This window comes from Prionailurus viverrinus, chromosome C2, assembly GCF_022837055.1.
Source record: "Prionailurus viverrinus isolate Anna chromosome C2, UM_Priviv_1.0, whole genome shotgun sequence".
Classification (NCBI taxonomy): domain Eukaryota; kingdom Metazoa; phylum Chordata; class Mammalia; order Carnivora; family Felidae; genus Prionailurus; species Prionailurus viverrinus.
Window position 1 is genome coordinate 70,351,155 of NC_062569.1, and position 72,089 is coordinate 70,423,243.

At 38.0% G+C, this 72,089-nt stretch overlaps 1 long non-coding RNA gene and 1 pseudogene across 1 annotated transcript; both read left to right on the forward strand.

The window, feature by feature from the left end:
* The first annotated feature begins 11,848 nt into the window (after window positions 1–11,848).
* LOC125175278 (uncharacterized) lies at window positions 11,849–51,557 on the forward strand. The gene is made up of 4 exons (XR_007155736.1): window positions 11,849–13,344; window positions 13,955–14,098; window positions 49,132–49,278; window positions 51,436–51,557. It is a non-coding gene; the product is annotated as an uncharacterized LOC125175278 (long non-coding RNA).
* Window positions 51,558–51,879: 322 nt separating this feature from the next.
* On the forward strand, window positions 51,880–53,072 carry LOC125174465 (ras-GEF domain-containing family member 1A-like; annotated as a pseudogene).
* The last annotated feature ends 19,017 nt before the right edge of the window (window positions 53,073–72,089 follow it).

The window sequence follows — 72,089 nt, forward strand, 5'->3', positions numbered from 1 at the left end:
ATTAGAAACCTGGAGTGACTATATTGATATTAGACAAAATACATTTCAGGACAAAGAATATGACCAGAAATAAAGAGAGACACTTAAAAGATCAAATCACCAAGAAGGTATAATTAGACATAACAATCTTAAACCTTTATGCATCCAGTAACAGAACTTCAAAATATATGAGGCAAAAATGGACAGAATTAAATGGAAAAAGGGGTGCCTGCGTGGCTCAGTTGGTTAGGCGTCCGACTTCAGGTCATGATGTCACTGCTCATGAGTTTGAGCCCCGCACTGGGCTCTGTGCTGACAGCTCAGAGCCTAGAGCCTTCTTTAGATTCTGTGTCTCCCTCTCTCTCTGCCCCTCTCCCACTCACGCTCTGTCTCTTTCTCTCAAAAATAAATAAACGCTAAAAAAAATTAAAAGGAAAATAGATAAATCCACAATTTGACTTCAAAATTTTAATAGTCTTTTTTTGGTAACTGTTAGAACAACTAAACAAAAATAATCAGTGATGATATAGAAGATTTAAATAATATTAATTGAATTAACACAACTGATATTTATAAGAAATTGCAACCAACTCCTGTAGAATACATATTATTTTCCAGAGAGCATAGAACATTCACCAAGATAAAACATGTACTGAGTCATAAAGCAAGCCATAAATTTAAAAGCATCTTTTCTCACTACAGTGAAATTGAATTAGAAATCGATAGAAAAAACATTTCCAAACATTTAGAAAGGAAGAAACATCTAAATGCCTCATGAAAGAAATCAAAATTAATATTTGAAATATTTTAAATTAAATTAGGATATAAGCACAATATATTAAAATTTGTGGGTACCACAAAAATAGTGCTTATTGGAAAATTTATAGCTCTAAATGCTTAGATTAGAAAATAGCAATGATTTATAATCAATGCTCTAAGCTTCTCCTTTGAGAAGCTAGAAAAAGAAGAGCAAATTAAATATAAAATAAGTAGAAGGAAGGAAATAATAAAGATAAGAGTAGAAATCAATGAAGCGGTAAGCAACAAACAATAGGGAAAATCAATGAAACAAAACACTGATTCCTGGAAAAGATCAATAAAATTGATACACCACTAGCTAGACTGTTTAAAAGAAAAAAGAAAACACAAATTGCAAATGTCCATAATTAAATAGGGGACATGTCTCCCATCCTATTGACATTAAGAGAATAACAAATATTACAAATAATTTTTTATAATACTACAATTTAGATGACATGGAAAATTACTATAAGATGTAAACTACCAACACCGGTATGAAAATAATTAGAAAATATGAATAGATCAGGGTGTCTGGGTGACTCAGTCAGTTAAGCCTCTGACTCTTGATTTTGGCTTAGGTCATGATCTCAGGGTTGTGAGATCAAGCCCAGGACCAGCTCTGTGCTGAACATGGAGCCTGCTTAAGATCCTCTCTCTCCCTCTCTCTCTGCCATTTCCCCACTTGCTCTCACTCTCTCTAAATAAATCTTAAAGAAAAAAAGAAAATCTGAATAGATCTATATATACCAAAGAGAATGAATCTGTATTTAATAACACCCCATGGCATGGAATCCACAGTGTAAGTTTTGGTCTGAGTCCAAAGATCTGAGAATCAGGGGCCCTGATATCCAATAGCAGGAAAAGATGGATGTCCTAGCTCAAGAAGAGAGAACAAATTCACTCTTTTTCCTTTTTGTTCTATTAAGGCCCTTAATGAATTGGATAATGCTTACCCACATTATTGAGTGTGATCTTTACATGGGCTATCAACTAAAATGCAAATTTGTCCCAGAAACTACCTCACAGACACCCCCAGAGTGTTTTACCAGCTATCTGGGTACCCTGTAGCCCAGTCATGTTGATACATAAAATTAACCATCACACCCTATGAAAATATAAAAGCTACAATATATAAAGCCTCTAAAAGAAATCATAGGAGAAAACACTCATGACCTTAGAGTAGATACACATTTCTTAGATGGTTACGGAAAGCGTTACCTATAGAAGAAAAAGCTGGTAAATTACACTTCATCAAAACTGAAAACTCTTCTCAAAAGGCATGTTTTTGAAAATTAATAGATAAACTACAGATGAGAAAATATTTGCAATCCTATAGCTATCAAAAGACATATATGAAGAATTTCAACAACTCAATTAATGGACAAAAACAAAAACAAAGCCCAAAATAGGCAAAAAGCATGAACCAACACTCCAAAAAAGAAATATGTACAAATGGCCTGTAAGCATGTGAACAAGTGTTCAACATCATTTTTTTTTCAGGGAAGACTAAAATGAAAATATTGACAAATCAAATTTTGCCAAGGATAGGGAGTAAACAGAATTCTTAAACATTGCCCATAGAAGTTCACCACTCCTTGGCAGTTGCTTATAAAGTAAACATATACCTACATGGTAACTCAAGGATTTTCCTCTTAGGATTTTATTCAAGAGAAGTAAAATATATACACAAAAAGATTTTCATAGGATACTTATGACTTCTTCATTCATAATAGCTCATAATAAGAAATGACCCATATACCACCAACAGAATAATAGACAAATAAATTGTCATATATGCATACAGTGGAATATTATTCAACAGTGAAAAAGAACTGCTGATACAGGCAGAAACATGGATAAATTTCAAAGCCACAATATTGAGCAAAGAAACTGACACAAAAGAGTACATAGTATATGATTCTATTTATATGATCTAGAACAGATTAATCTAATACAGAGTAAGAGAAATTAGAACAGTCTTTGCCTCTGAAGAGAGTGAGGATAGGAATTGATTGAGATATGGCAGGAAGGAACTTTCTGGGGTGATAGGTCCTTGTTAGGAATGTGACATTTATGCAGGTCTATGCATTTGTCAAATTTATCAAACTTTATGCTCCATGTAAATTATATCTCAAAAAGTCCATTTTAATTTAAATAAATAGATATCACATTGTATTTTAGTATGTTTAAAAGTAAATATTGCCTTGCTTTTCGGTACATAATTTAAAAATCATATAGGTTAGCACCTACATGTTTTGTAGAAATACCAGGCACATATAAACTGTGCCTCTATGTTTTAACACAGCCAGGCTCATAGAATTGTAGTTGCAAAATGAATACTCATTGATTGATAAAGAATTTTTAAAAAATCATATTTTGCATTATGGATAATTCTATTATATATGTGGATTAGTGAGAGAGGAGAGGTCAATAGCAGTTTTAAATAGCCTAACAATTGAGTCCTTTACACATTTGGAGAAATAAAAGTAGAGAAGGTAAGTGTAGGGTCATTTTATTAGGTGGAAAGCATAGTATTTTTGGAATAGGCGCATGTCTTACTCATGGTGGGTTTTTCCTGTGTCTAATATTGCCTGGCACATTGAAGTTTAGTGTATATTTGGGGAATTGAAATAACCAGCTTTCTATTGCAAACACTGTTTAACAAGACCAAATTTTATACTGCAATTATTTTTGCCAAATTTCTGGTGTTGTGTTCCAGAGTAAGTTATTTAAAACATAAACTGACTCCCCAAAAGCAGACCCAGTTTTGAAGCAGGGAGATCTAAACTACACAGTGATAAGAAATAATCTTTTGGTAATTTTTTGGTTTCTCAACTCAAGGAGTGTGCTTCTACCTAATTCTTGTACATCATAAAGGAGTTAAGGGCAATTGGCCTGATGCTTTCCTCTTTCTTAGTTATTGAGTATGGTATGTGAAAAGGAAGAGGAAAAGACCTAATGCACAGATACATGGGTTCATGTTGAGTATGATTAGAAATGACATCGGTTAGCATAGTTTGAAGTTATTTCCAATTCTTTCTCTCCTTTATTGCGAAGTGAGCTATAAATAAGACAATATGCTCAGTGCTAGGGTCATAAAAAATGAGCAAAAGAAATTTCCGCGCTCTAAGAGATCACAGAGCAGTGGGGCGGGAGAGGGAAACAAGATGAATAACTGAACAGATGATTATTCATAGTCAAGTCTATTATTTTTTATAAGTTAATTTCTGTGTTAATAACTATTACCATATGTAAGGCATCTCTCTGAAACTTCACAGGTATTATATCCTTAAGGCAAATATTACTCTTAGAACAGTGGAAATGAAGACTTGGAGAGCATGTGTCATAGACATGGGGGGATGGAATCAAGACTCGGACCGATTCTGCATGACTTCCTAGCTTATGATCCTTCAACCAGAATCCATTACCCAAGATGGACTTCAGCCAAGCTTCTCAGCCTACAGCACTAATGTGTAACTTCATAAACCCTGCCCAAGGTAAAAACAACAACAACAATAACAACAACAACCACCAAAAAAAAACACAAAAAAACAAAAAAACAAAAAAAAACAAAAAAAAACCCAAAACAGAAAACCTTCAAAGGAGCTTGTAGCTCATTTCCCCTTCCTTGGTAATTTTTTATTTTACACTTTCTTAAACTCCAATACATAAATAATCACCAGACACAAGAGGGAAAAAGTCAGGTTCATTTTGTGCTAGTCATATGTTTCCATTTAGAAGTTCCGTGTGAGGAGACGATGGTGGTTTAGAACAGCACACATGTGGTAATTTTGCGCATAATGTCACATGCCGAGTTCGTGTTCCGCTGGCGAGCCTCAGCTGCTCATGAAGCAGTGCTTGCTGCTCAGTGGAGGCATGCAAAGCCTTTCTTTATCCCACCTCCAACTCCATGACAATTAGAGTAGGGGGTTGGCTTCGGCACTAAGAGTCTTGGGCGCTATTCAGTGTTACAAACATGCTGGCTCTCTACTCTGTTCAGAGGCTGGGCTGGGTGGTTCTGGGCCCTTGGCTGTCCTGTAGCTTGCTTTCTGGTCCAGGGAGACCCTCTGATGACTCTGGGCATAGCTACGGCTGAGAAGTCAGAGTGCAGTGCTATTAAGAAAGTGACCTACAACAACTCCGAGGAACAGAGTTTGCAAGGAGGTGGGGAGTTGACTTCCTGGTAGAAAAATGAAGAGGCTGAACTTACTGATTCTGCTATCCAGGTTTCATTTACCTAGGCAATATTGTTTATTCCTCAACACAACAATGTGATGGATATGTATTATATATATATAATATAATATTAATATGTATTATAATATTAATACATATTCTATAATATATAGAATATTCATAATATTATATAATGTTTATATATATATATATATATATATATATATATATATATATATATAGTTTATGTATTTATTTTGTGAGAGAGAATGAGAACACAAGCAGGGGAGGGGCAGAAACAGGGAGAGAGAGAATCCCAAGCAGGCTCTCCACTGTCAGCACAGCGTCCTATGCAGGGCTCGAACCCGTGAACCATGAGATCATGACCTGAGCTGAAATCAAGAGTCAGACACTTAACTGACTGAGCCACCCAGACGCCCCATATATATTTTTAATTTAAAAAATAGGGGCGCCTGGGTGGCGCAGTCGGTTAAGTGTCCGACTTCAGCCAGGTCACGATCTCACGGTCCGTGAGTTCGAGCCCCGCGTCAGGCTCTGGGCTGATGGCTCAGAGCCTGGAGGTTGTTTCCGATTCTGTGTCTCCCTCTCTCTCTGCCCCTCCCCCGTTCATGCTCTGTCTCTCTCTGTCCCAAAAATAAATAAACGTTGAAAAAAAATCCTTTAAAAAATAATGCAAGGGTAATTAACAGTTAAAATCCTGTTGGAACATATACATCTCACCTCACACTGTCAGCTTCCATCCCCAAGAGAAACCAGAGTAAGTGGTTTATTCTATAGTGTTTTCTGTTAATTTTCCAGTTAAATGTGTGTACACTTCTTTGTGAATGCATCGTTTATTTTTATACAAATGGGAACACACTAAATACCCTGTACTGGACCTGATAGTTTTTACTTAACATATCCCAAGATAATTTCCATGACAGTAGGTACATAGGGCTTTACCTCTTTTTGTTTTTTTTTTATTTTTTTATTTTAAAGAGAGAGCCTGTGAGCAGTGGAGAGAGGCAGAAGGAGAGAGAGAGAATCTCAAGCACGCTCCACACTCAGCATGGAGGCTTACACGGGGCTTGATCCAGCGATCCTGGGATCATGACCTGAGCCAAAATCCAGAGTTGGTCACTCACGGAGTTACCCAGGCACCCCCTTTTAAAATACAATATAGCTTTCAGTATATACGTTGGAGTTTTGAGAGGATCCAATAAATAGCACTCCCCTTCCCCTGTTCCTGAGGTTCTGAACAATTTGAGAAGGAAATAAATAGAGGCCACAGATAAAATTTTACTGCAGATAGAACCTGGGATTTATGTGACTAGTCAAGCAGGCTCGTTCATACCGACCGAGCTTATGTATGTGGAACCCATTTATGTAGCTGAGCTCAGTTCCCAAAATGAAAAGGATAAAGCCAAGCCATGATCTACCATGCAGATAAGTTATGCTTCCTTCCCCAGGGGTAGAATGACTCAAAGGCAGGAGGGAGGCCACAGGGATGCTTAAAAATTCCTTTTCCACAGAAACCAGAAGTGGAACCAGTGCTGTTCTCTGACAGTCTGGACAAAGCATCCTTAATTTAGCTAGTCCCCTGCTGATGGATGTTTACGTTACTTGTGTCCCTGCTACTGGGCATGCATGTTTGTATTCTCTTTTTTTTGTTAAATTTTTTTTTCAACGTTTATTTATTTTTGGGACAGAGAGAGACAGAGCATGAACGTGGGAGGGGCAGAGAGAGAGGGAGACACAGAATGGGAAACAGGCTCCAGGCTCTGAGCCATCAGCCCAGAGCCCGATGCGGGGCTCGAACTCATGGACCGCGAGATCGTGACCTGGCTGAAGTCGGACGCTTAACCGACTGCGCCACCCAGGAGCCCCATGTATTCTCTTTTAACACAAATGGAAAGAGGCTCCAGGAGGTTACATGTTCAAAGTGAGACCTAGTGAGAGGCAGAGTCAGAGATGTGACTCACATCTGACTTAAAGTCCAGAACTCTTCATTTTCCACAGCCTGTAATTGTTCACCCGATTCCTAACATCTGTATGGAAAATTAGTAATAGTCTATGAGTCAATTTTAGGTAAATCCTCTTACTACTTCCTTACAATTCTCATGTGGGGAGGTTGAGGCAGGAAATATTCTCTCCATTTTATAGCAAAGTAAATGAAGTTTCAAAAAGGTTATTACATCTTTACCTAGCATCACTAGTTAATGGCAAGGTTTAAGACTCAACCTCTGTTTTTCTCCTTCTCCTCTATCTCAGAGAGCCCCAGGCAGTGACCCATGGAGTGCAGACCAAGAGGAGGGGGCAGAGTTAACAGATATATTGATGGGCAAATACAGGATTTGCTCCAGGAATGCCAAAGTATCCTCTTTCAATGATATGCAGATTATGTCCTTCCTAGGCATGCCTGTGTGTAATCTGTGCATAGCAGTGGCTGGGAAATGCTTAAAATAGATTCTTATGTTCCACTTAGACCTACTAAGAGAATGGAATCAGGAACCCGCATTTTAACATGATACCTGGGGTATTCTGATGAAACATAGACTATGAATTATGGATCAGAGAAACCCTGCTTTGGGGAATTTTTTAAAATTTAAAACTTTTGGGGATGCAGTGAATGACTCATAATCAGAAGAATTGCTTCTTGAGCCTATGTGTTATTGTGGAAAGAACATGGGCTTTGGAACTAGCTAAGGCTAAATTGATTTTTCATTCCACCATTCATTGGGTGGGTCTACTGGAGAAAGTTATGAGCCCACTGAATCTGAGCCAGTTTATGTACAGTACAATCTGTTATGAAGATTAAATGAGATGATATATGCAAAACCCCGCCCTTTAGATCTTCCATAAATGTTACTTGCTCTCCATTTCTTCTAACATTTTTTTCAACAATCCTTCTCCTCTCCTTCACCTGTGACTTCTCTGAAGCGCATCTTCTTGGTCTCATTTATCTTCCCATTGCTATAGCTTAAAATCCCTGCTACAGAAAACAGCACAGATGCCCAATAGTGCAAGGTTTGCATTAATCAGGCTGCTACACTGATGGGCCTTATTGCTTGTTCTAGAAGATCCATGGAATGAAATGAGTAAAGCACAATTACCATGTCCCTTCTCAGAGGACATGTGCGCTGACTCATTAACAAAATGTTAAATTGAAAAGCTTGTGTTGAAATGGGATTTTGCTTATATTCCCTAAATGTCTTGAAATGACCTGGGACTATTATAGGCAAACTTTGGAAGTAGGCCTTTTCAGTTTTCTTCTGATGCCTCTGTTTTCTTTGTTTTCAGTCTACTCTGTAGCTATCGACCCCAACTGAGCAGCTCTCCAGGGGGAGACCTTTCCTCCTTCTTGCCTTGGCTTCAACATGGTACCTCCTGTGTCTCCTAACCTCAGAATGCTTCTCTAAGAATAGGATGAGATTAAAAATAGCCCCCAAAGGGTTTTCATACTAGTAACAGCTGGGTATGCTAATTACACTCGTCTTTTGAAATGAAGCTTTTCAAGTCCTAGAATAAAATGAAAAGGAAAAGTAGAAATTTTTCATATCTTAGTAGTCTTAGGATGATATCAGGGGAGAGACTGAGGTTCAACTACTACCTGAGGGATTACATAACCTGGTGATGGCGATGTCTTACAACTGTAGTCACCACTTTAACAGGCAGAAAAGCAAGCAACATGAATATAAACAGACAAACATTCTTTGGGAAACAAAGAAACAGTGGAAAGAAATACTTAAAATCACAAGTACTAGATATATGGTCCTAGAACTTACTGATGTCAAATTATATTTTCAATTTTGCCAACCTCAATGTGTAATTGACCCAAACTTTTATCTTACCCAAAAAATTCATTCACCATGATCATTTTAAAAGAACAACAGAGAAAGTACATGTATAAAAATTACTTTTTTCTAATAACAAAAGTAATATATATTTGTAATTGAATATTTAGAAAATATTTTATTATTTTTTTAATTGAAAAATTTTTTAAATGTTTATTTCTGAGATAAAGAGAGGTAGAGCACCAGTGGGGGAGGGGCAGAGAAAGAGACACAGAATCCAAAGCAGGCTCCAGGCTCTGAGCCTGGAGCACAGACCTGGACGTGGGGCTCAAAACCACAGTGAGATCATGACCTGAGCTGTAGTCAGAGGCTTAACTGACTGAGCCACCCAGGTGGCCCTGGAAACCGTTTTTAAAAGAGAAAGTAAAAAGCAGAGTCCCCAGAGATAATCACTGTGTACATTTTGAGGCATATATATTCACTCTTTTTTCCAATCATCAAGTCAAAGTTTGGGGAGTGAAAAGGGGAATTTTAATGTATATATTTTTATTTTGCTTAAAAATATGGAATATACAGGTGCTTTTCAAGATTTTATGCATATAGGAATCACCTGAGGACTTTGTTTAAATGTAGATTCTGCTTCAGCAAGTCTGGGCTGGGGCCTGAGAATCTGCATGTCCTCATGCAGTGTACGTGGCACAGTGTGAAAAGTAGCAGGTGTGTACAGCATTCTGTGTCATTACTGATTTCCTACCAACATATTTTTAGTCACTACAAATATTCCATTTACAATGTGTGTAACTCAACAATGTCATACCAGTGGCTGTTCCGTTTATTCGTTTATTTTTATCATATTATAGAAGGTACTATGATGAGTTAAAAAAATTTTTTTTTACATTTATTTATTTTTGAGAAACAGGGAGACAAAGCGTGAGTGGGGGAGGGGCAGAGAGCGAAGGAGACACAGAATCCGAAGCAGGCTCCAGGCTCTGAGCAAGCGGTCAGCACAGAGCCTGATGCGGGCCGAACCCACCAACAGAGCCTGATGCGGGGCCTGAACCCACCAACTGTGAGATCATGACCTGAGCCCAAGTCCCACGCTCAACCGACTGAGCCACACAGGCGCCCCTATGATGAACTTTTACACGGAGAAAACTTAACACACACTCACTAAGATTTCTTTGAAATAATTTCCTTGAAACAAGAATCATCAAAATTACTCCAAATTTTAAGGCATTTAATACATATTGCCACTACCTGATGGGGGGAAACGCAGTTTTGAAAAGTAATGTTAACTAACTAGATGTATTATGCTGACCTGATTTTTTTTTGTTTGTCTCTCTCTCTCTCTCTCTCTCTCTCTCTCTCTCTGTCTCTCTCTCTCTCTCTCTCTCTCTCTCTCTCTGTATCTTTTCCCTAGGGAGAAGGCGTTCCTGTCTCCATGGTAACCTCACTGCCTTCTCTTGTATCTTTCTCCGTATTCTGCTACTGGTGTTTGCTGCCAAGGGTGTCTGCTCCTCACTGGCCAGTGTGTTAGCCTCAGTGCTGAGCACTCAAGAAATGATACCGCGAGTGGTGAAATGAAAGGATAAGTCTTTCAATATATAAATACTTGCTACAGCATTAGAATAGGGGCAGTATCAACTTCTTTTCTAATACATGAGATACTGTGTCCGCTAATTAAAACCTGAACGTGAAAAATTATTTGCTGCTTCTTAGAGAAAATCACTCACAACAGGCTTTGGTGTTAAAATATTTCGTTTTATAAAGCAGGCCATGTTTGTGCCTAGCTGGTTATGGTTTCAAAACGATGTGCACCAAAACCTGCGGGCTGGGGGCGCCTGGGTGGCTCAGTCGGTTGAGCGTCAGACGCTTGATCTCAGCTCACGTCATGATCCCAGGGCCATGATACTGAGCCCTGTGTTGGGCTCCACACTAAGAGTAGAGCCTGCTTAAGATTCTCTCTCTCTCTCCTTCTGTCCCTCTCCCCCAATGGAGCTCTCTCTCACTCTTTAAAATTAAAAAAAAAAAAAAAACCCAAAAAGCAAAAGCAAAATTCGTTCTAAAAAAACCCCCAAAGCCTACCGGCTGTCATTATCATACTGGGCCCTTTATTAACAGCATAATGTAGTAACACTCATATAATAGTTTGTTATGATACTGCTAATGATATAATAATGCTAATATGTTTTACAAATCCCATGTGGATTGTGTTCTTATAATTATTCATAATGGATTTTTGCACTGTTTTTTATATTTGAAAATATTATATTAAATATTATTATCTTGATCATCAAGGATTTTTGACTCCCTTAAATTTCTCACCTGAAGTGGGAGCCTCACTTGCCTCATCATGGTTCTGGACCTAGAAGTTAACTGTAAATTCTTAAGATTTTTGAGCAGGCAAGTGAAATTTATAACTTGAATTTTGCACATTTTCAAGTGATATCACTTAACCAGGTAATATTTGCTTGACTTATCATTTGTGTATTCAATTACTTTTCTCCTTGGTGTTCATATCTAATCAGGTACCTATTTAAATTGCTGTACCTGTGGGTCTCTCAGGAATTGGTGCTTGCTTTCTGCAGGCAACAAACCGGAATATTTTTGAGACAGAACTATTCACACGAATACCTACTTTCTCAATTCAAAGTTATTCCTTTTGTTCAATTGCTGGCTCGAAATAGTTTTTTGACTCCTGTTGTGTGACAGGAACTGTGATAGGCAAGTGCTATGTAGGAAAAAATGAGTAAAACATGATATGTGCTTTCAAGTTGGTCCCCTTTGATAGTGGAGGCAGTCAATACACTAAGATATAATTAAATCCAGGTTTTAAATGGGAGCAGAGAGGAAAGACAGGGACACTTGGAACGCAGGGACGATGTGTTGGTCATGCGTAAATTGTCTCTTCCAGGAGTGGGTTTTATGCATCTGTTATATTCACAACACCCTCCCTCTCTCCCTCACTACCTCCTCTACCCCCTCCTATCTTTCCCTCAGTCTGTAGCCATTATCCTGGGAGGACTTAGATGCTTTGGCCAATGCTCATTTAATCTAAGTTAAGATTTACAAAACAAAACCTGGAGTGTATTTGTATGAGCAGGAAGTAATTCTATATTGAAGCCCATATGGTGTCACGTGTAGATTGAGAATCACCATGTCTGCTGAATTATGTTATCACTGACTTCGAAGTTATCATTGTGAAGCAGCAGCTATTGCCAGGAATAGTAAATCATATCTCATGCTTTATAAGAAATGGTATTATGGATTTTCCAAAGAACGTGTTTTTAATAGAAGGCACAAGTCGTCGCCCATACCATATACAGGCAAAGTATGGATTTATTTGTATTATTTACTTTTGGCCGTTTTAATTTGATTTCAAAATATTTATTGAACGCTCACGACATGAAAATGAATAAGCCCAATCCCTATCTTAAATAGCTTGAAATTTATTGGGGAGAAAGCCGTGTCCACAAGTATCTGAAGTCTGAAGCCAAGTGTCCCGTGTGTTAGGATGGATACGAGTCATTTGGGGGCAGTGAGGGGAAGGAACAATTAAGTTCAGACTGGTAATGGGGAAGAAAAGAGGACTTACCAGAGGAAGGGGCATTTGACCTAGTTTTTGACAACTATGCAGGTTTGGTTTTGTTTTGTTTCGGGAAGTAAATAAGCAAAGACATTTGATACCAGGAAAGTCATAAAAATAAATGCCAGTTTCGGGAACTGGGAGGTAATTAGGTGTTGTTGTTGATCAGTGCTTCTTAATCCTGGCCGCACATTGGAATCACATGGGGAGCTTTAAAAATACTGGTGCCTGAGTTTCACCCCCAAAGATCCTTCGGTATGGCTTATACATTGGGAGTTTTACAAGGTCCCCAAATTATTCTAATGTGCGGCCAAGGTTGAGAACCTCTGCTGTAGAGAGTACTATACTTCATATGGTACTATGAAGCAGGGAAAAAAAAGGAAATGAAACCTATTTTTCTTGGGCTGAATTATCCTTGTATAATTATCCCTGAATTATCCCTGAAAAAAAATGAGATCCTCATTTGCGATTACAGGAGACTTGCGATTACAGAAACATGACCAGTGTCCAGGACTCACTGTGAGAAAGGACAGGGTTGGAGGTGAAGGGGAGAGACTTAGAGTCAAGAAGCAAGGGAATATTTAAGAAAAGAGAAGTCGGTACTTCATTTTTCCTAATGGCTGTATTCAACCTGGATTCTGAAAGTATGGAAACTTGACCTAAAACTACTCCTTTTCCCCCTTTCTTCCCACCAACTATCAAATGTGTACGTGGGATAGGGTACACACATGGGAAAGCGAGTCCACTGAAGGGGGGCAGGGTTCTTTCAGGGTAGATGGAGGGAGAGGACAGGCACTGACATCATCCCTCACCCCTTCGATCGCCCAAGCTCAAGGCTTCCTGTCATCTTCCTCCCCAGGCACGTCCTATCAAGTCTGCCTGACAATAGCTCCCACGTTCTGTCAGATGATGGCCTTCTTCAGGAAACCTCTCCATCCAAATGAAACCTCTCCATCCAAAAGTTGGGTGAATAAAAGTGCCTGTGAAAGAATCTTCTTCTCTTAACAGGTAAATACTTGCAAGCCAGTGTTTCCTACCTTTTTGATGATTCTAGCACAACATGCTTCCAATCCATGCTTTCACACCCTGTTCTCCCTATTTCCCTCCATCTTTACCAAGTATCATGCTCAAAGATGATCTATGTAAGGGTCTGGATGGCCATCCTTGTTTTATTCTCACCAGCATCTAGCACAGTGATGGATATAGATTTGTTAAATGTTGATTGAATAATTATCCTACATGCTTCTAGCACATAGTTCCTATTTTCTTTGCCTGTCCGTATGCCTTTTTAACATGTGACCCCTGGATAACTCTTTGACATCAAAACCCTGGCATTTTGTCTCAATATATCTGTAGAATCTAATGAAAGGTCAATCCTTTTGAATTCTTAGTTTTCATTAATGTTCTATCTCTCCACATTCCATAATATCCTCCCACCTCATTCTGTTTCCTAAAAAAGAAAGACTTACTGTGTGTGTGTGTGTGTGTGTGTGTACATTTATATATAGTGTATATATATATATATATGTGTGTGTGTGTGTGTGTGTGTGTGTGTAAATGTGTGTACATATATATGTAGTAAATACATGAGCACTAATGAGTAAGCGGGCCCTTGCAGGAAATGTATCAACATCAACGAATTGATCTACCTCTGAAATATTCCACGATGAACCATCACTCATGGGAACCATCTTATTTCTACACATAGAGAAGTACTTTGCCAACCACAAGAAAATGATGCACTCACCATGATAAAGAATGAGTATGCATTTAACTTCTTTTTTCTAATCTCACTATTTCTCTTCAGGCCCTATGCAATGTCTCCTTTCTTAATGAGATAATGTTCTAATTTCCCTGCTTCCTAATTTATCATGTCTTCCCTCCCCATCTCTTTAAAATATATGAGTGCCAGATAAATTTTTCTTAAATATGGTTGTGGTAGTCATTTTCCTACTCAAAACTTCGTATTGGCTCTCTCTTTCTAACTCAAATATGTCCATCTGCCTTGGGTGTTCACAGGGACCTCACTCCCTGGCCCAACTTTTCCTACCCAACTCTTCTCCTGCTCATTTCTATTACATCATGCTCAGCCAAATGTGCCTATGTGGTTGCACTCTCCCTCTAGCACACCCTTTGCTCTCACCTTGGCTTTGTCTTTGCTACTTCCTCCTTATGAACTGTCTGTATTTCCACTAAGAACACTTACCCATCCTCCAGGTTCGAAATCTCTTTTGTGAAACATTCCCCAATTCCTACAAATGAACATAATTCCTGCATTTTTTCCAATCTCTTCATTCAACTGTCTTTGTATTTCCCCAGATCCCTCAGTCTGGTTTGCTTTATAAATATCTATAATCATCCAACACTGTCTTCCTGGCTGATTCCTCTAGTACCATGAACTGAACTCAGTAGATGTATCACAGGTATTTGAGAAACATTTTGTGAAAATGCAGTGAAGGATTAGGGATGAAAATAATGGTGTACATTTTCTTGCGTCCGCAGTATCAAAAAGGAGGCCTGATGGGGAGGCATAACAATTAGCTACCTAATATTTAGAGAGCTTTAATCCCTATAATTTTTATCTCTAAACTTTTTATATCTTTCCCTTGTACTAGCCATCGCCTTCCCACACCCATATACGTATTCACATAACCACATGAGTATAGGTAGGACTTCTGTTCAACATGAAAGATAAGCAGGACTAAATTCACTTTGATCATTCTGAGGTGGGCAAAAAAATCTAACATCACTTAGATGCAAATAGTCTTTAGTAAGGGAGAAAAAAATCATTAACATTTCTGCGTAGCAAACAAGTTATAATCTACTTAATATGCTACACAATTCTGTGCAGAGGAAATAAAAAATATATATGATTATATATTTAAGAACAAAAAAAAATGTGTTCCAGCTATACCTGGTGGAATATGAAACAAAAAGTAATCTGGGAATACTGAGAGAGAGAGAGAGAGAGAGAGAGAGAGAGAGAGAGAACACTCCTGAACAGCTTCTGTTCTATACACAGCAACACTATGAACATTTGAACATTTAGTGACATCTGGAGAAAAAAAGAGTAAGCCGGAAAAACAATCTGTCTTTTGTGACACATTTTTGAGTTGGATCCAAGGAGCAACTTTTAGGCACAAAATAGCAAATAAGTGTTTTATGTTGGAGAGATTATTTTGTTCTTCCGTTTCCAGGCTGCTCCTCTGTAACTACACCCCCTGTAACTGCCTGTGTTTGATTCAGAAACACTCCATGGGTTGAGTGGCATGGCTCATCTGGAAGCTTCCCCCTGACAACCAACATTGCCATGGCCAGTTTTGCTACTTTTAATGATAGTCCTAGTAAACATTAGGTATTTTTGATGTGTAAATGTTAACTACTATCTTCTGTATTAATAATGAAAGAGCCAAGGGGGCTCCTTTATGTTATCCTGAGTAAGTCAAAGACTCTCCTTTCCAGCTTTTGGTTATCGATTTCATTGTGATAAAAACAGAGTACTGAATCACCATAAAAACTAAAAGTTCCTCATGCGCACACCACCTTTTAGGCTGCCAAATGAGACCAGGAGAGAATGAAGCATTCTCCCTATACCATGACTGAATTTATAAAGTGATTTCACTTTTTAAATCACCAGTACATTAGCTGAATAGACTTTTATACTATATTCCCTCCTCCTCACCGGTGTTCCTCTGACTGCCTTGATTCAAGCACTTGAACGGTGACAGTGACTACCACAGCCTCTGATGCATCCCTGCCTTCCCCCCTCGCCCTCCTTGATCCACCCTCCACCCTGCTGCCGCGGATGCCTCTGAAAGTAAATTGAATCATATAATCTGTTGAAATCATTCTGAACTTTCTCCGTAGCTGGCCATATGAAGCCGGTGAAGATCTGACCCTACCTTAGCTCTTACCATTTTCCCTTTCTCTGCCCTGGCATCGGTGCATTGTTGTGCTCTGCCCTTAATCTGTGGTGCTCCCTTCAGAGTTTATGTCCTCTCCCAAATGTTCCCTTCTCCCCTTGCTCCGGGCTTTTCCCACTCAACCATCCAGTCTATCCATCACCTCTTCAGAGATGGCTCCTTGCCTCCCCCACAACATGTATCCATAGCCTCTGTGGTTCCTCCCTCAGCTCTCACCCCACCACACTGTCATGGCACACTTCATGTCTCCCCAGCTAGACAGTGATCACTGAGAGGGCTATTTGCCATACCTTTTTTATCTTTCTATCAACATTCCCTCATACAGGACCATTTACTACGGAGGTGTTGATTATGTGTTTGTTGAAATAAGATCCATTCTAATTGCCTAAAAGTAACTCACATATTTTACACAACACCCCCCTCCCTGCCATTTCTCTTTTGAACTACCCCTTTTCTGCCAAATTAAAAGAAATCAGTGTGTGTGTGTGTGTGTGTGTGTGTGTGTGTATGTGTGCGCGTGCATGCGTGTGTGTGTGTGTAAACAAAACCATCCAGGGAGAATATATTCAACATGTTTATACAGGGTACAAGATCACAAACAACTCACTGTTTAGGTGATTTTTCTCATTTTCTCTTATATGACATATATTGCTGAGCTCCTTAGAAGAACCATTTTGATCAGTTAATTTCAGTTGTTCCTTTCAATTAAGTTGATCAGCACAGACCATGCTTCATGGAGGGGTGATCAGGAAAATTGGTGCTTGTGGGTCTCTGACACAAAACAGACTAACCTCTTCAGTATGTGATCTGGAGGTACCTTGAAAATGTTTTAGAAAGTTGTTCTGTAGCTGAGTTTGCAGTCACAGTCCACAGACTGGTGAGGAAATCACATACTTGGAGACTGTGCTCCAAGAAGTATTATTGATGGTGATGAAAATGTACTCAGAGAGAGCAATAAATCAGGGGCTATTTGACCCATTTCATGAGCTGCACTCCATGTTAGGTTTCTACAGTAAATTCCTCAATGCATTCACCATCTTTCCCATTCTCCAGGATACATATGCACATGATATACACACACACACACACACACACTTCAGCAAGATTTTGGTCAGAAATAATCCATCCAGGTGATATGGATACAGTCAGAACAGAGATTTTATTTTTTAACAAAAGTCCTACAATTTGCAGTCAGAACTGATGCAAATTGGGGAAAGAATTGTTGCTCTTTGATTGGGCAAGTCTACCACCAAATTAATAAGAAAAGCACTGTTGGTATTTTGAACACGGGGTATTATTATAATTAGAACAGTTGCCTCATTTGCAAAGGAAATAAAACTGTAATTCTTAGCAGTGAGTTATGGTTGACGGGTGAAGGAAGATACGTTTTCACATTCCATTATGAAAAAGATAACTAAGGACTCACATTTGTTATTATATATGTCCTCTCTCTTGGTAAGCCCTTCCCTTTAGGCAATAGGCTCCTTGAAGGCAGACATGAAAGTGTCTATAGCTACTGTACTGACACTGGTCAAAATTCTGTGCCCCATGCAAGTGGCTTTGTCTAGACTGGTACATTTGTTATCTTAAAAAAAAGTGTGAACCTGGCTCAAATATTGTTTTATTTGAAGCACAATCTCCTTTGGAGTGGATCTATTTCAGAAAGGTTTTACTGAAGTATTGAAAAGGATCCTTTAAGGCTGTCTGATCTTTCCTTGACATGGCAGAATTATGGGGAGCCTTTGATGAACTGAACACCTGGCTAAGTCAGGCAACTGGGGGAATAGAAAAGAATGAAGGGTCGGGTGGGGCACAGAGACTGGAGTATGTGAAGCAGCCAGAAGCTAAAGGTGCAGGTACCTCCTGTGTTCCAAGCACCAAGAGAGAGGAGCTGTCTCATGCTTTATTTCATTCCATTTAATCCTCCACCAGAAGCTTGCAATGGAAATTATTCTGTCCCTTTTATATTTGAAGAAACATTCCCCTGGAGATTGAGAGATTTGTTTGTGTAGGCCATGCATGGCAGAAGCAGGATTCAAATCCACCTACTTTGAAGTCAGTGCTTTTCCTAACATCCCACATGTGGCATTACCCACAGTGACTTGAGAGTCACTGTGCTTGGGTTTCTCTCACTTAGTGTGTGGCAATGGACAAGTCACTTCACTTCTCAGGGTTTGGTTTCTCAGCCCTCAGCACAAGTAACAATGCTTATCTGTGTTCATCGTAGGGGTGTTGTAATGACCCCACAAAATAGCACATGTTAAAAATCATTTTGTAAACTACAAAGCACCAAATGTTATAAAGGGTTACAGCCCTTGACCCACACCTCTTTATTAAGAAAAAGTAAGGCAATTTGGGAGACACTGGTTTTGTGGTCTATGAACTTGCATTCACAATTACGTAAAGATCTCTGCTGCTAGGGTCGATTAATTATAGCTGCCATTTTGTAGTGCACGGCTTATCTTGCATACAATTAATTATTCCATAAATCAAATAAGCAAGATGTTGGCAAATGACATCTGCAGTCTTTGATCTGACAGAAAAATATATTATGCACCATAAATATCACAAGCCAACTTCTATTTTTCAGACATTTTGATGCTGGTACGCAGGAGCAGGTTGTTACTGTGAATGCTGCTGGTGATGGTTGAATGTGCCTAGACCTCTCAACAGCTCAGGGGACAGCTCTTTAAGTTCTGACCTCAGGTTAGCAGGCTCATTTAACAATTCAAGATGAAAGTGGGATAATTGAGACTTCATTGAAATAATTGCATCAGGACAGCTAACACCCTTTGTTCTGAGAACTCTGGTCTCTGAATACTACTTTACTTATCTTATGTGACCTTGATTCCTTCTTCATTTTTCTTTTATTTAAAACTTTTTAAAACAATTTCATTGAGGAGTAGTTGACATATAACATTAGTTTAAGACACACAACACAATGATTTGATATTTGTATATATTGCAAAATGATTACCACAGTAAGTTACTGACCATCACTACACATAGTTACAAATGTTTTCTTATGATGAGAATTTTTCAGATTTACTCTTTTAGCAACTTTCAAATATGTGACACAGTATAATTAACTATAGTCACCGTGCTTTACATTACATCCCTAGGACTTTCTTATAACTGGAAGTTGGTACCTTTTGATCCCCTTTCTCCTTCTGTTAAGAGTACCTGGAATAGTCCCTGGCACATAGTGGGTACTCAACAAATATCTATCTCAGGCTCCAATCTTAGGCCATTTACCTTCTGTTTCCTTAGCACTACTGACTGGTTGCCTCTCCCATTGCAATTTCACTTGACCCTCAGGGTCTTACACCACGTACAGGCCCTGCTGTATCCATCTGGATTCAACCTTAGCCTAGGATCCTGGTTATCTCATAGGCTTCCAGTAGGCTCACACTGTAAGAAGTTACAGTTCTGTACATATTCCTGTATCTTCACTGTTCTCTACCCTCACCTGGGAGCACTCTAGCCAGGAAGAAGAATGACCCTTTCTGTAGCAGTTGGACTTGGTTGAGGTTGACAGAATACAATCTGGATGGTTTGGTTTAGTGTATTTTAATGACACTCACAAAATACCTTTTTCCATTTCCCAATAAGGTCAGAACTTCTTAATAGGTAAATTTATAATTTTATCTGTTGTTGACCTAGAGATGCATAAATAGTTTTCATTTCTTTAATTTGGTAAATTATCCATGGATTGGTGAGTTATAAATGATCTCTTCCAGTCTTTTACCATTCTATTATCCTTTGGTTGTTTTCTTTTATGGTTTATTTATTTTGAGAGAAGAGTGGGGAGGGGCAGAGAGAGAGAGGGAGAGATAGAGAGAGAGAATGAGAATCCAAAGCAGGTTCCAGGCTGTCAGCACAGAGCCCAACCCGGGGCTTCATCTCACGAACTGCAAGATCATGACCTAAGCCGAAATCAACAGTCAGACGCTCAATTCATTGGGTCACTCAGGTGTTTCAGTTTTTTTCTCTTTACACATTAGCTTGTCACTTAAAATGGAAATTTAATTTATTTGAATCTTTCACTATTTCTCCAGAAACAGTAAACTTCTCTGTACAGCCAAGCATACCACCATGAAAAGGTCATACCATTACAATCTATCATGACATGTATACTGTATTTCATTGATTTCATTGATTCTAACCTGCACATCTTTTTACCAGATAATATCTCTAAAATTGGCCGCATTTTACAACTGCAAGCCTCTTGTACCATTTCATGATCTAATGGACAGTATTTTTTTAGTTTTTTTTTTAACGTTTATTTATTTTTGAGAGAGAGAGAGAGAGGTGGGGGAGGGGCAAGAGAGAAGGAGACAGAATCTGAAGCAGGCGCCAGCCTCTGAGCTGTCAGCACAGAGCCTGACGTGGGGTCTGAACCCACAAACTGTGAGATCGTGGCCTGAGCTGAAGTTGGGCACAACCAACTGAGCCACCCAGGCGCCCCTATTTTTTCTTTTTTATAGCTATATGAAATAATGGTATATCATGCAACCAGTGGTGCCTTAGAGTTGATGGAAAGTAACTTAAAGCTAATCATAGCTACAACTTTTAATTCACATTTGTTAGACATTGTATAGTATCTGATTCAATCTAATTCCATCCACCTTTTGCTGTGCTTCTCTGCACTGCATAAGCTGAAATGTTTAAAAGTTTCCCAGGCTTCAATACAGCCAGAGTTTGGCCTGAGAATGGGGTTTGCTAAATAAATGAGCACACAAAACTTGGAAGATGAAAATAAGACAAAGGGTGTCTTCTTGATCCCTTTGAACGTGTATTTCTGGCAAACAGGGTCTTGAGGACAACATATTACCCTGCAAGAACATTCCAGTGGACTTCTCAGATGCATCCTGGTTTCCAGAGGCAGCTGTGAAGCAGCAGCAGAAGCTTCAGTGGGTTTCTGATTATAGTTTGTTGGTCTCTAAATTACTCTTCTGCAGTGTGCTCTCTGACTCAATAGCTATAGTGGTGGGATCAGAGATCCCCTGGTAGGTAAGTGTTGTGTTGTTCTGAAGGTAATTTCTGGAGGCCCAGCCTGTAATTTATTCTTCTATCCCCTCCAGTAATTTTATAAATACCCAATTCCCTGTATTGGATAACTTCCTGTTTAAAATACCTGGAGTAGTTTTTGTTTCCTTTATGAGGGTGACTAACAGTTATACCAGATTATTAAATACACTCTAAAACAAAGAAAGTTGTCAAAGACATTTTCTTTTGATCAATTATAGCTATTTTTTAGACCTGAGAAACAGGCGTCAGGGTTTGTCATCATGGTTGAAGTAAACAGTGCAATGCAAATGATTTCCTTTAGAGAAATAACAGCACTTAGTATTTTTATAACCTCATTAAATGACTGTAGAAGAAGAACTATTGTTGCAATAACATCCTCAATTTCTTTATTGAAGGCAGAGGAGCGTAAGCAAACAAGTAGGTGGACACATAAATAAATCATTGTTAAATTATGGCAAAGAACTACACAAAATACTTTCACATTTATCTCTTCATTTGTCACTTGAAGAAATAGAGTTTAAAGGAAAAAACTCTGCTATATAGGATATCAACATAAACATCAGTCTGACCTTAAATAAGTCATTTCATTTTGTTCTGACTCAGATCTTCTTCCTATAAAATATGGAGAATAAGACCAGTCACTTGCCTGGATTTCAAGGATATTGTCAAGAAGAAGAATATTATATAATGTTTTTGCATCTATTTGGAAAAGCCCTTGTAAGTTTGGGGTGTTATTAAACATGGATTAGGTACCCTAAGTGTTATTCTCATTGCTAAGACTTCATAAAGACTCACCAAAATTTGAAATTAAAAATATATAGGAGATTGGTCTAATTAAATAGAGCACATCTCTTTTAAAATTGTAGTTTCAGTCTGCACTGTGAAAGAGCTCTGTCCATAGACACAATAATGAAATATATCCCAAGGTTAAACCAGGACTGTTCTGAAAGCCATTAGGGATCAGTTCAAAGCTAAATATAATTCACTAATAAATGTTCCTCATTTCAAGTTCCCTCCTCAGAAATGATTAAAAGATAGATCTTAGAAGCCAATAATTTTCAGGTTAACTGTCACTTTTTATCTGAGATTTGTTTTCCATTTTTAGTTTGTAGATCTGTGATTTTTTTTTAAATTTTTTTTTCAACGTTTATTTATTTTTGGAACAGAGAGAGACAGAGCATGAATGGGGGAGGGGCAGAGAGAGAGGGAGACACAGAATCGGAAACAGGCTCCAGACTCTGAGCCATCAGCCCAGAGCCTGACGCGGGGCTCGAACTCACAGACCACGAGATCGTGACCTGGCTGAAGTCGGACGCTTAACCGACTGCGCCACCCAGGCGCCCCTGTAGATCTGTGATTTTTAAGCCACATATTAATGTGCTCAGTGAAAACTTTCCTCTAGGATGTATCTATAAGGCTGAACAAAGAGAGGAAAACTAGCAACATGTCTTTTGCTTAAAATGTTTTCATTTCTATGAAATCTATTATAGAATCAAACCAGTGCCTCCTGCTAGTACCTCCTGTGCGATTTTTTCATTAGTTGAACCAGGGCTGAATGTCAAAGGAGTTGATTTAAATATAAGGAGAAAAATAATGTAAACTTGAGTGTTTTTTGTTTTTTTCTTTTTCCAAGGTGAAAACAAATGTATTCCTTTCAATCTGCAGTTATGCAAAAGACTTACATACTTGAGTTATTATATCCATTTTTAAGTAGCAAGAATAGAAATTCCCAAAAGACTGCATTTCTATTGCTAATGCTTGCAAGGTAGTTTAATGTGATGGTTAGATGCACAAACTCTGGAGAGCTCAAATTCTGCCACATCAATTTATTAGTTGGGTGACTTTGGACAAATTACTTAACTTTTCTGTATTACTTAGTGTGGAAAAGGAGAAAATAATAGTATCTACTTTTTAGGGTCTTTGTTGGTGTTAAATGAATTAATACCTTTAAGAAGGATCTTAAAATATAACCTGCTTCATGCAGGTGCTCAAGAAGCTATGATCACTTCTGTAATGGTATCACTTCCTACAATTTACAATACTGTCATACTTCCTTGTTCATAGAGCCAATCCTATGATCCTTGATCATGTGAGAAATGATCAAGGCCAAACAGAAATTCTTTTTTCTTCTTCAAACTCAACAGGTTATATTAAATAACAGAAATCAAAACAATATGAAAGAATTACGAATCACTAAGCTTAAGGATTGAGCTTGTCCTTAATGTTTTTACAAATATACTCCTATGATTTGATATGTAATTAACATATATGAAAAGGCAGTCATAGAAATCTAGACATCTCTAACACTGCAATGAGACGGATGTGTAAACATTCAACCACCTGACTATATTCCTCAGCTTTTATGCAGTGGGTTGCTAAATTGAACAGACGTGGATACAGCATTTTCCCCAAAAATTGTGTCCAAGAAAAAACGTATGTCCACCCCTTTTTAAAAAATATTTTTGAAGTTTTATTTTTTGAGAGACAGAGAGAGACAGAGCATAAGCAGGGGAGGGAGAGAGAGAGGGAGACACAGAATCCAAAGCAGCCTCCAGGCTCTGAGCTGTCAGCACAGAGCCAGATGCAGAGCTCAAACCCACGAAGGTGAGATCATGACCTGAGGTGAAGTTATGTTCAACCAAGTGAGCCACCTAGGTGCCCCAGGTATGTCCATCTCTTAAGATGGCCCATAGGGAAAAAAGAATGGTAGAAGGGGTTCCACAGTCAAATAATTTAATTGAGGAAAGTTGCATATTAATGTTCTTTCTTACAAATTCACATTAGTGATGGTATATTAAGGTCTTAAAATAAAAAGACATATTTAATTATGTTTAACCATTTCTCCCAAATATTTGATCATAAGATTTTCACCCTTATTACTTTATTGAGAGTTATCAAAATATTGTTTTATTGGGTTTTCAAAATTCATGGACTATTTGCTTGCTAGATTAAGGCCCTTGTCTTGTTCCCTCCAAGGCTGATAATTCCTACTTCTGGCAATGAGATGTTTTATTTTTTGTTTCTTTTATTTTGTTTTTTATTGAGTGATTGACTAATATTTTAAACTAGATACCAGGAAGAAAGAAACTAATCATAAGGTATTACAGGAGGAAAGATGACAGGGAATGTCCATACTTGGGAATCAAACCCTTTCAAATACTTTCTCTTTAGGACAATCTTGCCTATGATTTGGGACTTGAAGCCTAAGTCCTTTGGGCTTTGTTTCTTCGTGTTTTTTCTTCAATTCTCTCTTCCTCACAGATGCTTTAGGATGAAATGAGGTGATAAATGTTAAATTCCTTTATTAGTAAAAAATTGATAAAAATATTTAGGCTAGAGTTGCCATTCTTTTTGTTGGGATTTCAAGGACAGTGGTCAACAAGGCTGTGTCATTTGGGAAGTGACAGTAATTGCTTTATAGGGAAGTATTTCCCAGCATGGCTACAGTAGAATCAACCATTAAAGGGATGTTCAAATCATCCCAGGTGTGAATATAAAACCTTTCGCTTTGCCTTTTTAAAATGAAAAATATTAATATGTTGCATTTCTCTAGATGGCTTTAGGTATGTGTAATGATTTTCTAAAATTAAATGTATCATCTCCTTTTCTCTTAGTTCTCATGGTTGAGTGGTTTGCTGCTCAGTGGTTCAATTTCATTTATATGGGAGTGGTGTTTCTCATATTCCTTTAGAGTATTTTTTTCTCCCTCCCATTCAGAGGCTGTCCATCTCATTATGGGGACTTCAACACCTGAGATGTCCAGAAAACCCTGGATATCGTGTCAGAAATATTAAATACAGGGCTTCTGTCTGTGGCTTGCCCAGGTTCATGTATTTTGATAGAATGTAATGAAAGAGCACAATGAATTTCAAAGTTCCATAGATATTTAAAGTTTTAAAAACCTTCAATATTATATTCTAGATCCTGCCTATATTAACTACTTCTGGGTAGAAATCAGACAGTTTCGAACATTCACTAAGTCTTTTGGCGTGCCATTTAGAGCCCGGTCTTAAACTATAGTACATATTCAAAATAGTATGCATGGTAGGCCTGATATAATCTATTCAGTATTTAAAAAAATATAGAAAGAAAAATGAAAATGGACTGCCACATGGTTACACATTGAGAAAAAGAAAGAGTTCTAGTTGCCAGGCATGTATCTTTGGTGAATATCCTCTATGTGCTGAGCTAGTCCAGGTATTGAGGACATAAAGAAGTATAAGACTTGTACTTGTGTTTTGAAAAAGTAGGTCATTAACAAGCATAGAAGGGGAAAGGAGGAGAGAGCCCCAGATGTGGATAGAAGTAGAGAGGTGGAGGGGCACCTGGGTGGCTCAGTCGGTTAAGCAGCCAACTTCAGCTCAGGTCATGATCTCACAATCCGTGCGTTTGAGCCCCGCATCGGGCTCTGTGCTGATGGCTCGGAGCCTGGAGCCTGCTTCGGATTCTGTGTCTCCCTCTCTCTCTCTGCCCCTCCCTTGCTCATGCTCTGTCTCTCTCTGTCTCAAAAATAAATAAATAAATAAACAAACAAACAAACAAACAAAAACATTAAAAATGAAATTAAAAAAAAAGTAGAGAGGTGGAAATACCTATGCACCACTCAGACTACATGGAATAAGGTAGTAGGTTAGAGAGGAATGGGAACTAAGTCAGTGAGTATTGTTCTAGGAGATGATGAAGGGTTTTAAAAGCTCTTACATTAATATGATGGATACTTGTCTGTGACAGTGCTTTAGGTAAAATTTAAAGTATAAGTAGCCTAGCTATTAAAATTTGGTTGACAAGTAATTTAGCTGAATTTAGAGGATTCTGAAAAAAAATTTTTTTTAACAGTGGTCTAGCAAATTCAGAGTAAATCTTCCAGTGCTTTTCAAGAGAATTCGGATATTATTGGAAACAAATATTTCTGCACATTAAAATAAAGCCAGTTTTTTTTGCAACATCCTTTCTAAATTTATAAACTTATGAAATCTTCATATTGCAGAGGAGTTTGAGGGCAAACTTTGTTGTTTTTACGTACTCACCCAGAATGTACACATCCACAAAATTCCTTAAGTTTCTGACAGCAGAAAAGAAAATGAATAATTAAATGCAGAGAATCATAATTGGAACATATTCAAGAAGTGGAGAATCTGTTTAAAACCGACAACTCATCAGATGTAGTCTACTCAATGGTTATATTTTTGTGTAAGCCTGAAAGCCAAACAGGCATGTCTGAAATCCCATGGGTAAAACACTACGGTTTAAAAAATGTTTTTTGGTTTGGCAAAAGCTCCTTTCTGGATTGACTGCATCCCCCAATAGAAGAACTGACTCCTAAGGAAATTCAAAATACATCCATGAAAATGGAAAATTATAAGGTGCCAAGCATGAGGCAACTGACAGCGACAACACATGCCTCCAGAGACCTTACAGCCAGAGGGGAGGAAATTCCAGCCAATGCTTCTTTTTCTTTACAGCCATTTAAATTCCAGTCTTGACCAGCAAATGATCCAGGGCTGTGTGAAGTGGAGAGAACACCCCTCTCAATTAAAAAAAAAAAAAAAAAAAAAAAAAGGTGTTGACAGTAGAAAGATTCTTCTTTACAGGCAAACATAATTTTTAGGTGTTCCTTTCCACTGAATAAAAATTCCCAACTTTACAAATAAAAATGCTTTGATTTGTAGATGAATCCAGACATTTTCATGTTCTGTAGACCTGACATACACCTAACAGAAGCCTCATGGGGTCAGGAAGTGGTGGTATCTGCCCCTGGTGGCCAAATGCCAGAGGTGGAAAAGGAATTTCTTCCCTGCTCCTGCTTGTTTAGGTCTGAGGGAAAGGCAATGCTACAATTTGTGGTGGGCTTACTACTAGGCATTTAAGTCAGAGCCCATACGTTTAGGTGTTTTTTTTTTCCCTTAGGATTTATTTGTAATAAATGCCTTACACTCATTTTGTTGTTTATTTGGGGAGAGGTGATTTTTTCCCCCAAACCTCTTGAGCATCATAACAATAGTAAAAGATTCATGAGGTACTTATAAACATGGTTCAGAAGCAGAAATTTTTTAAGCACCTGCAACTTAACTTCAATTGACAATAGCAAGGGGCGGCGTTCCATCCCAACATTTCTGCAGAAATGGGAGTCATGGGCAGGAGAGCTCTAATTAAGGAGGAGCAGTGCATTGGGATGGGATCCAAGTTTTATATTAAGAATAGCATTCTGTTTCATCCTAATTAGTGTAACGTCTTCATTCCACAAACATGTATCAAACATCTTCTGAAAATAAGGCTCTCCTTACCTTCACTAAGATCTCCCCACATAAAAGAAAAATCCCAATACTAGTTAGATCAAAACTTATATTGAATTAACATATATCAAGAAAGGGTGAGAAAACAAAGCAGAACTCTTGGTTCGAATGGGCATAGGCTACAGCAAGTCCTTGAAGGCTCATATTGGAGGTTTCCCTATAGATTATTTTACTCCAGTGGCCTCACTTTAAAGACAAGAACGTGGAGCCCAGAGAAGTGAGGCCACTTCTTGAAACTGATATGTTCTAGTGGCAGAATCAGTAACAGACTCATTTTGCTGGATATCTACCCAATTATATATTTTTAGTAACAAGCAAAAATCCAGCTGCTTAATACATGTCTACACAAGGCAAATCTTCAGATCTTACTGTGTGCAGGGAGGAGAAGGGGTCTGGGAAGCAGGGAAAGATGGCAGAGGCCTGATATTTCTGGACATGTTGAGCGCTGGGTGAGGAACTTCCGTTCTTGATCTCTTAAAACCCTTGTAACAGCTCTGTGAAGTCAGTTCTGTTGCCTCCATTCTTCAAATGATGAATGTGAGGCCCAGAGTAACTATAAAATTTACCCAGACACACACATTTTTGTGAGTCACGGACTTAGGATCTTAACTTCTTTCTGCCTCCAAATTCTTTGCTCTTTTCACTTTTCACTGGACCTTAATTATTGCCTGTTAGAGGATGTTGTGCATTTCTTCACAAATGAGTCCAATTTTTGCCAGCCACCTGGTTTTCATGACTGTCCAGATTGATTGTTTCTTTTAAATTTATGTTTCGCAATTGCGGGCTTTTTTCCTTTCCATTTATCTCTCTTCTCAGTCATGAGGTTGGAAAAAATGAGAACTATGCTGGCTTTGTTTGGACTGAGAACATTCCAAAATATTTGGCTGTGCCTCAAAACCCTGTTAAAATAATATTATTTATAACTTTCTGCTTGGTCAACTTTATTTTAGGTTTGGCTATTTCCCACAGGAGGCTGTTCTTTCTCCTTGAGGGTAGGTTTGCTGCTTGAAAGCCTTGGTCACACAACATTTTCCAAGTGCAGCTCGGATCCTTGCCTTCCTGATGAATGGAAACTTGTTAGACAATTGTCCCAACCACTCTGAAGCAGCTAATCACAGGATCTCACTGTCAGGAGCTGTGGGGTAGAGAACTGGTGGGGAGAATGCCATCTGTTTACACATGAGCCATCAACGCTAGTCACAGAGCATGGCCCGTCCAACCCCACAGTGGGTTCACATTTTAGAGCTGGACTTTGGTGTGGCATACTGTTTCCCAGAATGCCTTCTGAGGAATATAGTTAATTTCTTCTACATTTCTCCTCAGTCTGGCTATTATTGTTAAGCAGATTCATTTAGCTGCCTTAGCAGCTTAGGACCTTTCATTGACTTTGAGCAGATGATTTGATTTTCAGGCAGAGATGAGGGAAAAGGCAGCTAGCTGAATCATTACAATGGAACACCCACCACAAATAGCTGGGAGGCAGTCTTTTGACAGAGCAGATCTGAAAAGGGAGACCTGTCTTTGCCTCGATGTGTAATTGAAAGATGGCAAAGCGATGTGAATCACAGAGGCCAAGGATCTGTTATTTAGATATTTAAACAAATACGGTTTTTCTGAAAGACCATTCCCTTTCAGACAAAAACTATGGCCAATGAAGTGACGGTACCTTGCTCCCTGGAGCAGCTCACCTAAGGGAAACGTAGGTAAAAGAGAGAGACTGAATAGTTAACCCCAAAATATGGTTGCATAACTGCTTAAATTCCACAACTTGCAGACTTGTGGCCTCATTTCAGTCTTTACAGACATTCCTATCCCTGCAGTTGCTAGTGGTCACCCTTTTATATTTCTCCATCTCCCTGGATCCCTGGCAGCTAAATACCTATTGATTTTCCCAGAACCCCAAGCTCTCTCCATAATAGGAAGATTTGGTGGACATCCTGTCAAATGCCAAGGAAAGCCTCTGCCAGACTGAGCATTAGAACATGGTGTTTTAATAGAAATGTGAAATATCAATGCAATTATAAATCAATGAAAACCCAGAGGGAAAGAGAATCTCATTTGAGAGAAGATCTTTAAGTTTTTTTCTCCCTCCTTTTTTTTTTCTTGTAAAGAAAAATGCAATCAGGGAAACAAATGTATGAGGTAAAAAAAAAAAAAAATCAACAAAGTATTCCTAGCTATTGCTGGAGCTGAGAAAAAGAGAGCCGAGTCATCATTCAGTGTGAGTGTGTGAAATGACATGTTTTGATATACTAGCTGAGGGGTCAAAATTACCTCCCCTCTTTCACTGATGTATTTGGATGTTGGCCAAAATTGTTATTGTTTTAATTCTTTTGCTCGTGCTTTTCTCTTATGTCTCTTTTCAAATTCCATATTTTCTCCAACTTTTGCCTTCTGTATCCTAGATATTTGGGAACTGCAGGGTACCTTTTGAGGTCTGAAAAGTTCACGCTAGTTCGCTTAACATAAATGCCGTAATTCATGCTGCAGAACCACATGGAGAACTGTTGTAACAAGGCTGCAGTGCCTCCACTAAGGCACATTGCCAAGTTGAGGACTAAGTCATAGAGCATCACTAATGTGGGTAATGTGGTAGGGCATAAAAAGTTGCACAGAGATCAGAGGCAGCAAGTACATTTATCACTTACCGTAGCCTGGATCCATTCCTCATCCTGGTGTGGTCATTTCTTTTCTTTCTTTTTTTTTTTTTTTAAATTTTTTAACCTTTATTTATTGAGAGACAGAGAGACACAGAGTGTGAGCAGGGGAGGGGGCAGAGAGAGGGGGAGACACAGAATCTGAAGCACGCTCCAGGCTCTGTCAGCTGTCAGTACAGAGCCCAACACGGGGCTTGAATTCACAAACTGCGAGATCATGACCTGAGCTGATGTCAGCCACCTAACCAACTGAGCCACCCAGATGCCCCATGGTGGGGTCATTTCTTAACGCTGGACACAGCTAATCTTTGCCGACCTTTTACAGAAATTCTGAACTTGCTTAGTGAACGTGCAGAAGCATGAGAGAAGGAAGGGCAGACGTTTGGGAGAAAAATGGACAATGGATTGAGACTTTTGAGTGAGAGAAAAATATGTTGGTTTTGACATCATTTTCCAAGAATCATAGTTATTGAGATAAAATGTTCACAGCCAATTACCCAACATTATGATGCAAATTAGGAGATGGTTATCCAAGTGATGCAAAGATAGGAATGTATGAATATAAACAATCACATTCGTGGAGGTGCTAAGGGGACAGGGTCAGTGCCTCATCATCAGATGCTTTGTGCCAGTATGCTCATAGCTTTTCTTGATTCTTTTTCTGTGTCAATATGTGTTTTACAATAATTGCTCAAGACCAATAGTGATAAAGTTTCACAATTTATTTATCTGATTTCATTTACTCTTGAAATTTCTCTTATGTATCCAACTACAACTTACTTTGGACTTCTAGAAAGTTCAAAGGAAAGGAGAGTCCATGTGCTGACCTGTCACTGACTCCCACAACCTCACCCCTACCACCATACACGCCTCTGTACATCACTTGCTTTTGGTTAATTAGCTTCGTGGAAGATGGAAGATGGTAGGTTCAGTTCTGGAATCTTCCTTGGAAATTCAGCCTTCCTGAGAAAATAAAAAGATATTTCTCAAATCAGGAGTTTGGTAATATGAAGAAGTAGTACTTTTATTCTTCTTTTGACTTTTGCTCAGTTAGGATTTTTATATATTATTTTCTTTTACTAGAATTGTAATGTACTATAAAAACTGTACTAAGTGATTGTAAGCTATGGACTGTGAAGGGAAAAAGAGAGCACTGGTTTAATGTAAGAGAGATCCTCAGGGATCTAAGAAATGGAATATTTATAAAAATTATAATGTGTACCCATCCTTAAAACCAGCATTAGTGAAAGAATTAAACATTTTTAATATCGTATACGGACTTGGTTTTAGAGAAATTTGTTCTAAACTGCCGATAGAAGCAGGATGTTCCTTCAGCATAAAATGGACATAATCCTGAGCCAGGATGTTCCTACAACCTGAAGTGGACATAATCCTGAGTCTACACTAAAATTTGAAGTAAATAGAGCCATCCTTAGGGTGGAGGCAAATGGAACATAAGGATTGCTTTATATTTGTAATTTCAAATGGAAACATCACTTAATGAATACAAGCTTTGCCAAAGGACCACTTAATGATGTTTACTTGGCTTAAGAAAATAGTGTAAGAGACCCATTTGCCTTGGAAGGCTGGGAAGGAATTAAAATAGAGAAGCATTTGCCCTTCCAAAGGAGGTTTTCCACTTGTCTAGATCTGGAATTTTTAGAAGATGATGCTGTATTCTCTGAAGTGACTGAATCATGCAGATTAAAATTCCCCATGGAAAATACATTTAGACATGTCCTAAATTATTTATAAAGAGTATCAATATCTTTATTACTAAAGAGAGCATACAAGGGTCCTTACATAATCAATACAGATTGCAATAGTAAGGTGTCCACCAAAAAGTTAGAAATAGCATCACTTTCAATGAGTTAGTCTGAAAAAATCTACACATAACATTTGATTTGCACTCTCTATGGCTAAACCAAGAGACACCTGCAAATGTAGGACTGGAAGGTCTTGATAGCTCCTAAAACTCCAATCAAGGAGACCCATTAGAGAAGCAGAACCAGAGTATGATTGTGATATTTTAGCAAGTTTTATGATAAACTTTTATAGAAAGACAGTATTAAAAGAAGAGAGATGGTTAACCTGGAATAATTACAAAGAACTGTCAAGAAGTAATATTTGTCAGAATATCTTCAGTACTCCCAAGAGGGAAAGAATGTTCTTACTATTCCTGAAGATTTGGCAGGCAAATTCTAGAGCGTGGAGAAATGCATCTGGCCTTTGTAGTTTAATGATACATATCAAGAACATCTATCTGAAGCAAGTTACTGATCATAATTTAGCTTCCCCTGCATATGTCTTATAGGAGAAGAATGTCTGACTGATATAAACTTTCTTGTTTCCTTGGTAGATCTTTTTCTCTGTAGACTGGTAATTGACTTGCTGGATTTTAATGGATTAATTAGTGAGAGTTGGTTCCCCTGAGTCAGATCATTTCTAAATACAATAACAACGGTGAATTTTAAAGTTAATGTGTTGGTGATCCCACCACACTCTCTGGTCTTCCCTAGGTGGCCTCCCTGATGTTTGTGTGATTTCATCTTGCCCTGTGCACTGAGTATTCTCAAACTCAGCAAAGTAGTTTCCAAGTGAAGAGAATAGAGATAGAGAAAGACTGGGGTAGCATAAAATACTGTTTGAGAAAAAAATCAAATGTGAAGGGGAAAGACACTGTGATATAAAAAAAAAAATGTTGGAGAAAATAAAAGAAGAAAAGGATTTTTATTACATACTTTATACTTTAATATTATATTTTTATAATTTCTAGGCTGCATATAATGAAAATTCATTGCAGTTGGAATATCAAAATAGAATACAATCAGAATATAAAAATAAAAATATAAATGCTTGATTCCTTCCAGTTCTATGTCATCCTAACCTTAAATTTACATGAACAATCACTTTGAATGATTCAGATATGAACATTTAATCGGTATCTAGCATGCACAGGTACTGTGACATATTTTATGCACTGTATTTCATGGAATTTGACCAAAAAAAAAAAAAATCTGGTTACTTCAGTCAAAACAGTATTTAGAAGGACTAGTTTCCTTTAATCTTGAGACTTTTACTTTTTTAATATTTATTTATTTGTGAGAAAGAAAATGTGAGCAGGTAAGAGGCAAAGAGAGAGTCCCAAGCAGTCTCCACAGTGTCAGCACAGAGCCTGACATGGGGCTCGAACTCATGAACTGTGAGGTTACGACCTAAGCCAAAATCAAGAGTCGATGTTTAACCAACTGAGCCACCCAGGTGCCCCTGAGATTATCTTTTAATTGACTTCAAAAAGACTACTTTAGTTCCCCTTCTCTCCCAACCCCCACAAATGGAATATCAATTAATTACTTATTTTATTTTTAATTTTTTTTTGTAATGAAAAAAGTAAAAGGTTTCACTGGATTCTTCACTTTACAGGAGAGTGACTGGTTTAGGGCCTCAATGGACTTGGCCCTAAAGAGATTAAATACTTACCAAATAGCCCAAGACAATATCTCAAGAGCCTCAGGCAAGGGATAATTTTTTTTTCCCTAATAAAGAAGCAACATTTTTCCTTTACCCTTCCTTTGTGTCAAATATTTAAAAAATTTTTTTAACGTTTATTCATTTTTTGATAGAGACAGAGTGTGAGTAGAGGAGGAGACAGAGTGTGAGAGAGAGAGGGAGACACAGACTCGGAAGGAGGCTCCAGGCTCTGAACTGACAGCACAGAGCCCTACGCGGAGCTTGAACTCACAGACCCTGAGATCATGACATGAGCCGAAGTTGGACATTTAACCAACTGAGCCACCCAGGCGCCTCTCAAATATTTTAAATTAATGTTTGTTTTTGTTTTTGTTTTGTTTTGTTCTGTTCTAATATCTCTTGCAAGTTTTGTCAGTGCCTTCCTTCCCCCTGTTTAGCTAACTTGATTCCTCCATGGGTATTGTCTTTAGTTTCCTAGCAGAAAATCCCCCTGCCAGACCCAGTGCCTGGGGCCCGTCTCTGCCCTAGAGCTTTATGGTTCTTTTTGAACCATGCTGGTTTCTTTCTCCTAGTGCTACTACTTGTAGGTAGACATATCATATTTCAGGTACTGATTGCTTTCTTGGTGATTTTGTAAGTTTTATGTTTTCATTATTTTATATCACAGGATTCTTTTAGGCCAAATTATAGTTGTTGGGGAATGAGACCAATAATAAGATATTATTAATTTACTTTAACCAACCATATTGTTTTAACAAATATAGCCTTAATTATGGCAATTTCAAAAAAACCACATAGCTTTTGAATTGAAGTTATTTTGCAAAAAAATAAGACTACTTATTATGGGGGGAGAAGCAAGGAATGATTTCATTCTCACTTTGAAACATAGTCAAATTTAAATTGCATTGGTAAAATAGAAATAGTGTGGTTGGTGAGTCAGATATCTGGGTTCCAATTCTGGCTTTGCTCCTAAGTAATATTAAGGAGATCACTTGAACTCTGGTTCTTAATGTCCTCCTCTAAAAAGGAATTGAACTAAATGGGATTGAGCTAAATGATTTTGGGGGTATCTAGAAGTTCTAAGACTCTAAGTCACTGTGTAATATATCAAAGACCTTTTAGACACATAAAATTATTCTGAAATTATAGTTTTATATTTCAGAGGCAACAATATGGGTCTAGTATCAAATAAATTGGTGTGGAGAAACATTACTATCTTGAACTCATGTACTGTAGGTCCAAATATATGCTAAAGTGAGCTTCAAATAATATCAATAAACCTGTCTGAGAAGACACACCTGTTCAATCTTCTGTTGAGAACAATGCTACCTAATAGAAATATAATGTAATACACACACACACACATATATATATGTATATATATATATATACACACACATATACATATACATATGTATATGTATATGTGTGTGTATATATATATATATATATATATGTATATATATATATATGTGTGTGTGTGTATATATATATATATATGTAATATTTTCCGGTAATCATATTAGAAAAGTAGAGAGTGAGATTGACTTTACTAATTATGTTATTTAGCCTATATATTCAAAATATTACTGCTTCAACATGTAATCTACATAAAATATTTTAATGAAATACTTTGTATTCTTTTTAAAAAATTGATTCTTAGAAGTCTGGGAATACTTAAATTTCTAGCACACCTCCATTTGAATTAACCACATTTCAAGTGTCAATAGCCATATGTGGCTAGCAGCTACCATATATTGGTCAGTACAACTTTCTAGACAAATTATTTTATTCTAATAACAACTTTAAAAAACATTTATTAAAAATGTATGAAAACACCTTTCCACATCTTTGTATTTAACTAAATCTCAATTCGAGAAGATCGTGTTTGTCCAGGTTTTGACAATGTGGCCAGTTTCACACAGCCCAAACGGCAGGGATGTCAATCATCTTTTAGAGAATGTAGGTTGTGCAACGAATCCCAATTATCCAGCCTCCATGACAGGGGCTGTGATGGCTTTGCCTGGAATTTCAAAAATGGACTCAACTTGAAAGTGACATATTTCATCGTGTTCATTGCAAAACTGATGCCTTATCAGAAAACCTATTTTTCTACTGCCTCTAGAATACTGACCACTGACTGCACACAGATTTATGCAGGCTTCATATATCCTGCAGACAGTTCTTTCTGCAAGCCTCAAAGCAGAGAAAGTTAATCCAGATTTATGCTTTATTGCAAATATTTTGCGTGATGTGGAATGAGAGCTTGAATAGAGATGTTACATAATAATTAGCTTTTTGAGCAAAAACATTTAAACACACTTCTTTCCTTTTTCTTCCTTTTTTTTTGTCTCATTTCTATCTGAAAATAGAAATGGGAGACAGTTTGTAAAGTTCTCAGTAGAGAAGGGTTATAATTAGGTTTGAATCAGATTCGAAGCTTCCATCCGTGAGGTCCCAGTCAATTAAACAGAGCTTGTCTCTGTGAAATACCTTTTAAGAGGAGGCATTTCAAAAGGAAACATGTTTTCCTCACCAACTTTCCAAATGTATCTGAGTCATATAACTTAGATTCATATAAAGTTCTTTGTAGAAACCTTAGAGACCTTCTGAAGGAATTAGTCTTCACTTCATAGCCATGAACACTTGCAAGGAAATGCAAATGTCATGCATCCAGGGAGTGAAAGACTTCAGGATTCCCACCCTTGAATCTTGATCCTGTGCTAATTTTAAGACCTCAAATTCCTCAGGTACTTAATCTCTGGTGAGGTTATAGTTTCAAGATGCTTAAACATCAAAAGAGTTAAGCAGACACAAACTTTTAGAGTTGTCAGACTTGTGATTTCTTCTGGTCCACAAATTCCTAGCTTTGATGAACTGTCCTGGAATCGTCTCTAGTGCTGATCATAAATATGGATTTCTGGATCCTTTCCTCATCCTCACCTTTGGATCTCTCAGAGTAGGTCTTGGGATTGTAGTTACCAAAGCCCTCAGGTGATCTCTGCTAGGTCAGGTTGGAGAACCTCCATCGTTGCATCCTGCAACTGAGAAAATGGAAAATGAAAGATTTTCAAGTATTTGCCTTGTATCCCATGGCTAGCAGATATCACACCTAGGATTCAGAACCCATTTGTGCTTTCCCCTAAATGAGCCAGTATGTCTAAATCATATTCCATACCATACACTGAACTGATAAAAGGAAGGGGGAAAATCGGGCTTATTTTATACATATTGCAACAGTGAGGATTTTTTAAAAAATGGATTCACTTGAATTAAGCAGATTCCCTTTCCTCAATTATTTAATCAAGCTCTTCCTATCAAACTTTGTTATAGTGTTCTTCAGAGAAACTTACAAGCAAGTTCTCCTAAGCCCTTCTCTCGTTTTTAAGGTATATGAGGTTTAAGATAATGTAAGAAGATGCCCACATATTTTTTTGTGGCAGCTGGAATCATTTAGGTAGGTTTATGTAAATTTTATGCAAATTTAACACATTTTATGCCCCTAAACTTATGGCGATCATAACTATTTTATTCACCAAAAGTTGGCCTTCAGCGAGATCCTACTGAAGACTGATGATCTATGCGGCCTCCTTCTGCCTGGCTTTCTGTGACATTTATCATCATCATCCTACTTGGATACTCAAAGACTTGCGGTATGAATATAAGGTCTGAATATAAGACCTGATTTTCTTCCAACCCAGGCCAAACTATCTATAGTAGGCATTTAGAGGCTCATTCCTCGGAGCTGCCTTTCCAACTCCCCAGTACAACTCATCTTGATTCATTTATGCCACTGTTTAGATTACAATTTCACCGAGTAAAAAGACACACCCTAATATGTATGGAAAATATTACTAAATTGTATTAGATTTAAGAGTGACTGTTTGCCAGCAGCTAAATGTAGAAAGAATAAGTTCCTGACAATGCAACTGTAGAGAAAATTTTAAGGGGTGATGATTTCATTAATTTTCAGAGCTTTACAGCCAGCTGGCAGAGGTTCGTCTATACCATTGTGGCTGACTGCCTTTGAAATTACTTTCTTTTCTTAAATTAACCTGTGTTAAAATGATACAATAGCAATAATAGTGAAATAAAATTAGCCTCTTTATATAATCTTAAAGCATCTTAACTAACTTAAATAATAGTACCCTGAGTTTATAACTGCTGCAATGTACCCTATAAAAAGAGATTGGTATTAGGAACATTTATAGATCCTCATATTTTATCAATAGATAAATAACATTTAGAAAATTGAATCATATATACATGAAGTACAAAGAAGCCTCTAGCCTAAAGAAAGAATTCTTCATTTAAATCCTATATCCTGTATAGGATCCTGTATATCTCTGTATTAAATCCAATACCTACTTGTCTCACTTGTGGTGGAAAGAGCACCAAGCCTGGAGCCACCTAGCTCGGGTGATGGTTCTGTCATTTTATGTATGTGATCTTAGACCAGTAACAGAACTTCACTGGGCCTCAGTTTGCTTATGTACAAAATGGGGCTATTAACTTTAATGTTGCCTTCTTTACATGGTATTCTAAAAATAAAATAATAAATGCCACTGACAAGGGAGGAAAAACTTGACTCCCCTGAATTCTAAGGAGTTTGTCTCATGTAGAGAAAAAAAAAGTCAGAGTAAGAGGTTATGCCGCAGTTTCTACACTTTTTATAGTGCCTGCAGAGGAAGGTCCTAGATTAGGACAATTGTGTCTGAGAGGTAGGAGAGAAGGGAGAACACAGGGGGAAAGGGGTGTCAGGGCATCATGAGCATAGCATTCCTCAAAAAAAGGTGAGAGAGAACATTCATGTGAAATGGATGGACGGATGAACAGAGGGACGATAGATGGACAGACAGACAGACAGATGGACTGAGCAGGCAAGTCCCTGCACCACTTTTTTAAGACAACCATCAGTCAAGATCTACTTTGGGGTAGCTGCTCAGTAAGTCATGAGGGTGGCCCAGAATTCTTTCAGTTTATCATGTAAATTTTTATCATTATTAAGCTTTTGTACAAATGCCAAGTATTCCTGTTTCTTTTCTTAATGACACTTTTTTAGCGTATATTTATTTTTGAGAGAGACAGAAAGAGATCACGAGAGGGGAGGGGCAGAGATAGAAGGAGACAGAGAATCCCAAGAAGGCTTTGTGCTGTCAGCACAGAGCCCCACATGGGCTCAACCTCACAGATGGTGAGATCATGACCTGAGCCAAAATCAAGAGTTGGAGGTTTAACTGACTGAGCCACCCAGGTGTCCCCAAGTATTTCTGTCTTTTAAATATGGTCACTGGTGGGCAACCTGGCCACTTCAGGAGGAGCCCCATTCCACTACTGGTAAGAGTGACCTTCTTTAACTTGCACTGAAATCTTTTCATTCTGGTGACTGTTACGTTGGATCCTGACTCTAGCTTCAGACTCACAGAATACTTTTTCTCCCTTTTTTTTTTAACGTTTATTTATTTTTGAGACAGGCAGAGACAGAGCATGAACGGGGGAGGGTCAGAGAGAGAGGGAGACACAGAATCTGAAACAGGCTCCAGGCTCTGAGCTGTCAGCACAGAGCCCCACGCAGAGCTTGAATTCACAAACCACAAGATCATGACCTGAGCCAAAGTTGGTTGCTTACCCGACTGAGCCACCCAGGCACCCTTCAAATTCTTTATCATAAGAGGAAATAGATCCTGGAGACATATAAGGCAAGGCAAGATCTCTTCAGTGTTTTGGTGTAATTCCAGATCATCTCATCTTGTTAGTGGAAGGCATCATGCAACTGGGGACTGCCTATTCACTGTAGAATTTTGTTTTATTGTATTCTGATGCCATTTATAGCAGCTTGCTTTTTATTTTCTGTTATAGACCTCTAATCTCATAGGATAATAATTGACTCTTTCAATTGCTCATTAGTTGAGTCTGGCCCTCTCCATATGAAGAAAAAAGATTTTTTTTAAATCCCTATTCTCATAACACTTTCTGGAGGGCATTTTTAATTTTCCAGACTAGCTGTTCACTAATCAGTAGCCCAAGAGTTTATGTGTTCTAAATGGTACCTTACTAATTTTGAAAAACTAGGATGGCTTGCAGAATTTCCAAAGTCAGGTCTCACAAAAAATCCAGCAAAGACACTAGTAAAAATGAGATAACATTCTATGCCTAAATTTAGTGACAGACATTTAGCCAAGTTTATTTTTCACCAGATACTTAAGTTCACAGATTTTTCTAACAAAGAGTGGTTAAGATCTAAATTGCCATATGACCAGGAATTTAAAGGAAGAGATTAAATAAAGTGACCTTTCAGTCTAACCCCTATTATATCTATTTGAGCATCAAATTGGGCAAATCCTTTTTACAAAGTCCCCATTCCCCCCCCCCCTCCCTTTAGGGCACATATTAGCTTCAGCATATCCACTAAGGTGTTAGACCAAAGGGAATTCCAGTCTTTTGATTCTTGGCCTAATTTTGTCCTTATATTGCTGGTTATGGACATAGGGGTCCCTTGTACACATTGAACAGAACTTAATAAAGATTTAAAAAAGGAAAAATAACAAGGAAACAGGGAAAGAAATTTGAAAAAAACAATACAGTATTTTCTCCTTTGGGGAGCTCTGGATATAAATCAGGGCGTGGTAAAAAAGTGAGTCATTATACCGCTGCCTACTCCTTTTGTGCCTAAGATGATGATACCATGGAAATAATGCTACCTGAAAGGCATTTATGTAACTATTAGCCTCTGAAACAATAGACAGGAGCAGTGTATTGTTCTGGAAAATGTTCAAGGAGGAGGAATCATTTTGTCCTCTTTAAAATTTAATATCTATTTTCTTTCTGTATCATTTGGAGGAAGCTCCTTTTTTTCTTTTCTTAAGCAAAATAAGTGTTTTGCACTAGTAGGTAGTGAGTGAATTCTTCTTGCCAGCAGGAAGAAAAGCAATTTTTGAATGCCAAATATAGCTCCTTTGTGTGAAAATATCACATAGCCAGAGACATTTTAGAGAAGAAAGGAAAGATACATGTTCTGAATTAATATTTTTAAAATGTACAGGCAGAGGAATGTTAGCAATGGAACAGGAAGAAATTGACATAAATAGACTGAGAAGAAACAAATAATCTTATCTACAGTCACGGCAGCCCCAAAGCCTGAATGTTTGTCCTATCTGCAATGCTCTTGGCATTTTCTGTGATCTCAGAATGATAATTTATCTTCCTAGTCCATGTCTATAGGAGATAGGTGTTTCTAATCATCCTGTTTAGTTCAAGACATCTCTTCCTTACCTTACCTTCCTCTTCTTGTTTCTATGTAAGATTGCCAACTAGGTAAAGCATGAGGCACCCTGGACATAAAAGATGTCCCTAGCACTGGGGACAGAAATAGAACGATTTCCTACGTGGCTGTCTTTAGGTCTAAATCACATTGACACCTTTGGAATTCCATGCACCATGAGGAGTCTCTTGACTCATTATTTTCATATAGCAGGCAATCAGCCAGTTACAAAGAGTTTTGATAGAGATGGTGAGCATCTATTACTTTTATCCACCCAATATCCTTTCCTGCTTCATTTGGCAATGACATATGTTTTTCCTTTGACAAACTAACCACCCTGTCTCACGTGATCTTGGTGACACTGTCAGTCCAGTTTTCCTGCCTTTTTGTGAGTGGACCTGTGACCCAAACTTGAAGAGTAAGACACTGTTGCAAGAATTTGAGTCTTGAGCAGAAGATTTTGACACAAAAATGGACCATGGCTAGTGATTCAGTTTGCTGGTGGCAACCTGAAAAGAGTTCTCACTGATCCATTAATCCTCTTAAGTAGACCGTGTGAATTGTCCTGATTTCTTCTTCCCTTAGGCCTGGCTAATCAGTTTCTTTGATTTCATCAGTGACTTCACATCACTGCAATGAATTTGATTTTGAAGTTGGCCAAGATAGTTGCAGCCAAAAAAATCCTAACTGCAACAAGCAGAAATATTTCCTCAGTATGACTCATCTGTTAGTAAGATATGTAGGTGAAAAGCTTGTGGGGAAATAGTGTTCTTCCTTTCAGAAACTCATCCATTGGCTTATGTCTTCCTATTATGTTTGTTTCCATTTTATTCATTCATTCGTTCCATTGTATTGTCTTTTATACATTCATTTGTTGACTATCTACCATTTTCTAGGCAGTAAGGGTATTCTCTTTAGATACCTGCATGGTGTACTTCTTCATCTCCCTAACTCTTTGCATGAATGCCACCTTCTCAATGAGACCCCTGACCTCCTTTCTCAGCCTACAGTCCTAATCCCCTTATCCTGATTTTTATAGCATTTTCTGCCTTTTCAGGTAGCATGTAATTTTACTTATTTATTCTATGTTTTATTTATTGTCCATCCTCCTGAAGTAAAGAACAAACTCCAAGAAAACTGGAATTTTTTCTTTGTTCATTCTTGTGTTCCCAGCACCTCACTTAGTGCCTGACATTTATTGAATTGTACATTTATTGTACATTATGTCAATTGTACAATAATGTCAATTGTACAATAATGTCAATACATTTATTGACATTTATTGAAATGTACAAATTTTTTTTAAAAGTGTGAGATACATACATTACTAAAGGAGTGTACTGTGACTTTTTAATATATCCACTTGGCTAGGCTGAACTACATTCCTTAAAATTCCCTTCGCTGTTATGTTTTCCATAAAGGTGGGACACAAGGGAAGTTCTTGTGGGGAATTTGGAGGGTAGAAATAAAGCAATTGCCATGTCACAGCTAGTCCATGTGTTGCTCATGTTCTGGCTCACCTCATTGATGTGACGCAGCAGCCAGGCCCGCCACAGCTCCACCTCGTATGGCTTTTCCTTTAGCTTTACTTGACTCCTGGACCAGGTGTGTGTTTTATCTGTATGACCAAGAGCCCTCACTTCATCAGTGTATTCACACCACCAAAGTCAGAGGCAATAAGAACACACACATTTTGTAGTTTCATGGGCTCAAATCATGTTTGTGATTCCAGCTTGTCTTTGACCGACTTTAAATCAATCTTCCCTTTCCAACTGGTTGCCTTAGACTTCAAGTTTCAGTGTCAGATTAAAGACAATAGCCTTGTGGAGGCTGATTCACCATCTCTTAGGATTGTATAAGGTCTAATCCTTTTTATTTTCCTTTTTTGAAATCCGTCGACCTGCCTACCTACCTACCCACCCATTTTAATGTCTATATACTGAATGAATTCTAACCCCTGTCTGACACAGACTTTGGTACCTGGAAATGGGCTAAGGTGCTGCCATAGCAAAACCTAAAATGTGGGAGTGGCAGTGGAATGAGGCATTATGCAGAAGTTGGAAACACTGTAACATTTTTGAGGGGAATATCACTAAAAGTTTTAAGTGCCTTGAATATGCTCTTTGTAGAATTTTGAATTACGTGGTGGCTGGCAGTGAGAACTTAAAAGGAGTAGGAGGAGAATCTTACTGGAAACTGGCGTAAAGTACAGAAATGGTCCAAGCTAAGGAGATTTCCAAAGTGTTTCCTTACCACCTGATTTCTTCTTGTTTGAAGTAAAATGTGAGATGCAGGAGAGAGAAAGGTAAGGGGTTGACACAAACAAACAGAAAAGCTGGGAATTGAGGGTTTGAAAGCTCTAAGATGCTTCAGGTGGTCCAGGATGATGCTAAAATTAAAAAAAAAAAAAAAAGGAAGGAAGGAGAAAAGGAAAAAGGTCTGAGCAAGGATTTAATCCAGGGCGATGCCAGAAAAACACTGTGTTAAAGAAGATAAAGTGCAAAGTACGGCCATAGAATATCTTATTCAAATCTCAAAAAGGTCTAAAGTGGTGCCTCAGATGAACTTCAGTCAGATTGAAGGCCCTCTAAAGAGATTAAAGTGTACCACAGAGGGTCTCTCCATCAAACTACTTCTAGGAACTTTCAGGGCCTTGTCTTTCAGGCATCTCAGCAGCAGCCCAAGATAGAGAGGGGTTTATCCAGAAGAGGTTATGGGTGTGGCTTTTGTCTATTGGGTTTGACCCCAAGACGTCATAAGGGACTCACAAAGTTCTCAAAGGAGAAATCTGCACAAACATCACCAGCTTGGGCTGAGAGGGACAGAAACAGTACAGAATGAGGAGAGTTGGCCTTTGAATCCTCAGAATTTTAGCACCTTCTTCTTTTTGTGAAAATGTTAAGATAGCTAAGAGGGTGGAACCAGGAGCCCAGAGGGCAGAGTGGGAAAACATGAAGAATTACTTCGGATTGGAGAACTAACCAAAGACTTTCAACATCAATTTGCTTAGCTGAATTTCAGAATTGCATGGGACCAGTAATTCCCCTGTGTTTCCTACCCTGGTCTTTGAACATGACTGTCTATAATGGCTATCCCATGCCAGGCCTACCATTGCATGTTGCAGGGGGTGGGGGGCAGATAATTTGTCTCTTTTGCTTCCCAGGTCTGCAGATGGCAAGGAAATATACTTGACAAGTTATGTTTGAGGAATTATACTTGAGGGACCTCATCCATACTTGGACCTGATTCAGATGATGAGATTCTGGGGTTTGAGTAGATATTGAGAATTTTGAACTCTTTGGGAGCAGGACGAACATTTTACATTGAGAACCAGAGAATGGACTATGGGTGCCTCCCAGTGATCCCTGACTCCTGGGATTCACACTCTGGTGTAGTGTCTTCCTGCTGAGTAGTGTTTGGGTTTATTGACTCACTTCTAACAAGCAGAATACAGCAGAAGTGATAGGATGTCAGTTCTGAGCTGAGGTTATAAAAAGTTGTGGTTTCCATTTGGGAGACTCTCTCCACTATCTGTTCAATGTCTCAATCTGGGAAAATCCAGCTGCCATGTCATGAGGCAGCCTGTGGCAAGTTCCATGGGAGTGAACTTGAAAGTGGACCTTCTGAGGTTTGCCAACTGCCATGTGAATAAGGTTGGAAACAGGTCCTCCCCAGTCAATCCTTGAGATCACTGCATCCCCAGCCAAAACCTTGATTATAGCTCATAAGAGATGCTGAGCTAAAACTAGCCAGGAAGCTGCTCCTGGATTCCTGATCCACAAAAACTATTGGACAACAAATGTTTCATAATTTTCAGCTTCTATGTGTTGGGATAATTTGCTATACAGAAATGGGTAAAAAATACACTTCTATTCCAGAGGATAGTCTTCACTCTAAAATTCTAATTGCTATTATATAATGTTTTGTGAAGGGGCAATTCCAATCTTTAACAGGATGATCTTGTCAATGAACATTTATGCACCATTTGAAGAAGGCCAACCCCAAGTTTCTGTCTCCTATCTTTCCACTGTCTTGCTTGATCTTTTTGATTAATTGATTCCTTTAATTATAAAATGATAGCTAAAAATGTCATTAGAGTGTGATGTTCCATTGTGTCCTTACACTTCTCCCGGGTTAGAATGCTCAAAGATAAATGGGCTGCATCAATACCTAACAGTAGCTCACTTGTTGGCTTGTTTTTTCTGTACCAGGAACTGTGTGAAAATTGCTTTTTATATAATCCTTTTAGATAATTCTTTTTTTTTAATTTTTTATTAAAAAAATTTTTTTAACGTCTATTTATTTTTGAGACAGAGAGAGACAGAGCATGAACGGGGGAGGGTCAGAGAGAGAGAGAGGGAGACACAGAATCTGAAGCAGGCTCCAGGCTCTGAGTTGTCAGCACACAGTCCGACTCGGGGGTCGAACGCACAAACCATGAGATCATGACCTGAGCTCAAGTCGGATGCTTAACTGACTGAGCCACCCAGGCACCCCTAGATAATTCTTAAATCAAGGTATTGGTATCATTATTCCTACATTAAAGAGACTTGCCCAATGTCATTATTATTATTTGAAGTAAGGATCATTACTATTCCTACATTAAAGAGACTTGCCCAATGTCATTATTATTATTTGAAGTAAGGATCATTACTATTCCTACTTTAAAGAGACTTGCCCAGTATGACACATTGGTAAGAGGTGGATCTAAACTTTGAACTCAGGCCTGCCTTTCTGAGTTGTTTTTTTTTTTTAATGTTTATTCATGTTTGAGAGAGAGAGAGAGAGCGCGTGAGCAGGGGAGGGGCAGGGAGAGAGGGAGACACAGAATCCAAAGAAGGCTCCAGGCTCTGAGCTGTCAGCGCAGAGCCCGACATGGGGCTTGAACCCACAAACCATGAGATCATGACTTGGGCCAAAGTCAGATGCTTAACTGACTGAGCCACCCAGGTGCCCTTGCAAGGCCTGAGCTCTTAATAACCCCAGGCAAAGATGATCTCCTGTACCTCTTATAAGCAAGTTAATATGCTGTAATGAGTAGATTCTCCATGGCACAATACTTATGGAACAGAACTATGGCAAGCCCTTTCCATGTCTTCATGGATGTAGCTGGAGAGGGGTTTGGAATCTAAACAGACTACTTTGTCAAAGCTGAGCTCATGATGTTTTTGAAGAGAGGGGTGAATGCCCAAGATGAAATAAACTTTGTCACCAGGTTATAGCCTCTGCCCCTCAGAAAATTTTAGCATCTGAAATGTTTAGAACGTGGGAGATATTTGAACTGGCAAGTTATATTGATTTTCAGAATCAGGAGTACATGATCCTGAGGGATCAGTCTCAGGGTTCACAGAGATATTTGGCTGAATGGAACAAAAACTCCCTGCCTTTGCCTGAAACTAAGACTGCCACCTCTTTGTTCCTCACTAAGGAAAAGGGAGCTTGACATACAGTAAACTGTCATGTGCCAGAACACATGTCTTAAGTTATGCACCTAGGGTCATTCTGACAAATACCATTGACTCATTTCTTCATTATTTTCAAAAGATAATTGAAGTATAAAATATAATGGATTCCTTGATATTAACAGGTGTCTTTGCTCTATTTGAAAAAAAAAGTCTCTTTCTTTAAGGTTTTGGCGTTAGTACAATTTTTAAAAATGGAATTTTAAGTTAAGGTTCTTAACTAAATATTTGTTTCTATTTGCTTTTCCTCTCACTAATTTTCCCACAGACTTTTTTTTTTCAAGACCAAATTCCTTCTATTTCTCACTTTTAAGTTTCAGTATAATTAAAAAAATAATTGTTGGAAATACAGTCCATGGTTTGTCTCTTTTTTGGCTTTTGGTTTTTTTGTTTGTTTTTTCAGTCAATTTTCTCATTCTCAGACTATGCATTAAGTCACAGGGTGATGGTCAGGCCAAAGTTTATCTTATCACACCAGAGTTTTTAGGTCATTTCCAGTTTTCTTATTTTTTCTTTTCAGACTTTCACTTGAAAAGAAAATTAATTGGGAAACACCAGTAAAGCTTTTTTCCTTCCTCTTTCAGCTACTCACCTGCCAACTGCCAATTCTTTCTGAATTCTTTATCTGATGTGCACAAGAGACAAGGAAATTGTGGCTGTTCCTGGAGCTGGCAATAGTTAAATGGAATTCTAGACAGTGACTCAAACCCACATGTATTTTGTAGAGTCTTTTGATTACACACAGCTTTCTTGGAGACATAAAAACCTCTTGAAGGATTAGCTTGCTAGAGAGAATTACCATTTTGGAAGATTTGTGTCACATTTCAATGACAAAATTATTCAAAAAATGCTCTCTGTAAATAATCTCTAACTTCTCACAAACATCTGAGCTCTTGGGGGCCAGAATCAGGGCATGATTTGCATAGATTAAATACACACACGTACATACACACTCACATTTGCTAATCCAAAGGTCTCACGGTTGTGTTATGATACTCTCTGGAAACTTTCATCAGAATAACTGTACCAACTCTTTAAAGGAGCCTGTGATACAGACCATGAAAACACTTTTGTAGAAACCTTATTATAATCACTGATGTATTTGAGTTATATTAAGGCCACAGCTGAATTAACTTGGTTAAAATCCAAGTATGTTATATCTATCTTCTCCCCAACAGACTAATATGAAATATAAAGTTTATTTTTTCATTTAATACTTTAAGGGACATAAATCATATATTATAAACGCTTATCTTATGATGACTCTTCTGTTAGATTTAAATCTCATTTTTTTTCAAAACACAATCCTTGACATTGCTATTATCTGAGTTAGCTACATCAAGTTCCCTGAGATTAATTATTTTTACCAGAATACTGGATGTGTTGGTGGAATATTTTGTTTATTATGCTTCTGTATTATTAGACTTTCATCAAGTATTCAAGAAAATATAAAATATTAATGCTGGACAATAACTTAAAATTTTTTGCAGTTGGTTAAATTCTCATCAGAAATAGTACACAGAGGTTGAGTAATTTTGCACATTTGATTGATGACTGACCACTGTCAGTGGCCAAGAAACAAAATGCCACTCAAAATGCCAACCTTCTCTGTGAAGATGGAGTCCATGTCAAGTGAAAATGTAACTCACTTTACAAATCAGCCCAACAGTTGTCTTGGCTTTTGGGCTCCAGTCAAATATTTCATGGAAGAAAGGTAGTAGAGTGACTCTGTGCCCTTCCTCCTTATTTAAGACTTCCCTAGGTCAGGCTCCCACATTCTAACTTTCCCATCCCAAAGTAAATTGCAGTGAGAAGTTTTGGAGAAGTTATCTCTGAGCATGAAATGTTCTCTGACAGGAAAATTTCAGAGAATGTGCTCATGCTTGTATGAATATAAGCAGGTGTTTCTATGGCTGGGATGGGGGTGGGCAAGATGGAGAGGTAGATGAGGGGTGGGGGAGAGAGCTGTGATATTCCTGGAAATAATTTGCTCTCATGTCATCCTGGTAAAAGGCATCTCCCTTAAATCAGGCAGGCATAATGAATGGTGTGATACCTGGTAGCCTGCACGGTTATAAATACATGGCCTTTCATCCTAGAGATGGCCCATTACCACTCGCTGAAACAGTCTGTCACAGTGGTGCTCTGGGGCCATTCATTTTTTATGACCCCCTTGGCGACGTGACTGGGATTTCCTGAAACCAAGCTCAGGTCCCTGCCCAGTAAGTGCTCCACATTAATACCCTCTGATTCCTTTCTTCCAAAGGTTATCATGTCTTGGTTTTATTTGTGTGTGTGTGTGTGTGTGTGTGTGCGCGCGCGCATGTGTTTTCCAAAGACAAACACACACATAGAGCAACAAGCAAGCTTGGCTTTGCTGGAAACACAGCTTATTCACAGAGTGAAGCTTGGCTAAAATTCAATCTTATAATATTCAGAAAGTTCAAAGTTTCCAGTTAAATGCATAGAAAGTAAGAAATTTTGAAAAGCATTTGAAAAATTATCTCTCCATTCTGAAGGCTCAGATTTCACATTGTGAAAGGCAAAACTTTCGCATCGCAATTGCAGCAAAACAGAGCCTTCTGATTTGCTGGCTGCTTCAAATAACAGTTGTCCCTTTGATAGTATTGACACCTATCTCCTTTCACAATCTAGTGCTTCTCCTGCACTTTGTAACGTATCCCATCTGTTTTTTAGGGCCCCTGTCATAAGGAAACCTGGGAGAGCGAAGAAAGGCCTGATTGATCACAAGGTCCTATCAAATGTCAAAGCTGGCCCTGGCTGACCTCCCATCTATTCAGAGCTGCTTTGATTTAATCTCCAAACTGGCTGCTTCTCTAGGCTGTGAGTTCTGTCTGCAACCCATGTGTCAGCATTGAGATATGACCTGCTTCACGCTCCATTCATCTCATTTGAAGGACGGAAATTAAACTGGAGGGTCGAAGAGGGGAACTGCTCAAAATACACACACATTAACTGAAGGCTTTTGTGTGGGTGCATTATGAGTTTGAACAACCATTAAAAATTATATTAAAATGAAATTGATCTTTACTCCACTGAAATGGTTTAGAACTTTGCCCCCCTCCCACTACCCTCTCATCTATTCTTTCTTATAGTAATCATGTGATCCTGATATCATTAAGGTTCAAAGTAAAGGAGAGAGAAATTTACAAATTTTCAATTTGTTTTAAAAGGTGTCCTTTAGAAAATTAACTTATTGCCTGTGATTTGCACAGTAAATATTTGAAAAAAAATAGAGATCCTAAAAGCTGATAACCAGACTAACAGAAATGTAGACTGCTATGTTTAGCACTATTGATTAAAGTAAGTTTTACTTTCCAAGGTTTTTTTTTTAAACTTATTTAAAATTCAAACTTTGGAAATAGTCCTCTAACTATCCTGACACATAGCTGTAGTATAAATCTATGTATCCTCGGTTCCATTATTTCTTTCTCAACTTGCCTTGCTGTTTTTATTGGCCCTTTTACACTATTAAGCAAGGTTAGTAACTACTGAAAGCTTGATTTCTTACAGATTTGTTTGTTATAATCTCAAAAGTAAACTCTATTTCATCTACTAGTGGTGTTCCAAAATTATGACTTAGGATAATAATATTCCAAATGTGTTTGGAAAGGGAGTTATATTTATTTCTACATGTATTCATTAGCTCATACATTCGTGCACTTGTTATTTGAACTTTCTACTATAACGATACCCAGGTAGGGAAAATGCCTTCTATTCTTTATAAAGTGTATTGCACGTTTCCTGTTATAATAATAGTGCATATCCACTATCAATAAACAATCAACAAAGACAGATGAGGAGAGAGAATGAGACAGAGACAGAAAGGCAGAGACAGAGAAGGACAGACAGTATACTAACACTTTTTATTTTCCTTTGTGGAATCACATTGTTCCTTTTTGGGAGAAGACTACACTTTCAGTTGTTTTGGTCACCCCCCCTTTATGTATATATAATATCATTTTGTATGGAAGTGATGATTTTATTTTGTTAATATTTTCCTGAAGACCATTTAAGTTTAAAAAAAAAATTTGCCACTATAAATGTTATTATATAAAAATATTTTTATGCTTCCATGATTTTCTCCAAAATTCTCTAATATGAAAATAGGCTGTGCCCAATTTACTATTTTCAGTCAAAAGTGTTATCTTTTCTTTTACAGTTCTTCATTTGAATATTCACTTGGAAATAACTTTCCTTCCTAAATAATCATATGTGTTTTCTTTAGTATATATTATTTACTTGTTTTATATTTAATATGTGTAAGAGAATGAATACTATAGTGAATATTCGTGTTATTTCTACATAAACCATTTCACAGGACTTATGGAAAAGATTTCAAATCTAGCTATATGGAGGAAAAGATTCTGAGCATCTGAGGCATTCAAAGAATGCCACTTAAGCATTTAGTTTGTAAGCAGGAAAGCAGAAGAACACAATATGATTGTATCTCTCTTGTACTGCTTCTCAGTAAAATCTCTCTTCCTGCATATCCTTATGTAAATATCTTATTACTCAAGGCAGAATGTATTAAAAAATGCATTTTGCAATTTAATTCATTCCTTACAGTGCCAGGTGGGAAGCTGATTCTTTGTTTTAATATGATACTTTGCAATAGAGCTTTTTGCAATGATGGAAATGTTCTATATTTGCACTGTTCAATATGGTGGCCACTGGCTACATGTGGCTACTGAACATGTGAAATGTAGTTACCGCAACTGAGGAAGTGGATAATTGTATGTAATTTAAATTGTGGCCAGTGGCTCTCTTATTGAACAATACAGCTTTGGTAGTTTTGCCATTATTTAAAGTATGACAATAGTTTGTTAAACATTGTAGATGTTTACCCAGTTATTCAAGTTCATTTCATTAAAGAATAAGTATTAGATGGTGAGAAACTAATAGTCTTGGAATAAAATAATAAGAAGAAAGATAAAGCCTACTTGTGCACTGAAAGACATTTTTTGCGTTTTCTTTCAGAGAAGAAGATTGAAAGTTTCAATAAAGAAAGGTGATGATAATGTCTTCCTGGAACCCTTGGCTAAGATGGATTGGCAAAGAATAAAATGATCTAGGTTCTAAAATTTGGTTTTGATACTAACCACCTATTGAGTAAGTGACTTTTGGTGTCTTAGTTACTTGATAGTCATGACAAAGGGTTTGGAATAAATAATTTTCTTTGTTCTTACTGTGGATAAATTGTATGAATTTATTCTGTTTTATATTTGGAATCAAATACTACATTTTCCCTCATATCTCAGTAATGTGTTTAAGTACCCAGTGCCAGATGCCTTGTTAGTGATCAATAAGTATTGGTTGAATGAATGGCCATACTTAGCTGTCTACTTGAATCAATAGCTGCTTTCACCATCCATCCTTGTAGCTTGCTATTTTCTACACTCAGACTGGGCAAGATTTTTAAACATGGATGGTTTCGATGCAGGAGAAATCCTTTGCTACAGAGTGGTAGAGGATCATTGGCATACCTCTTTGGCCAAGCTGAAGTCCTTCTCAGCCAAGATTGTGCAGCTGTTAAAGGAGTGGACAGAGGCCTTCTCCTGTGACTTCCAGGATGAGAAGGCCATAGTTGAACCAAAGACCATTACCCACCGGGTCACACAGTGTGACTAGGAGAATGGCACAGTGAAGAAGGCTATTTCCCAAATGACACAGAGCCTGCTGCTGTAGTTGGCTGCCCAGAGCCAGCTTCAGGAGCTGTGGGAAAAGCTTCACTCACCAGCCATGGACAAAGGGTCTTTCCTCAAGGCGAAGCCGCCAGCCACTCAGAAGGACATCCTGGGTGTGTGCTTTGACCCCCTGGTGCTGGCCCAGCAGCTGACTCATATTGAGCTGGAGAGGATCAATAGCATTCACCCTGAGGATCTGATGCAGATCGTCAGCCACATGAACTCTCGGGACAAGCACCAGTGCCAAGGGGACCTGACCAAGACCTATAGCCTGGAGGCCTGTGACAATGGTTCAACTGCCTTAGCATGCTAGTGGCCACTGAGGTGTGCCAGGTGGTGAAGAAGAAGCACTGGACCCACATGCTAGAGTTCTTTCTTGCTGTGGCCCAGAAGCACTTTAATATCGGGAATTTCAACTCCATGATGGCCATCATCTCTGGCATGAACCTCAGTCCTGTGGCAAGGCTTAAGAAAACATGGTCCAAAGTCAATATGGCCAAGTTTGACATCTTGGAGCACCACATGGACCCATCCAGCAACTTCTGCAACTACCGCACGGCCCTGCAGGGCGCCACACAAAGGCCCCAGATGGCCAAAAACAGCAGAGAGAAGATTGTTATCCCTGTATTCAACCTTTTCGTTAAGGACATTTACTTCCTGCACAAAATCCATACCAATCACTTGCCCAATGGGCATGTTAACTTCAAGGAATTTAGGGAAATCTCCAGACAAATCCATGAGTTCATGACATGGACTCAGGTAGATTGTCCCTTCGAGAAGCACAAGAAGATTCAGAACTACCTGCTCACAGCACCCATCTGGAGCGAGGAAGCTCTCTTCATCATCTCCTTTGAAAGTGAAGGTCCTGAAAACCACATCGAGAAGGATAGCTGGAAGACTCTTAGGATGACTCTCCTTAACAGAGCCTGAATGCATGGATGCACCCTGCAGATGCTGGATGAAGTACACACATGCACTGAGTTTTAATCTTGATTAAAAAGGTTGAGATGAGGAGGCCTTACTCATTGGGGTCCATTTTGTATATGACCTTTATGAAAAAAAAAAAGGTAATTATTTCATGCATTAAAAAAAAAGTTTCTACTAAACCTTCGCTAAAAGGTTCTACTTCCAGAGATAGACAAGGAAGTGTGAGGTTCCAGAACTTGACTGACCTTCATAAAGGAAACTCCTCAGGATGCTCCTAAAGGCCTGAATAAAGTACACTGAGGTGATGATGGGAAGGCTGGAGAAGGGCCAGAATGCAATGAAGGCTTAACTTCCTGATACTTATCATATATAACTTCTCTGAAAAGGAGTTTCCATACCTCAGCCATACTGACTACTCTGATTACTCAAGTCCAGAATAATTAAACTTTCCTTCTTTTATATTTTGATATATCATATATTTTACTTGTTAGATATTTAATGTTACCTTTTTTGGGACATAGTTTTTAATGTGATGATGTATTTTTAATCCAATGAGACTGTTAACTTCAGTAAGGACAAAGGCACAAATCTTATCCCTGGCACACAGTTTTCTGTATCTCACAAACCTCATTCCAGTGTAATCTATTCTTCCCCACCCAAGATCAAACATATGGGAAGAAACTGTCTAAACAGGAAAGCATTGTACAGGCATTATTAGTTGTTATTATGGTAGGAATTGATATTGTAGGTAGTTTAATATTTACTGTTTTTTCTGTTACCTACTCTCATCTGGAAACTTGGTTAACATTTTTCAGAGCTCACTATAGATACTCTGAAATCTTCCCAGAATTTCTAGGATTTCAATCCTATAAGAATGTCTAAAGAAAATTCATTATGCTCTTCCCTGAGAAGAGATAATATTAAAAATTAATGACCATTTCAGTCCTCTCGGATGTAATATAATTCAGGGTAGGGGAGGAGGTCTGTCACTATCCTTTTCAAGGGCAATTCACAACAAAAATTTGAGTGATAAATCCCTGAAGCTTGATATTCTTCCCATTGTAGAATGTGAGTGTTGACAGTGTCTCCTTTTAAAAGTAGCAATATTTCATTTTAAATTAGTGCACCTGGTTGAGAAAAAAAAGGGTCAGTGTAGTAAGAGCTATATAAATACTCATATCTTTTACTCCCATGAATTTCACAACTAAAACTATATCTTAAAGAAATAGCTCAATAGAAATCAAAATCTAAGGGAATAAATACTTTACTTATGCCTAATCAATGATGAAAAGAATTTGGAAACCGTTTAAATGCTCATTACTAGGTAACGCTTAAAGAAATTAAAGTATACTACCAAGAAAAAGCATTAGAAAGATGTTAACTTTTAACATTTTAGAGCCTATATGCATAAATGTTCATGCCATAATGTCAAGTGGAAAAACGATAGAATGAATATTTTTACTTAAGTATATGAGATGTTTATATATGTATGGGCACTAACATTCCACAAATAGAGTTGTTTCTTTGGGTAGAAGGTTTCTATTATGTAAAGAACACAACTTTGGGATTAGAGCTAGGTTTGAAGTCCAACTCTGCTCCAAACTGACAGTGGCAAATTATGAAACTTTCCAAATATTAGTTATTTTTTTCCTTATTAGTGTGTGTGTGTGTGTGTGTGTGTGTGTGTGTGTGTGTGTGAAAACTAAATAAGAAAATCCACTTAAAGAGCACAGGACATAGTAGGAGCTCAATACCATTATTTCTCTTTACTAAATACCTGAGACTTCCTTAGGATGACAAATTTACTCAAATTGGTTTTTGTAGAAATTTCAATATTCTTGTTTTTGACACAAATAAGAATTTTTAGAAGGCAATTAGAAATTAAGGATTAACATGGTAGCTCTTCTATAATTGGTAATCTTTATATTTCAAGGGATTTCAGAAGGATATTAAATATCCTGAGTTGGAGGTCAATTTTTATATGCAATTGAAAATATAAAGCTCAGAATGGTATATTAATTTGTGATAACTAGTTTTATGTGTCAACTTGACTGGCCACAGGGTGCCCAGATTAAACATAATATCTGGCTGTGTCTGTGAGGGCATATCCAGATGAGATTAGTATTTGAATCAATGGACTTAGCAAAGTGAATTGCCCTTCTCAACTTAGGTGGGCATCATCCAATCCCTGGAGGGCCTGGATAGAGAAAACGCTTGAGGAAGGAGGAATTCTTCCCCTTTTCATACCTTTTTCCTGCCTTACTGTTTGAGGTGGGATATCTCATCTCATCTCATCTCATCTCATCTCATCTCATCTCATCTCATCATCTCATCTCATCTCATCTCATCTCCTCTCAATTCATCTTCTCTGGCCCTTAGACTAGGATTTACAACATATGCTCTCCTGGTTCTCAGGCAGTTGGACTCAGACTATCAGGTTTCTTGGATTTCCAGTTTGCAGATGGCAGATCATAGAACTTCTCAGCCTTGAAAATTACATGAGCCAATTCCTCATAATGAATCTCTCTCTCGATAGATGATAAAATTTTATAGATAGATATAATAGATATGTCTATTATTAGATAAATAGATGGGTAGATGTATCCTATGACTTTTGTTTATTTGAAGAACATAGACTAATACAATTTTGGTACCAAGAGTATGGAATTGTTTCTCTAATCTAATTAGGTTTAAAGATGCTAATGACTCTCTTTCCAGTATGGAGAGAGCACTTATAATCCGCAGTGTAAACTGTTTATAGAGATATGCAAAACATCTGCATAAATCACTTATTTATAAGAAACAAGGAGCTAGGTGACATAGTATATGGAACTTCTGAACATTTTTGAAAAATTAATGAATATAATGACATTGACTGATTGCTCCTAATATTATTGACAAAGTAGCAAAAGAAAAGGAGGAGTTCAGAGATTTAAATTCCCAGCTCAAGCTCTTCACAAATGACCTAAGAGCTACTATGCATTCCTGGAAAGACCCTTATCACCTGTAGCTACAGAGCTGAAGCTGCTAAAAACCAAATGTAGAACCTCATCCTGTGACTTGTTAAATTACAATGCAACTTGAACTCCCAGCCTCACAGGGTGTCTACTATTAAAGTGAGGACATTGAATGGGCAAGAATGGGATCATAAGCTGGGATGAGGTTGTGTGAAGATTCTGCTGAAGCTGAGGACATTGAGTCTCTAAATTCTGGTAATTCTTCCTTACCAGTGGAGGAAGTCTCCCCATCTCCAGCAGAGTGGGCCTCCTCACCCCCTCACTCCTCACAGTGGCATTCCCACCTCTAGTGGTACTGGCCTTGTCATCCACAGCGGTGTTGGTCTTTCCACCCCTGACTGACCAGATTAACCCTACATTCCCTGGGAAAACTGTAATGGCCTCCCTTAAGGTATTTGACATGCATGACAATGCTGAATCTCCTCAGAACCCATCCAACCACCCCTCTTTGCTTCTAGACCTATAACTAGATTCAAGTACCAGCAGGTCCCAAAGATGAGGTATTCTGTGTGACCAATGAGAAGGTGTATTACATCTGGCTAACTTTTCTAATTTATATAGACAGAAATCTAGGGAACATGTGGGAATAGATACCAAAGATGTAGGACAATAGTGGAAGGAACAGAAAGTGGGATCAAGCTATATTTATTGACACAGGTTCATAAAGCAGATTATGCATTTAATGTTGTAATTCAGGGAGTTTAGAAAGGACTCTAATAGTTTCTTTGGTTGGTTGGCTGAAACACGGATCAAGAGATGACCCCGTGAGTGAGTGGAAATACCAGACATGCTTTGTAGAGGAAGGGATCCAAAGGCTTAGGGACATTACAGTGTTAAAGAGTAGATTTACCATTTAAGAGTGACTTACCGAAATTAGGAGGGTCCAGAAGACATACATTTCAGCAGGACTGTGAGGAATAAATTTGTAAGGGGAGCCCTGGCATCCTTGAAAATCTCTGTGATTAGTCTTCTCTGTACACCAGACCTCACAGTGGACACTGCAGTCACTGAATTGGGAAACCTCAATTCAAGGTCATTAACTAGATCCCAGGGTAGAAAGGGCCAAGTGGTGGTACTCAACCATCACAGGCAAGGTAGGTGTGGTTACTATAATGGACACCAGAGTCAAAGCAGCAATCAGAATATTCTGACTCACACAGACCTATGGTACTGGCTAATTGATCATGATATCTCTAGAAATGAAATAGCTAGAAAGCCTGCTAAATTCTTACTTGATCTGTACAAGTGGAAAAGTTCTAGGTCAAGTAAACAAGTCTAACCTGAATCATAAGAACAGAAAGCCATGTCCCTTCAATCAATTCCCGGACATGAGCCAGTTTCCACATCCAGAAAAATTTGAATGAAGGGGAAGCTGGATCCCCTTGAGGTATGACTTCAGTACACTACTGAAAATGTATACTACTAATATTTCTCTCAGCCATCCCCAAAAGGAACTATGGCCTTTTACCAGGGTAACCCTGTATTGGTGAAAGGAAATAATCAGACATTTGGGGATTATTGGACAAAGGCTCTGAACTAACACTAATTCCAGGAGACTCTAAGCCATTACTGTGGCCCCACCAGTCAGAGATGGAGCTTTTGGATATCAGATGATCAGTGGAATTTTAGCACAGGTCTATCTTACAGTAGGCCCAATGGATCCCTGAATCTATCTTGTGATATTTCCCCAGTTCTAGAATGCATAGTTGGAACAGACATACTGAAAAGCTGGCAGAAACCCCACATTGGTTCCCTGACCTATAGAATAAAGACTATCATGGTGAAAAAGGACAAGGGGAAGCCACTAGAACTGTCCTTACCTAGCAAAATAGTAAATTAAAAGCAATACCATGTTCCTGGAGGGATTGCAAAAGGTTAGTGCCACCATTAAGGATTTGAAGGATGCAGGGCTGGTGTTTCCCACCACATCTCCCTTCAACTCTCCCATTTTGCAGAAGACATGCACAAGACAGGTGGATTGTGGAGAATGACCAGTGGGTTATTGAAATTTAACCAATTGGTGGCTCTGATTGCAGCTGCTTTAGCCAGATGTAGTTTTATTGCTTAAAGAAATTAACACATTCCCTGATACCTAATAGACAGCGATTGATCTGGCAAATGTCTTTTTCGCCATCTCTGTCCATAATGTCTGCCAAAAGCAGTTTTTTTTTTCAGTTGGTAAATCCAGCAATACGGTGTACTATATCAGGGGTACATCAACTCTTCACTCTCCTGGTGTCATAATTTAGTTTTCAGGGATCTTGATCTATTTTCCCTTCCGAAAGATATCACCCCACAGTCCATTACATGGATGATAGCATACTGATTGGGCCTAGTGAGAAAGAGGTAGCAAGTACTGTAACCTTGTTGTAAGACATTTTTTGTCAGAGGGTATGAAATAAATCTAACTAAAATTCACGGGCCTTTAATATCAGTGAAACTTCTAAGGTCCAGTGGTGTGGGGCATGTAGAGATATTCCTTCCAAGGTGAAAGGTAAGTTTTTGCATCAGACACTTTTACCACCCCAAAACAGGCATGTAACCTATAGTGCCTCTCTGGATTTTGGAGGGAGTTAACAGGTTGGCTCAGGTGACTGATTCTGACTACCAAAAAGAGATTGGACTGCTATTCCACAACAGTGATAAGGAAGAGTATGTCCGGGCTATACGACATCCCTTAAGGCATCTCTTAATATTGCCAGTCCCAGATTAAGACCAATGAAAAATTACCACCACCCAATCCAGGCAGGACTGCTGATGACTCAGACTGCAGGAACAAAGATTAGGGTCACCCTACCGGGTAAAGAACCATGACCAGTTGAGGTGCTTGAAGGCAAAAGGAATACAGAACGAGTAGTGGAAGACAGTAGTTCTAAATAGCAGCTATGACATATGACCCATTACAGAAATGAAGACTGTGATTTTCATGAATATTTACTCTTTATTTTTCTATGAATACATTTATGTGGTGTGTGTGTGTATGTTCTTTGAATCTGTGTGTGTGTGTGTATGTGTATATATATATATATATATATATATATATATACGCACACACATACATATATATATATAATTTTTTTCCTTTGTGATTTTATTTACTTATATAAAATAAGATATATTAACTTTATATCATAGCATTTAAGTATTGCTAATCTTAAATCATAGTATTTAAGTTATAGGATGTCAAGGAGAATAGAAAACATGAATCAAGGACTTTACCTTCTCTTCTGGGGCAGGAATTTGTGAGTTTTTGGTTGTGCACAGGATAGTTATATAGTGTTAGGTGGAATTATGACCTTGTTATTGTCTTTATTTGAAGATTAAATATGGTTTAAGAAGATGCACATGGGTGTCAAGTTGACGAGACGTGGACTTATGATTGTTAATTTTGTGTGTAAATTTGGCCATGAGGGGCACAGATTAAACATTATTTCTGGGTGTGTCTGTAGCAGTCTTTCAGGTGAGGTTAGCATTTGAACCAGTGGACTCAGTAGAGTGGAATATCCTCACCAGTGTGGGTGGCCATCATCCAATCTTTTGCTTCTGTTCCTCTGACGAACCCTGACTAATCCACGCTGATCTTGACTATAAACTAGAGAAGTTTGCATTTGTTTTCCCCATACTGTTGACATTAAATTCTGGAACACTTATATATACTTTCCATTAGCCTTCTGGGAGCTCCTTTCTGTTGATTCAAGGATGGAATGTCCCCCAACTATAAGGCAATTTCGGAATACCTAGAAACTCACTATGTAGTATATTTGAGTATTTAAAGGAAATTGGTCTTATAAATGAAAGAAGATGGGCAATGATGGAAAAAGTGACCTTTGCCGCTTTGTAGTAGAGGCCAGAGAGGACAAGGGAAGATCAAACAAGGGGATTAAAGTTCTTTGTCAAGTGAAACTATTCCTTGTACCCATGCTTAATTACAAAAGGAAATTAGGAACAAGTGCATGTGTATTACTGCATGTATTAATGTAGAGTTTAATTGGTTTGGAGTAAATTAATGGCTGCTTGCAATATTTCTGGCAATTTGTTATAAGCTGTGTAATTTTAAATTGGTTTCTTGAAAATGCTGGGTAAAACATTTTAATTCACACATTGCTTTAGGAATTGATTGGGGGATAATAAAATATAATGAAATGTTTTACCTCAGATGGATGTAAGTTCTATTTGCTCTGCAATTTTTTTTTTTTTTAAACTTGAACGCAAATAATGAGTACACTGCTAGGATCTTTCGAAGAGCTGTAACTGTTTGTAAGTTACTTGTCTCTCTCTCCATTGGGCAAACTATAGCTATTTTAAAATTCTATTTTCTTGAAGCAGTAGAGAACAAGGAGAATCCTCTAGGGCTTTCCTCTTTTATCCAAGAAAAATTATATGTGAAATTGAAAAGCAAGGAGGTATAAAAATCTGGCAACTCAGCAAGGAAATTATTATAAGAGACTAGAAATTGGGACACTTGCATGTGGGCCACTAAAGAGAAGTTCCATGAATTCTTAGCTGGTTTGTGGTAGCAATAGGATTCCATATGTGAAATGGAGGTGATGTCAGTGGGTTTTACCTGATGTGAAAATTAAGTGCAAGTCATCTGAGAAAAATGACAGTTATTCTTATAAGATAGTCAACCAAAAAGAAAGCAGTGGTGTTTATTAGCATACAGTTTTTTGATTTTTGAAGATTATTTTCCTGCTGTGACCATAAGTACCTGGGAAAATTTCAGGCAAAAGGAGATCTGGGCATTTGAACCCCCTTAATGAACATAGGGCCCCTCCGTGTTATGGAAATTGGGCTCCTCTCCCTTGCTAGCCAGGCATTCACTTCCTGTTGGATTTCTTCATTTCAACTAAAATTTTCAGCTTTCAGAAATACAGTTACCCACAATTTGCCCGCTCTCCTTTTGAAAACTTTTTTTGCCATTATTTTCTTTTGTGGCTGAGCAGGCAGTGATAGAACCTGGAAAAGAACTCCGGAATAGCTTATAACCTAAATATTCTAGAATTTATCCTCAAGTTACCAGTGATATTACTACTGACAAAGCAATGTCTCCCCCCACCCCCGCCCAAATGCTCTGTTTTCCCTTTCTGTTACTGTCCTACATTTTATGGATTCTTTTCTGAAATATCTAATTTCCTCGTGCCAGTTTCTTTCTTTCTCTTACCTTCAACTTGAAAGCCTATTCTAAGAAAAGCTTTCCCCAGCTCTGCCTCTCTTCTGCTTGTCTTTCTGAAGGTTGTACTTCTATTATAGAGTTGATCATATTACATATTGTAACTTTTTACATATGAATTTGATTCTCCCATTGGGCTTGTTAACTCCTTGAAAGCAAGAACTGTATTGTATTCTTCTTTGTAGCTCTTTGTAGCTTAATTATGTTCATGTGCACAGTAGGCACCCAACAACACATACTAACTTATTTAAGTTGTAAATGACTAATAAAGGTTATTTCTTACATTGGCAATGCATTTTAACAAGTGGGTATAGATTTCATCTTGGAGACTTGGGGAATTAGTAAGTAAGAAGACAAGGTCTCCTTTTCTTATTTTGGTTTTAATCAGAGGAGACACTTTGGCACATCTGAAGTAACATCACAAGAGCTCTTCCTTTTCTGTCTACCTCTGTAGCCATTTGTGGATCCCCAGTTTTGTTTGTTTGTTTGTTTGTTTGTTTGTTTGTTTTTTGTTTGTTTCCATTCTTATTTTCGAGCAGTTTTAGTCTTGGTTGTTAGCTGGAAACGTAGAGACATTTTTGGAGGAGGGGCTCTTCTTCTTTCTTCATTTATTTGTATTTGTTTCTCATTTTGGCAAAAAGCTTTCCCCAGTGTTATTTGGCTTCCTCACTGCACCCTTTTAAGGTGGGAGGAAAGATAATATAATCTTATTTAAAGAAATCGAAGTTCAGAGAGTCAGGCTGCTTGAACTCATTATGACTGAAAAACTAGAATTTTTATCCTTACTCTTCATTACCCCAATTCAGTACTCTTTCATCCTAAAATAACTTTACATAGCATATATTCATCTTAGGATATTTTCTCAGTAAACTTAGAGATCAAGTACATAATATTAGACCTGTGAAATGATCTGGTTTAACAACACTTTATCACAATGATTCTTCTTCACTTAAAGTCTAAGAGATGTTTTTGTCCATCAACAGACAATATCCATTTATTTAAGTTTAGATATCTTATTAACTTCATTGATTTGTTACTACAACTGATCACCTTAGGTATTCTCAGCACATCAACATAGTGATTAAAATAACAATAATCTCTAGGAATGAAGATTAAATACATGTTGATATTAAACTTCTCCATAATCCACAGAACTATTTTGGTCTTCTTAGTACCAGACAAATTTATACGACAAGATTAAATTGGACCATCTGTGACACATACCTTCAGAGACATGTGTTATCGATGACCACTTTGAATCTTCAAGGTCCATCCCTAGAAGGCTGCTAATAACTCCTATGCTTTCATTATCCTCCTATCACCATGTTCAAAAATAGATGCAACTCAATATCAACGAATACATATGATACCACCAAGTATCTTTTTTATGTGTATATAAAAAAAAGAGATAGATAAACCAAAAGATATCAGCCATAGCAAAGATTAGCATATAAACCCCATATGGGAGTTTCTTCTTTCTATTTTACTGGTATCAAGAGCTTCTAAAAACTGAACATAGCACATTTTCCTCTGCTCCAGTCAGAAGTTGTGTGTGGATTTTTAGATGTGGATGCTGAACCTTGCTTACCTCAATCAACTGTATCTATCTGAAGCCTTTCAAATCTGGCCAACCCTTTGGTAACAAAACTTCTTAGTGTTGATTCCCCATAAGTGGCTTCACCCTGATTATTCCTTTTTACTTTACAGTAATAATTTTACTTGACATTTGATGTCAGTCCTACTCAGCCTACTTTGTTTAGGAGTGCAATTCTCTGGTAATTTCAGAGTCCCATCTCTTTCCTGGGCATTTGACTTTGGTCTCTTTGGCCCATCCTTTGGCATTTCTCCTCGACTTTGTTTAGAGATCTCTTGATTGCAATAATGAAAGGCTAATAGAGACTAGCATGAAGTAGAATAGCATGTCCAAACCTGAAGAATAATTCGTATAGGGATGTATATTGCCAGTGACATTTTTTTTGACATTTTGTCTTTGCTTCTCTTTTCACATCCACATCTTTCTTTTCTCATATCACAGCCTTCATTTCTCTGTTTTCTAGTTGTAATGAGAAGTGGTTTCTGTATTCATTTCTCAGGAATTCATCACTTCTTTTCAAGCAAGCAGCTAAAATGAGCAAGAATCCCAAAGACACATTCCAAATACTCAGAATGATTTACTCAGCTTGGGTCAGATGCCCACCCTTGGACCAATCACATGTAATCAGGGGGCAGGGTAATATTATACCATCAGAGAAAGCCTGTAGTAACTATGTGGATATAGATGGGTTTAGCAGGTTGAGGGAAGAGAGTAATTAGCAGTTGCAAAAAAAAAAAAAAAAAGACAATTTCAGGGGAAATTCTGTTCTCAATAGAACCCTTTTCTCTCAACTGCTGCATCATTTTTCCAAGAATAACATGACTTTACAGTCTATGCCAAAAGTAATAAAAAATCAAGTGGTTTGATGCTCTTTTGCTTCAGATCTCTGCTCAGTGAGCTTTTAATATCTGTCTGGCCCTTTGAAAATGAAATATTATTTATTGTGTCTTCGGCTCTTATAATTAGCTCAAGAACACAGCTACCTTGGCCACAGCATTTCTTTCTTTCAGACAGAAAAACAAAAGTCTGTTTCCTGGCTGTCTCCCTCTCCCTCTGCTTTACCATCCCCTCTTAACTAAGGAAAAATTCTAAAGAAAGCCAGTGGTCATTACTGGTGTCAACCTTGCCACTATCTTCTCACTCCATGTCACTCATTTCCCCCCTCCTAATGAAGGCTTCATTATCCTACAGGGAATATACCATGTGAAGTCTACACTTTACAATTTGGCATTTTGCTAAAGATCACACTTTCACTGGGCCTTGGGGCTGCCAGGGGTTCTTTCCTTGGATCTTGTGTTCTTCTGTAGACCTTGTCTGTTCCCTTTCTGGAAACTATTGTCTGATGCTAAAATTTTCGTCACACTGTAGTTGTCCTCTCAGATCATTGGGTGAGACAGAAATAGCAACATACTCACAGAATACTAATTTAGAGATTGTTGATGGACTCTAGTTAAAATAATTCAACTTGAATTATGACTGAACTCACGAAAACACTAACATTTCAAACACTCATGGAACGTTGCACGGTTGGCTGTATAATTAATAAGCATAGAATTAATTATTAGAATCTGCAAGCTATAAATTATTCATCAAATAAAGACAGAATTAAGGCATATGTTAACTTTCTGATGTGTTTTGGTACAGTGGTTCCCAGCTCTGGATGCATATAAGAACTAACTGGGACACTATTTAAAAACACATATTCTTAATCTCTAACTAAAATTTACTAAAATGAGAATCTTTTGGGGAGAAATTTTAATGCGTCTTGGGTCTTGATGGTCAGCTAAACTGGAAATCACTGATTTCTAATGCAGCTATACTCCTTCCTTTAAGTGAATTCCAGAAAGTCATTTTACTCAGAGATGTGACATTTGGCAGAGCAGAAGTCAACTTTACTGGTAAGTCCAGAAAGTTATCTTGTATGTCCCCATAATCCTAGCCCCAGGTAGTTCTACCCTCTGCATCCTTTGTTTCCACTTGACATCTTTTCAGATAATCTTCCTGTATCAGAGCTTATCCCATCAAGTTTAAGAAGAGAGACAATGGCTCCACAGAAGACATCCAGATGGCCAATGGAGACATGAAAAAATGTTCAACATCACTCATCATCAGGGAAATACAAATCAAAACCACAATGAGATAACATCTCACACCTGTCAGAATGGACAACATTAACAACTCAGCCAACAACTGATGTTGGCGAGGATGCGGAGAAAGAGGATCTCTTTTGCATTGCTGGTGGGAATGCAGACTTGTGTAGTCATTCTGGAAAGCAGTATGGAGGTTCCTCAAAAAATTAAAAACAGAACTACCCTACGACTCAGCAATTGCACTACTAGGTATTTATCCAAGGGATACAGTTATGCTGTTTTGAAGGGACACATGCACCCCAATGTTTATAGCAGCACTATCAACAATAGCCAAAGTATGGAAAGAGCCCACATGTCCATTGATGGATGAATGGATAAAGAAGATGTGGTATATTTATATACAATGGAGTATTACTCAGCAATGGAAAAGAATGAAATCTTGCCATTTGCAACTACGTGGATGGAACTGGAGGGTATTATGCTAAGTGAAATTAGTCAGAGAAAGACAAAAATCAAATGATTTCACTCATATGAGGACTTTTTAAGAGACAAAAAAGATGAACATAAGGGAAGGGAAACAAAAATAATATAAAAACAAGGAGGTGGACAAAACAAAAGAGACTCTTTTTTTTTTTTTTTTTTTTTTTAACATTTATTTATTTTTCAGACAGAGAGAGACAGAGCATGAACGGGGGAGGGGCAGAGAGAGAGGGAGACACAGAATCAGAAACAGGCTCCAGGCTCTGAGCCATCAGCCCAGAGCCTGACGCGGGGCTCGAACTCACAGACCGCGAGATCGTGACCTGGCTGAAGTCGGACGCTTAACCGACTGTGCCACCCAGGCGCCCCCAAAAGAGACTCTTAAATATGGAGAACAAACAGAGGGTTATTGGAGGGGTTGCAGGATGGGGGATGGGCTAAATGGGTAAGGGGCATTAAGGAATCTACTCCTGAAATCATTGTTGCACTACATGCTAACTTAGATGTAAATTAAAAAAAAATAAATTAAAAAAAAAAAGAGAGAGAGAGAGATAATGGTTCTTCTCCACACCCAAAGTCTTGGCTGATTTGAGAGGGGAGAGCCATATTTCATTTGGCTGCAGAGTATCCAGGAGATGGAAGTGAGAGAAGCACCACGTGACAGAAACTGCCTGTGTTCTAGCCTCTTGGGCTTTTTTTTCTGTCTTCAACCAGGACCACTTGCATTCGTGCCTATAGCTTCAGCCCCACCCTACTCATTAAGACCTATTTGATCTTGGATGTGAACAAAAATTGAGCTTTAACCCAACCTTGAGGGCATCTCTTCCAGCCTAGCCCTGATGTTGTGATCTGCCTCTGATAACCAGTTTTCAGCCTCCCTCTACATGTTAGAGTCTCTATCTTGGCAACCTGCCTGATACTTCAGTCTTTCCAGGTCACGTTTTTCATAGAGTGGTATGAGAAATCCTTTACTGGGATCTTGTGAGGTACCTCTCAAAAATGCAGGGGGATGGGCTAAATGGGTGATGGGTATTAAGGATGGCACTTGTGATAAGCACTGGTGTTTTATATAAGTGATGAATCCCTAAATTCTATTCCTGAAACTAATATTGTATTATACTATATGTTAACTAACTAGAATTTAAATAAAACTTGAAGAAAACAGACAAAAAATACAGTTTAGGAGCCATTATGTCAGAATTTCTAGGACTGGAGTCCAACATGTGCATTTAAAACTAAGTGGGTAGTCAGGACTTTATCTGGACAGTCTTACTTATTCTTTAATACAGAAATCCTGGAATTCCATACATGTCTCTGTAGCTTATGTTTCTAGTTATTTTCACTATCACTCTGACTTTTGGGTGAAAATGTAGTATAACACAGTATTTGTGTGTTTCTCTCTTAGCAGAAACATCCATAAGATATCACCCCAAAATATGGCTGGGAGTGCATTGTCCATACACAGTATTTGGTTGCAAGACATTTTGATGTGCTGATCAAAAAATATGTTTTGTATTGCATTTTTGGAGAAAGTAATTGTGTTTCCAACCATACCTATCCAGAAATATTACAAAATGCAACTCACTCTATGAAGGGCAATTAATTTTTATTGTAATTATTTATAATCCTCATTAAGAGCAATTAATATGATATATTACTTCTAGTAATTTAAATGACTATAATAATAGTAGCAACATCTGGAATTTTCAAGGTACCTTTTATTTAAAAGGCCCAAATATTATGAAAAAGAATGAGTTAGTTTTGTAAAACATTTCCTAGGTGTTCTTCTAGTTACTCATTTACAAGAAATATATATTCACCTACATGCTACCTATGTGGTGAAGAAATTGTTCTCTCAAAGCCAAATATAAATTAGGATAAGGGCTTTATTTTATATCAGATCAAATAGCTGTAACATATCTTGACAAGCACTACTAAGAACTAATGAAATTATATTATTACAAAAACAATCAGATCTGACTCCAGCAAACCCCACTTACAGCAATATTTAACTTATGTGGCAAAGCTAACATTTCTGCAAAATATCCTTTCACCAAGGCTGACGTGAGTTAGAATTGGTAAATCACAATAGGAATTCAGCTATAAGGCACAAATTAGAGGTGATTTATTTAGAGGCTTTAAATCTGAGAAGGAGTTTTAAAGTTGACTCTATGTAAAGGATGTTCCTGTTTTTATGAATGCTAATTACCAAAAATTATAATATAATTCATCTGCATTGTCACTGAACTGCCTAGGGGTAACTCATAAGTTTTCTCCCTCAAATGAGTGTGTTAGTGTAGCATGCAACAATCCCAAAAGTGAATGAGGCCTTTTTTTTTCAAATAATGGTATTGGATTATAAAGAGAGATGGTGAGATTCTTCCAAATATGTTTGATGAATTTTTTAATAATTATAGTAATAATCATAATCAAAATATCACAAGTATCCCACAAAATAATTTCTTTGTAGCTGTGTTGCATTATTTCCACTTATATACACATTATGTATATATAATATATATGACTAGATATAATAGTAGGTAGGCAGGTTTTTTTTTTTTGATAGAGAGGAAACGGTTCTCTAGAAGAATTGGGAGAATCATATATAATTTTTGTAATCTTTTAAAAGCTCCATTGTTTTGTCCTTGAGATATGTTTTTTTAATACTTAGGATCTTCTGCAATAGGATTTTCTTCAATCATATAAGTCAGAGACCCCCACTTGCAATGACTATATTACTCAGGAAGATCTGTATTATGATATTCAATGCTTTAAAGAGGAAGGATCTGAAAAAGAATAGTTCCAGAAAACCTGATGTATGTTTAAAGACCAGCAGGTACACTGTACAAATGTATCAAGTCTGAAAGAACATGATTATTGCCTCTGAAATGTCAAATGAGCAGTCCCTGATGGTGGCATTGGTGGAGACCTCCCCATTTGTTTATCTATTTGTTCCTCAAGTATTTATTGACATTGACCATGTGCAAGGTACTGTGCTGGGTGTAAGGGCTACAAAGGCAAGCAAGCAGTTTTCCCTTCAAGGAGTCCATAGACTAGAGAGAGAGAGAGAGACATATTAATTGATACTTCAGCACTAGATGGGACATGTGATACAGGATTGTGACTGAGTGCAGACCTGAGAGCCACATCACCAGTGTTTGAATCTTCCTCTGTCATTAATTAATTGTATGAGGTCAGGGAAGTTATTTAGTCTCTTTCCTCAGTTTCACCCTCTGTAAAATGGGGATTTCCTCCCAATGTTTTTTTGTGAAAATTAAATGAATTAATATATAGGACATATTCATGTAGTTAAACCATATTATTAGGTTGAACCATACAAAATTGCTCTTTTGTGGTCAAATACTGTTGAATAAACAACATACATTAAGTTCTAAGTGTGAAACATTAATAAATTGGAGTTCATCAAATGTAAACACTTCGACTCATCAAAATATAGTATTCAAGTGTGAAAGGCAATGCACAGATGGAGAAAGAGTGTCAACAGTGGTGAGGCACCACTGATGGCCTTGAAAGAGATTCAGAAGTTTTATGCAGTCAGTCTACCAAAAGCAGGCAGGGATACTATTCCATGTAATGTCACCTCCATCAACCCAAGGCAAACAGGTCAGTTTTGGAAAGAGTCCCAAGTCAGGAATCCAGCGACAGCTTCTGCATTAGAGATGTAGAGTCCTTTGGTTTGTGCTCAGTCTCTCTTTCCGTGCCCAGTGTGTTGATGGCCAGGTTGTAGTGATCAGGGTGGTATAGGCTTGGCCAACAGCTTGATCCTAGGCAATCTCATCAGAAAGCAGACTTTTACAGGGGTCACCTACCTGAGGACCTACACATTTTGACTAGCAGCCATGATTTGTCTCCATAGTCCTCAGTTCCAAAGAGGGGTATCTTTAACCTGCTAGCCTTATTGTCCAGGTGGCAGATGAAATAAGTAATTGGCAATAAAACAAGAGTCAGTAAAAATATAACAAGATTCATCAAGGAGAATAGTGTCTAGAGTTCTGAAAATGGCTTGGGTTCTGCCCACCACTTCCAATTTTCTTCTGCATAGCTGATGCTGACCTTGAATAGTCGGAGTAGGCCAGCGGACACTATCATGTTTTAGCTTAGCTGAACTACAGTGAACTAAGCCCACGTTTTTAGAAAAAAAAATTCTTCCCCTGGAGATAGCTACCACCTTTCCATGTAAAGCCAAGATGCCACAGGTATCATTTCCATTTGGCCAGGAAGATTTATGGGCCCTTCCCACTTTGTTACTGAGTCTGAGTTCACCCACCCTAAAATGTGAATTTCATGTAGGAGTCATAAGGCCTTTATTTGTGGGATGTTCAGATGTCAGGTGTCCAGAAAAACCCAGAAACAAATTAATAGCTGCTTTTCAAAAGGAGTAACTGGTGGCCATGTCAGGGGGATAGCCCCAGGGGAACCTCCAGATAGAGGCTGCCTCCCTTTGCCTGTGAATCCAACAGGTAAAATCATTCTCTTATACCTCAGAATATGACCTTATTTGTAGATAGTGCTGTTACAGGGGTAATCAAGTTCAAGATAGGCTTTAATCCAATATGACTGGTGTCCTTAAAAAAGGTGAAGTTTGGACACAGAGGCACACATATAGGGAAAATGATAAGAAGAGACATGGAGAGAATACAGCCATCTACAAGCCAAGGAGAAAAGCCTGGAATAGAAAAGCCCCATAGTCCCCAGAGAAACAGCCCTGCTAATACTTTGCTTTTGGACTTCTTCCAGCCCCCACAACCATGAGAGAATAAATTTCTGTTGCTTATGCCACCCAGATTGTGGTATTTTGTTACAATAGTCCTCACAGATGAATAGAGCCTGGAAATTTGACTTTCTTCAGAAAATCTCTCCAAGAAGGCCAAACTTCCCATATCGTAGCTGCTATCCATTGCAAAACAACTCTGGAGGTCTTTCACTTTTATTGCAAATGAATCTAAGGTTGGCATAATAGACTGTAGGAAGGAATTGAGCCTTAAGATATTTTCCCTTAATCAGCATTACACATCCCGGTCCTCTTGTCACCCAAGGGAAGTCACTGAATTTTTTTACAGGTCAGCTGCTATCTGTCTCAGACGGTCACAAATTCCCCTCCTTTCATGCTCAGTATGGGCATATGTCTCTAGCTATTATTGGAAAGGGGTAGAATCTTCTTACAGTGGTGTGTGTCACACGTAAGTACCAGATTAACAGAGAAACGCGCCTCCTGGAGGAGGGGTAACAACATCTGGGAGAGCTGTCATTGAACTTACTTCCTGGTACTGCTTCTGTACCCACTTCCCCATTTCTGTTTCATTCACAGGCAATAAAGTGGAGGGCCATTCACTGCCCACTGGAGAGTACATTTTTAAAAAGTCTTTTGCCAATTTCCATGGGCTTTTCTCATGTCCTATGAATAGACCCTCACGGCCTTCATCCTTCCATTTCAGGAAGCTGGATCTTTGTCAGTATCCCACTCTTGGGCCTTCCTCCTACTTCAGGCTCCTGTTTTACAGGATTGTTTGGTGGCCTTCTCATCACTTCCTGCAACTATCTCCTGTCACTGTTCCATATTTTAATCATCTGGCATTCATTTAATTTTGATTTGATTGATATTCACAAGCATACATTTTGCCTTGAACATGACTTCGATGGGATGTTGGACATATAAGCACAGTATCCTTGTAGATAATTTGGCTTATGATTATTATTTGTAACTCCCTATGTATCATGGCCTTACTTGGTCTCTTGATTATAGTTATGATGATTATCTCTTTCTAATTAAAATCTTTGGTTGAATATGTTAATCTCATCATCAATTATTCCTTTTAAAGTAAATGTATAACAAATAATCATTTTGATACTATTAGTCACTTCTATATATTATTGTTCTTCTTAAGTTTTCTTCCACAACAGATGCTGTGACATGATTTGTGGGTAATTTCCTTAATATTTCTTCTCCTTGTCCTATGAAGACCTATGACTATAAGCAATATTTTACAGTGTGTGTATGTGTGTATATGTTTTAAGCGCATAGTTATCGTTTGGTCTAGAAATGTGTGTTATAGCAAGGAGCAGAATTTATTTGTCAGTGAGTGGATAGATGATCAAGTTTACTAAAAGATTCTATGGGCTATTTATTGATAGCTTTGAACACATCTCTTAGATTCTAAGTGTAATACTATAATTTTATATTAATTACTTTTTAAATTTTGATGTAATTATAGATTCATATACAATTGTGTACCCTTTGCCCAGTTTTCCCCAGTGGTAACCTTTCTCATTGATAAAGTACAATATCACAGCTAGGATCTTGATACTGCTACAGTCAAGATACAGAACAATATCATCACCACAGGAATCTTTTATGTTGCCTTTTCTGTCCATACCCACCTCTTTCCTGCCCCGCTTCCACACCCTGATCCCTGGGAACCACTCATCTGTCTTTTTCATAATTTTGTCACTTCAAGAATGTTATATCAGTGGAATTATAAAGTATGTAATTTTTGGGATTGGCTTTTTTCACTCAGCATAAATTCTCTGGAAATCCATCCAAGTTGTTGTATTTATTGATAATTCATTCCTTTTTATTCTGAGAAATATTTCATGGTATGGGTCTAGTACAGTTCGTTTAACCATTTACCCTTTGAAGGATATCTGGGT